A 72,089-nucleotide genomic window follows, 5' to 3' on the forward strand; every position below is an offset into this window, starting at 1 on the left:
ATAGATGTGAGCTTACACACATGAGCATATTTATGTGAGCATGGACTTGAGACATAAGCCTAGCAAAAAAAAGATTCAAAAAGTATGAAAAAACACAAACTTAAAGAAAATATAGCTCGAGAGTAGAAAAGATATGTCTGAAGTTAGCTCACACCTACATCAAGAAGCACTATAGACCGTTTCACTAGTGAAACACTAGTGAAACACTACTGAAACATTCACTAGTGAAACATTTAATGCAAACTTGATCCATACTAATTGGAAATGATAATACAGTCAATTGTAGTACATCAAACCACACTTCCTTAAATCCACCCGGCCTCCTTCGATGCATAGTGCTCCCTTGTTTAAGAATGCAAGACGCCTTCAAGTGAGGAGTTTTGTAAAGTAATAAGACATTTAAACACAAACTTGAGTGAAATTTCTCAAAATAGAGGTGCTATAGTCCTCCGAGCCCTAAATTCACCAACTGGCTCTGTAAAGAACCCCATCGACTTTGTGAAAAGGGCATTAAACTACCCTATATTTGAACGAAGCTCTAGCAAAGGAATGGGAGCAGGACCAAGAAACTTAAGGTTTGCTACCTCAGGAAAAGTGGTCAAACCAACCGCAAATGCCACAATGTTTTAAACATTTAGTATTGATCCTGAGCTAGGTTTATCACAAGCTAGCCCAAATCCATGTGTATCGCAACAATCACAATTTACGATAATCATGACATGTGTTTTAATGTACCATTAAGGATGAGACACCCAACAACAAGCACATATGATGCAAACAACAACCCCATTTTCTACAAGAGCCCATTACAGAAGCTTCTTCACCATAGAACCAAGTTCTTGTTTCTCTTTATTTGGACAAGGAACAAGGAACACAAGGAAGGGTAATGTGCCAATGTCTAGGACTACCTCAAACCCAAGGGATCCACAAGGGCATTCACATAACATGTCCTCAACCATAGAAAGCCTACAGCTTGAAAGCTAGGCTAGCGCGTAGGACAAGTGTCATTTTGTGACTTGGGAGTAAATGATATTGTGAGTGCTTGCCTACTTATCATGTCCTACATCATGACCATTGCTGAGTCTGATAGGCCTCTTCCCTTTAGATCAGATACCCTGAAGTTTTGCTCTTATGCGGTTGGCTTGTTGGTCATTACACACGTGCCTTGCCCGCTCCACTGTTTCCCTCTCCTCTACCATCTTTAGTGGCCAACAATAGTAGAGCTGAGCCCATCAATTAGCTTGTCCGCCGCAAGGTTGGTGCTGCCATCATTGATACACACACAATCTCCACCACCTTTCCGTGTGCACTAATAGTGACGGCTGCAACAACTTCGCTCCTCTTTACTACCCTCTTCGCCAACCTCTCTATTGCCCAACCACTTCAATTTCTTCAAGGCGAACCATGTCTTTCCACCTCTTCCTTGCATGCCATCCATGCGTGGGCACAACAACTTCAAATAAAGTCACAAGGTCACATCTAAGTTTATTATTCTTATTTAAGGTTAATAAAAAGCCTTTAAAGCCTTCAAGACAAGTACATTAAAGGGCACTACGAGATCAATCACGTACACACCAAAAATCCATGAGTCTTCTAACAAAAAATGGTGCAATTCCTCAAAAATGGATGAGTGGAGATTTGTTGTTCCGGAGCTCTTATTCTCATTGAGGGTAAAATAACTATCAATTTGCATTTCTATCAACTCGATTGGATTAATAAGCTTAATTTGAAGCTCCATTTATAGCCAATTTCTTTCCTTCTTTAATACTTTCATTTTCTTAATCATGGCATCACCAGTTATTACCTCATCTTCTAAGTTCTCAAATAAGTTTAATGGCCAAGGATTTTATACTCGGCAAATTAAAGTAAAAGGAGACTTAATGAGAAAAAACTTATGGGGTCTTGTGAAACCATTGAGTGAGGAGGACAAGGTTGCTACTAGAGCTACGACAACTGCATTATAAGCCAAAGATGAAAAAGCCTTGGGAGACATCATCACTTGAAGATAATTTCATACAGTACATAGATTGAAGCCGAATACGACTGCCAAAGCTTGGGAAACCCTAGAGAGGATATTTGGAGCTAAGGCCAAACATTCCAAAATTTGCCTTAAAGTGCAACTTTATGGGTTAAGTGTGAAAGCTAATGAGGGCATATCTAGTGTTGTAAATAGGCTCAAGAGCGTTATGACACAATTAGTGTAAGTCAAATTACCTATTTCAAAGGAAGATGCCATAGAAATCTTACTCAAAAGCATGCCTCCCAATTTTTCTCAAATTGTGATGGTTCTAAAGGAGAAGGAGCCCATCCCTTCTTTAGAAAGTATTATTAACTCTTTTCAAGAAGAAGAGAAGAAGGTTTCACACATCCTAGAAGGCACATATGTTGTATCCTACCCAACAAGAAGAAATGTGCTCATTGTGGAAAGACCAATCACTCATCCAAAGACTGCTTCATAACATCCATGCTCTCATTGTGGAAAAACCAACCACCCATCTAGTAGGTGTTATCTATGAAAATTAAAGAGAAGAAAAATGGGAAGGCTCACATTGTTGAGGTGGCCAGAGGAAAGCCACTTTGTGGCAACATGTGGCATTGAAGACTTTGATGATTCTTATGCATTTCAACTCTTTTGTACACTCCCTTTTTGGATTATAAGCCTTTGTTTTATCCATTCCCTTGATTATTCTAAGAGAAGAGTACACACACCCTATTGTTATAAAAAGGGGGGGCTCTACCTCATTGTTTCAAGGAGGATAGTTGTAGGCTAAATCCATATATTGAGTGCCTTTCTCAAGTTTAGCTTAAGGGCTCCTCGATGTGAAGCAACTAGGAGCTCACTCCACCTCTTCTTATGTCACCCAAGAAGAGATCCAATGGATAAGTAGAGAGCAAAAAGGAGGCAAAAAGGAGGAAGTTATGGAAAGCTTAACCTTCACTTCATGCAACTAGCATGTAAAAGGGACTTAGTAGATAGCAAAGAGAGGGTAGAGAAGAAGAGAAATGAGAGCATTACCATCCCTACATACAGACACCGATAATCAAACATGCAAGCAAGCAAGAACACAAGCCAACATGCATCCACAAGCTCAAATGAATGAGATGTGATGTGAGTAAATGTGATGTGGTCTGAATGGATGATATGTGAGTGAATGTGATGTGGTCTGAATGGATGAGATGTGAATGAATGTGATGTGATGAGATGTGGATATGGGTAGATGCGAGTGTATACGATCTGATGAGGATAAATTGAGGAAAGATGTGATGAGATGAAAATGATGTGATTGGATGAGATGAAAATGATGTGATTGGATGAGAATAGGAATACTTATGAAATGGTTGCAGAATTAAATAAAGTGGATTGATAATGCAATAATGTGTAAAGATGAGAGTTCATTATAGAAACTGTATATTTGACATGTTTTTAAATGACTGTTTTATGTCAAGAATGCTGGGGAAGCATTTTGACCGTCTTGTGAATGAGGTCGTGGAGACCTATTCTGATAAAGTTGCAATAGTTGTGATGGAGAGTCAATGGAGGACGTCTCGCGTAGCAAGGTCGTCGGCCGAGGTCTTGACCAGCCTCGGTTCGATTGAAATGGTGAGCTTTCGGTACAGTGGATGAGGGACCAAGAAAGTGGCCTATGAGTGAAGTGCTAGGTCACCTGCGAAGGATCGTAGAGGGTGTTGACCATACGGTGCTTGGGCTCTGGGCCGACGATACCCACGCATACGTCGAGGAAGATATTGGAACAAGGAGTAAGAGTTGTTTTCTGAATTTAGGCATGGATATAGTTGATTGACCTTGCCGGTCCTCAACGGATGAGTCCATGGCTCTTTTATATGGATCCATTGGTGGATCTTGCTGATCTTCAACAGAGATTCCATTTTGTTATATGAATATATTGCCGGTTACTATGAGCAAAAGGCCCTGGGCCGACGATACCCACGCATACGTCGGGGAAGATATTGGAACAAGGAGTAAGAGTTGTTTTCTGAATTTAGGCATGGATCTGGTTGATTGACCTTGCCGGTCCTCCACGGATGAGTCCATGGCTCTTTTATATGGATCCGTTGGTGGATCTTGCTGATCTTTAATGGAGATTCCATTTTGTTATGTGAATATATTGCTAGTTACTATGGAACTATCGAAAAGGCCCCCTGAGTGGACATGTGGTGAGCGTTCTGGTTGCCAATGATGCCATAGGTACACCGATGAGGAATGATTGGAATTAAGGATTCAACCAGAGATTTTGAGGATTATGATCAGTGATTCTATGATTTCATTAAATGATTGTTTAAAGACAGCTGATTCTGTGAAAAAGGCAATTTCATATTGGGTGTATAAGTGGTGTGGCTAATTTTAAGTTTGCATGAATACCCGGCCGGCTAGGGGTCTGGGAACTCTTTTCCCTGGTACCCAGGACAAAACCTAACCAAATTCTTAATTGGATCCCATCACTACAGTGGTTGGGCGGTTGGCTAACCCCCACGGGATTGGATGGGGTTAGGCTGGACTGATAAAACCCTAAAATGAGACTCAATTCTTTTATGGTACGATAGATGAAGTAAATCCCGGATAAAAATTGTTATATGGAAAAGAATCAACGGTTGTGCCTCTCAATGAAGAAAAAAGCGTTGGTCTCTATGATCCAAGTATAATCTTTTCCTTGATCTGACTATGGGACTTACGGGTTCGGTCAGATCGGTTCAGTTAGTTAAGGCTTTTGACTATGTTAGAGTAAATTTTCCTCGAGGAATCTCTCGTGCTTTCCGAGTGAGGGAAGTTTTTCCGAGTTCGGTTTTGAAAAAACCGAAAGATTAGTCTCTTGTCCAGATATGGGGACGAGGCCCCGAGTGTGAGGGACCCTGCCCCGTGTAAGGAGTGCTACTTCCGCTGCTAACACCCCTGAATTCGTTACGCGGTGGAGACACGGATCTCACAAATTTGGTGATTTAACCACATAAAATATCTAAAGATATTCTTTCTTCCAATCTTAATTTATCAACCCTTATTCTCTAGGAGAAATTATGGTGAAAATTCCTCTTTTGTCACCAAAATTTAATTAATTCTTTCTCTATTTAAATACCATAAAAATTCTTCTTTTAACTAAATACCAATATCCATTTTTTTGAATAAGCTTGAAATTCCTCTTTTCCTCATTTAATGATTGGATTGCAATTGTCATGGGAATTCCTCTTTTATCATAAAATGAATTTATCTAAAATTTCTCTTTAATTTAAATAAAAATATGCATTATTCTAATTTTCATGGGAATTTCACTTTTACCATTTAAATGATTGAATTCCAAATATGATGGGAATTCCTCTTTTATCATTTAAGTTTTTCGCATGCATAAAAATAAATTTAACTAAAATTTCTCTTAAAATTAAATAAAAATATCCATTAATTTAAATATGACAAGAATTCCACTTTTTCCATTTAAATGATTGAATTCCAAATATGATGGAAATTCCTATTTCATCATTTAAATTTATTCATACATAAAATAATTTATCTAAAATTTCTCTTTAATTTTAGCTAAAAATACCTATTATTTTAATATACCAAATTTTCTCTTTCTTCATTGAAATACAATGATCTCCATTATCATGGGAATTCCTCTTTTTACATAAAAATGAAATTACTAAAAATTCTTCTTTTTCTCTCATTAATTATTTATGCATAAACATTAAAAATTAATTTTCAATGGATGTGATGAAAATTATTCTTTTAGCATAGGATGACTAATCCTAGAATATGGTAGGAAGTCCTCTTTTCACAATATGCATAAAAATGATTCATGTATTAATTTTCCAAAAATTTTACCATAGCTCCGTTGCTATTACTAATAATTTTTAATATTTTCTAAAAGAATAAGACTTAGTAATATGATTATGATAGAGTAACTATCACTTGGACCTAAATCCAATTTATAGAATTAATCATAATTTTACCATAATTTTTTTAGTATAAAAGCATAAAAAAGCCATTTTCTAACCTCTAGCTTAACTAGCATAGAGTTTGATCTTTGAATTGAGATTTAATCAATGAGAAGCATCATTTGACTAAGAATTGGTCATGGGAATGACCATTCTTTTGGAGAGAGAGAGATATACATAAAAAACATCCTAAATTAAGCATAAAGATAAACTGTTTGTGATTAATCATTAGAATTCTTTAGAAATCTTCATTTGCATTGAAAAACAATCCATTTGAAACTTCTCAAGCTTGAGAAGTGAAAACATTGAGAATATTAGAGAGAAAAAACCATGAAATTACATCTTACCTCTTGATTTGCTTGCTTCTCTATCTTAGAAGAAGTCCCCAACCAATCAATTGGCTAGTATGTTGAGAGGAAAGCTCCAAGGATGGTTGAAGAGAGAGAGAGAGAGAGAAGCTCCAATCTCTTATGTAAGCATTTACTCATTTTTTGGTATTTTCTTTTATTCATTGGATTTATCTCTTCTCAAAACTTGGATTAATCTTATTGGCCCATAGGAACCTTAATTGGACCATAATCTAAAAATTTCAGAAAATCTTGACCCTTAGGCTAAGGTCTTTTAAATCATTTTTAATCGATTCCTAATGCACCTTGGAGAATTTATTTTGAACTTTTGTTTCAGGGAAACATATTTTTGATATTAGGAGAATTTGTTTATCCAAAAATATCTCAATATTGAATTACCTCTCTCTAGAATTTTTCATCTCTCTAGGCAAAAACAAGGAAAAATAATATTTTCTTGTATTCAAAAATCGGGAATGATTACAGGGAATTGAAGTAAAGCTTATTCATTATTCAGGCTAAGGAGGAATCTTACAAAGGGCTGCAACTTTCCTCTCTTGTGTAGGCACTGTGAATGCATAATCGATATGGCACTTAAGCAATCGATCAAAAATTCTCATGAATGCATGAAGTGTGCAAAAGTGAATATTCTTTAGTGGAAAATTAATGATGGGGCTCCAATTTGAATTCATGTTTGGTTCTCCTAGCATTTCAGGAGACATGACACCTTCCACCCATCTTGCATTTGATTATTCCTCATCTTCATCATCAATTGACTCGGTTGGATCTACTGCATCTTCCTGTTGCTTCTTCCCTTTCTTGGGACCTTTCGAGGCATCCTTCCCCAACAAAACCAACCTTCTGCATACCTTTTCCATTTGTCTTTTTCTTCCTAGGAATATCAATCTAAGCATTGCAGTATATGGACAAGGCCATCTTGATGCCGCACCTTGAGCACAACCCATCATGCATTTAGTTGTCTTCAAATCTCCCCCAAGATGCCAATCCACCTTGAACTTTCCTATGTTTTCTACATCTAAAAGTTGACCATCAATTTGCTTTTTGATTACATCTGTTATCCAGTGAGTCCTTTCAAACATCCATGTCAATACCTCATGTGTCTCCTTCGGTACCTCGAATGCACCAAGCCACCAGACCTCTTTCTCAGATTGCACACTAAAACTTGGTTTGGTAGTCTTTTCCCATGCACATATCATGGCCTCATTCATGAGCATCATGCTCATATGTTCTAACTTCCGACCTTTCACAATTTGGCACTCATCTAGCTTGAGCACAAATGAAAGTGTGCTCCCCAAAACTACAAATAAATGGTAATTTATAATATTCAAAACAAAATAATTATCTTTATTTTCGACTAAAAAACATGAATAGTAGCAATTGCAAGTTCTCACCTTCTGGTGACAGACCATAGAACTTCACCATAGCTTGTTGTAGTCTCTCAATATGAACAAAGATGTTATTGTAAACATCATAGTGAAATTTTGTACTTGTTGTCTTGATTTTCTTTCTGCTCAACCCTGTGTCTAATGTTAGTGTGCCCTCAACGTAATAAAACTGTCCTATAGCTCGTTGCACATCATCATTTATTGATATGCTTGACATTGTGAATCACCTTGAGTGTAGGAAATAAAGTGCCAATGATTCCTTATCTTAGAAATGCATCTTTTACAACTTGACGGATTGCTTGGTACCCTTTCATGCTGATTCCAGCCGCATCACAAGCATGTTGAATTAATGAAGAATCAATGGAGGTGGTAATCTCGCTCACCACATTTCTGACAACAGCTTGGCGTATTTTAGGACGATGAGGGTCAGTAATAATTGAGAGAATATCCTTGGTATTCAGAATGGCTTTGACCAAATCCTTCCATCCCTCTTCGTTATTAGAACCATACACCTCTTTTGCAGAAAATTCATGGGCAAAACACAAATCATGACTATTTTGTTTAAATCACTGAGTGCATAATGAAAGTTTATGTTACTTACTTTGTTATACGAATCCTTTTCTTCCACGTGCTCCACCTTTAAATGTAAGAGATTCTATACTAGCCAATGTCTTTTTGCGTTCACGAGCACCATTTGGCGTTGCTTTGAGTCGTTTGATAAGTTTCTCTAGCCTTTGAATCTTTGTATCCTTCTCCACATACTCTACAAGGATCTCTTTCATTTCATTTGATGATGTTTTAAGTCCTTCTCTTGACATTGTAAAAGGGTGAATTGTGATACTTGCAATTGAGATTGGAGAATATGGGTTTGCCAAGCTCCACTTGTAGTCAGTCTTCTACAGTATCCTAACAAGCCAAGCTCTCCTTCACCAACAAATTGCATAAAAGATGATAAATCGCAGAAAGGAGGGTTTGCTCTTAATGGAGGGTCAATTGGATAGAGATGCTCATCAACCCAAAGATCTACATTTTTCTCCTTAGCTATCCTATGAACTTGGACAAATTGTGCATCAGTAGGATGGGTTTTTTTAGAGCTGCCATACTCTTCAGGAATACGAATGTGTAAATTAACCTTCCATTTTCTAGCTTCACAAGGGGCTACACACACAGCTTGCAAAGGCTCCATAGCTAAGTAGAGAAAGAAGCTAAAGCAGAGAGATCCTCAGAGGGAGGAGAGAGAGAGAGAGAGAGAGAGAGAGAGAGAGAGAGAGAGAGACTGTTAAAACTTTGATGTTGGAGGTTTAACACAAATCCGTTTTTCTAAGTAGAAAATGATATTTTTGATATACAAATATACTAACATGGAGTTTTTCATCAATAAATTATATTTATGAGAAAAATTAAAAAATAATAATTTTTGGGGTCCCCACAATTTCACGATCTCATGGATGTAGTGGTTCCTGACAGTTAGTTATGTTTATGGGGTTGTGGGGACCCAACAGTTAGTTATGGATATACTGGCTCCTAATAGGGTTCTGACGTGACCCTTGAATTACAAGCTTTTTGGAGGGAAAAAAGTATTTTCATCATATATATTGGTTGGGTGTGGTGTTTTTTCCACCTCAAAATGTTAAAAATTTAAAAATAAAAAATTTTCACTTTTTGAGGCCCACCTAAATACAAGAATGTTTTGCTGATGTGGAAGGGAGATATGGTGGGAGTTAATGAGGAAAGAGATCTCAAACTGACAAGAAAGATTCAATTTGTAGTGAAGATAAAAGATTCAAAAAGTAAGAGAGAAAGTATGACAAAAGTCAAAAAGTAAGAGAGAGAATATGAGAATATTCCCTTTAAAAAGTGAAACTAGGGGGGGTATGGCTGATGTGGCAAGGCAAAAATAGGGGTCATCATAGCCTTTGTCTCACTTAAGCCTAGCTTTTTAAGCTCTAATCCCTTAAAATTAGGAATCCTTAGGAGGCCCTTTTTGGGTCGTCCAAAACTTTTCCTGTTGGTGGTGGTGGGTTAACATCAACACCAATGACGGTGTCCCAAAGCTTATAAGAGGAAAGAAAAGCCTTAAGCTTGAACTTCTAGAGAGGATAATTCGTGCCATTATGCTTTCCATCATTAGTATCAAATGGTGGTAGGGCAAAGTCTTACGAAAGATGATATTTATCTAAGGGGGTGCTAGACAGTAACTAGCAAAAAAAAGGGAATCGAAGCTCTCATACCATGTAAGAGAATACATGTAAGTATACAAGAGAACACTCATAAGAAGTAAGATCTTTCACATCACAAAACTTTGAAACGCAAATTGCATATTAAAAGAGATAGAAAAGAATACTATATTACTAAAGTGATACAATAGATGGCAAAGACCCCCACACCCATGTGCTCTTGTGAAGGGAGATTTGATGATGGCTGATCTAGAACTACTTAGATGGAGGTTGTATGCTATTAGAAGGCTACGGAGTAAACTCACAATGATGACTGATGAATTCTGTGGAGAAGGGGTGACCGTGTATCTTTATAGACACTATATATGTGGGGCAGCCACATGACATAACTGCATATAGGTCCACGGTCATAGTTGGTGCCATTATCGTTTGTAGTGTAGACTCATCCCATAAAGATGTACTAGAGATATGTAGCACTTTCCCCACCTCCCACGACCATCTAGACTCATCTTGGGCCCCTCATTTTTGGGCCCCAGAATGTCATAATAGGGTTTTAGGAGTAAAGTCTGCCTACTCTCTCCATGTGTGGGGACCATTATGAGATAATGGTCTAGTGTATAATGTAGCCTATTTGGCAGTGTGACAGATCTAATCCAAGCCATCTCTAAACATCTGGCATCTTAAGCCACCTTCTCATGTGAATATAGAGATGGCAGGTTCTCGGGCTGCTCATACTTCTCACATAATGGGGTGTTGTATAAACATGAGCTAGTCAGGGTGCCTAGCCAATACAATATGAGGGTGGAGGAGCATCGATATCCAATAAGGTAATTGACTACCTCAATGAAATTATTGGCAATAAAAGAAAAGTACACAAGAACATTGCATTGAATGATAGATTTTAGTTTATAATAGAAACATTTACCCGGGTTCAACTCACAACATCTTTATTACATGGAGTTACTTCTCCTATTCTTGTACTCTTGTTGACCTTATATGTAAATTATCTTATTCTTGTACTCTTGTTCCCTTATTTGTGTGCTTTGATGAAAATTTTAGTTTATAATAAAAATAGTTACTCGAGTTCAACTCCCAATTTCTTTATTGCATGGAGTTAGTTCTCCTATTCTTGTACTCTTGTTGCCCTAATATGTCAATTCTCAACTTTCGGGACTTGATATCTATGCTGATCATAGAAGAAAAGGCTTTAGGTGAGGATTCTTCTTCACAAAGCAAGAACACATCGGAATAGGCCTTCTACTCTAATTCAGGTAGAGGCAAAGGTAGGGGCTGTGGTGGTCGAGGCCAAGGTGATGGCCAACAAGGAAATCAGAATTCTGAACAACAATAGTCCAATGATTCACACAGCAGCAATCATACACAAGTGGAAGAGACCAGTCTAGAGGCAGGTGTTGAAATATACAAGTGAATAGGGTGTGTGTGGGAACAAGCTCTTGGATAGAGGCTGTAAAAGATGAGATGTAATTGTGAAAGAACCTGTGAAAAGGTTAGGAGAATCTACTGGGAGAGAATAATGGGTAGCATGAGGGAATTTAGGAGTGTGGAGATATTCTGGGAGATATTCAGGGAAAAGAGAAGAGGTGGAGAGAATCAGGCAAGAGGTGGAGATATTCAGGGAGTGAATCATGGAGAAATCAAGGGGATTTGATGCTTGATGTAAACACTATAAATTGAGGCATAGCCCTAATGAGAATTTGCTGGTTTTTGAGTATCCATGCCTACATTAATCTATCTGCTAATTATTCACTAATTACATCTTAATCATTTCTTAATCACTTTGTTAATCATGTTGATTCTAGTGTATGATCCACCATAGCTCATTATTTTGCTCAAATTTCAACATGGTATCAGAGCCATGCCTAGAATCAACCAGATTTATGAGCCCATTAGTGAATTAATCAGGATTAGTAAGATAATTAGCAAAAAAATCAGTTTTTAGTGAGTTTTCACTCTTCCCCTTCACCCCCAGCCAGTGGAGGGTCTCTAGCATCTAGCACACTCAAAATTAGGGCATAAGATTCTTACACAAGCTAGCTAAGGTCTTTGGCTTCAAGCCTATCAAAAAAACGCAGCAAACCGCCGGCGGGTTCAGGAGATCTACGCGTTTTTTCCAGCACTTATTTTCTGAGATGTTTGTGACATTGCAACTTCCACAGGTCAAAGATCTCTAATTCCTCTTAGCCCAAGGGGTAATCAAGCATGCTCTACAAGCTGGTGAAGTCAGAATTGAGTTTCATCAAGTCTACAGTGAGATCCAAGCTCTTCATCAAATCTGCAGGGGACTTTGGTAAAACAGAGATTAAGCTTTCATTATTTGGTCAAATCTTGTGTTTCTTGGCTTAATCCTCTACTAGACTCATTGCTATTGATGCCTTTCAAAGCATTTGAGCTCATTTGAAGTGGAAGGCACCAGATCTGAGCTCCCCGCATACTCTGTTTTCTGCACACAAACCAGAGCATTAATTTGCTAATCAGTGATTAATCAGTGCTAATCACTATACTTTGGTGCAATTGAGGGTTCAAATTAACCATTAGGTATCTGATACAGATCCCTATAACTTCAGATTTCAAATCGGAGTTGGTTTGATACTCCAACCATCCCGTACAAATTGGTTACCCTTAATTTAGTGTAATTTCTGGGAAAATTGTGCTGATAAAATTGTGAAAATCATCATTTTGCATTTAACCTTTGGTTAATGCCTATAAATCTCACTCAAATTCAAGATTATTCACAGCCAGAGTTGCATTTTGAATGTGCATGAGAATGAATGCTATACGCATTATGTATTGGGCACATTTTATCAGTGTAAAAATGGGAACAGACACTGCCCTTGTCCAGATTAAGGCAAGAGGTAAGACCTCCCGCATAAATTTGGGTTTGCATTGCATAATGATACAAAATAAACATAAAAAGCCCAAAGGAACTGTCAGCAAAACATTGAAACATGTTGCTCACATGGAGCAAAAAGACCTGACGGACGAGCTCATGGCCCTAGCCATGAAAGAAGAAGAATATCTCTTCCCAAGAAGAGGATCCACACCGAGAAGAAGACCTGAAGGAAGACATGGACACGAGAAGAGAAGCTGTCACAAGAAGAGAAGCTGCCCCGAGAAGACTGGAAGAAGAGATGGACGCGTGGAGAGAAGCTGCCACGACAAGAAGACTGAAGAGAAGAGAAGATGTGAGGCTCCAAAGAGTGAGGAGCCGTGTGAAAATCTCTGAGAGAGAGAGAGTGAGAGAGAGAGAGCCCACAACCCAATGTAACCTGCCCCAATAAAGTAAAACCACCTCTGAGCCACCGATGATGTAGGCCACGTGGTAGATGTATGTGTGAGCACTTTAGTCAAGGTCGCGGGCACTTATAGTAGCCTTGGACACATAGAGAGAGAGAGTGTCAAGGACTATGGAGTTTAGGGACTTGAGGCACTGGTCATGGACTGTCAAGTAAGAAAGAAACTTGATACAGGGTCCAGGTGTGCTGAGATAACTTGAGGGGAGGAGTAGACACTGGTCGCGGACTACCAAGTAAAGGGTGGCAAACTTGGTATAGGGTCTAGGTGTACTAGGAGTATTCACTTGAGGGGAGGTGTTGAAATATACAAGTGAATAGGGTGTGTGTGGGAACAAGCTCTTGGATAGAGGCTGTAAAAGATGAGATGTAATTGTGAAAGAACCTGTGAAAAGGTTAGGAGAATCTACTGGGAGAGAATAATGGGTAGCATGAGGGAATTTAGGAGTGTGGAGATATTCTGGGAGATATTCAGGGAAAAGAGAAGAGGTGGAGAGAATCAGGCAAGAGGTGGAGATATTCAGGGAGTGAATCATGGAGAAATCAAGGGGATTTGATGCTTGATGTAAACACTATAAATTGAGGCATAGCCCTAATGAGAATTTGCTGGTTTTTGAGTATCCATGCCTACATTAATCTATCTGCTAATTATTCACTAATTACGTCTTAATCATTTCTTAATCACTTTGTTAATCATGTTGATTCTAGTGTATGATCCACCATAGCTCATCATTTTGCTCAAATTTCAACAGCAGGGGGAGCCAAAGAGACCGAGGTTGTTGGCAAAGAAATTAAAATACAAATAGCATAGAGTGCTATTACTATGGCAAAGCAGGAAAGATGGCAAAGGACTACTACAAAAAGCAGAATGATATTAAAAGTGGGAAGTTGCAGCAAGGCAACTATACATCATCTAGCAAACATGGAGGTAATAACAGAAAGCAGCTGTTTGTGATGTAGCACATGCTTAGTTCCATAATAGGGGATGTGTCAGAATCTCAAGATGTATGGTATGTGGATTTTGGCGCCTCTAACCGTATGACTAGCCATGCTGAGTGGTTTAGAGATATGCAAAAAATGGAAAAACTAAGTTATGTAGAAATAGGTGATGATACTGCACATCCCATTGTTCATGTTGGTAAAGTGACATTGTCTATGCAGGATGGCAAAATGAAGTACTTGGTTGATGTACTTCATGTTCCAAATATTACAAAGAACCTGGTTTCTGTTGGACAAATGGTTGAGCAAGGTCTACAAGTGAGATTTAATCCTCAAAAGGATGTTTTGTTGAAGACTTCAAAAATAAATGTCGCTTGGTTACAAAGGGTAACAGAAATGGCAGGATGTTTATTTTGGATGTGAACTTGGATGTGAACATGCCTGAGATAAAGGCAGCCATGTTTGCGCATGGAATAGGTGTCATTGATATTGACATATGGTACAAGCACATTGGTCATGTGAATGTACAGCTATTGTCGCAGGTTTGCCACAAAGTTTAAGGTTGATAGTATGCATAAGGTATGTGAAGCATGCCAACTTGGTAAGTAGGACAAACATGCTTTCCCACATGAAAAGCATGTCAGTGCAAGGCCATTGAATGTCATACATTCAGATGTATGGGGACCGACCAAGACTGCAACAATTACAGGTTGCAGGTACTATGTTACATTCATTGATGACCACACTAGGAAAGTGTGGGTTTATTTCATGAAGGAGAAAAGTGAGGTGTTTGCTCACTTTTAGAGATTTAAAGCCTTGGTCAAGAAGGAAAAAGGTATGCAAATAAAATGCCTAAGATTAGATGGTGGGGAAGAATATTTCTCCAATGAGTTTAGTGATTTCCTGAGAAAATGAGGAATCAAGAGGCAGTTTACTTGCAAGTACACTCCGCAATAGAATGGTGTTGCAGAAAGGAAAAACAGGCACATTGCAGAAGTGGCATGTGCCTTGATGGCTGAAAAGAATATGCCACATTACTTTTGGACAGAAACAATAGCAACTGTTGTGTACATTATGAACAACGCTCACTACAGTTGTTCATGGTATGACTCTTGAATAGAAGTTTACAGACATAAGACCGGATGTGTCTCACTTGAAAGTATTTAGGTGTATTGCATATGTACATGTTTTTGATGAAGTGAGAACAAAGTTGGATCCCAAGGCAGAGAAATGCATCTTTATTGTTATCCTATGGAGCAAAAAGATTATAGATGCTATAACCCTACCATTCGTGAGATACGAGTAAGCAGAGATGTTGTCTTCGATGAGATGAGTAGCTGGTATGCACCAGTAGTGAAGGCAATAGAAGATGCAAATATAAGAAGTGCTAATGTTGCACCACATGTAGAGCTAGACCTGGGGAGTCCTCAAGTAGTGGATCCAATGTTAGCCCATGGTCAGCAGCGGCAGGCTGAGGAATGATGTAGGTACATATGTATCACGGAAAGGGAAGGGAACGGTAGATCAACCTGTTATGCCTGATCTGTTATAGCAGGTCACTCATATGTGGATGGTGACTCTATTGGCTTTGAGCAGAGCCTTGATGAGGAGCTTGGCATTCCGTCCATGGTTACTCCTAGTATAAGGAGAACCAGGGCTATTTTGAGGACACTTGGTAGTGATCCAGGTGTACGCAGGTCTACAAGGGTTAGATACCCTATTGACAGTTGAGATGTGATGGATATACAGCCCATCATTATGCTTACATGGTAAAATCAATACAGGAGGTTGAGCCCACTTGCTTTGAGCAGACAATTGGAAATAAGAAATGGGAAGATGCCATGGATGAGGAGATGGTAGCATTGGATGCAAATGCAACATGGGAGTTAGTGCCTTTGCCTAAGGAAAAGAAGGCAATTGGATGTAAGTGGGTGTATAAAGTCAAGCACAATGCTGATGGTTCAGTGAGTAGGTACAAGGCAAGATTGGTTGCCAAGGGCTATACGCAAACTTATGGCATAGACTATGAGGAGACATTCAACCCGGTTGCAAGAATGGCAACCATGAGAGCTATCATTGCTATGGCTACAGAGCAAAGGGTTGGTCTTTAAATCAAATGGATGTAAAGAATGCTTTCTTGCATGGTGATTTGCAAGAAGAAGTGTACATGATGGAGCCACCATGTTATGAGAGTGATGCACATCCAGATTTTATGTGTGCAAGTTACGCAAAGCCTTGTATGGCTTGAAGTAGGCACCCAGAGCATGGTCAAACAAGATTGGGGAGTATCTTGTTACCATTGGATTTCAGATATCCAATGCAGATTTTTCGCTATATGTGAAAAAGACAGATTGAGAGATCATGCTATTCGTCATCTATGTGGATGACTTGATTATTCACTGGTGATAGTGATGCAAACATACATGATGTCAGGATGCTTTTGAAGCAAAAGTTTGAGATAAAGGATTTGGATGAGCTGTGGTATTTCTTGGGCATAGAGGTGGTGAGATCACCTCATGGCATTTTGCTATTGATGCAATATGGCTTGGACATGTTATCCAAGTATGGTATGATAGGCTGTAAGTCTATTTCAGTGCCATTGAAGCAGAACACAAAGCTTTTCAAAGATATAAGTGAGATTTTTGGAGGACCCCACTACATACAGGCACATAGTGGGTACTTTGATCTACATGACCATTACAAGGCAAGACTTGAGCTATGCTGTTGGACTTGTGAGTCAGTTTATGCAAGCCCCTACGAAGCCACACTTGGATGCGGCTAGATGGATCCTCAGGTACATAAAGTCCGTAGTTGATTATGGACTTTTCTATGAGGCTGGTACAGAGATACAATTGCATGGGTACACAGATGCTGATTGGGCTGGTAGTATTATAGATAGGAGATCTACCAGTGGTTTTATGTTCTCATTTGGGAGTGTTGTTGTGAGTTGGAGCAGTAATAAGAAGTAGCCACCAATAGTTGCCTTGTCGAGTACAGAGGTAGAGTACAGGGGTGCTGCTACGATAGCTTGTGAGGTAGCTTGGTATCATAAGCTACTTTGTGACATGGGAGAGCCCGTGGATAGGAAAGTTGTCATATATTGTGACAACATGAACAGCATACAATTGGCCAGTAACCCAGTATATCATGCTAGGACAAAGCACATTGAGGTGCATTATCACTTTGTGAGGGAGAAGGTTCTAGCAGCAGGAGATGTAGATCTGGTATATGTCAGTAGAGGATCAGGTGGCTGACATCTTCACGAAGGCATTGGGCACAGAGAAGCTCCATAGGTTTAGGAGCTTCCTTGGAGTGCAGTGTGTGGAGTTGAGCTCAAGGGGGAGTGTTGAGATATCGAGCTCAGCTAGTGCTACGGCAGCGGACATTGAGACCCGCCTGGATGATAGCTTCCACATCTCCACCACTAGCATGGTTGGTGAGATTATGGGTGATATGCGGCCAATTGGATGACAGGCTATGTGACACCCATTTTGGATTACTAGAGACTGGCCCTAGTTATAGCACTAGCTCATTTATTCAGCTTCACATTATGGACCGACCCTTATATGTTGTAGTAGTTGAGTACTAACCCATATAGTGTGTACTCTTATCTTTATGTTATGTTGGTTGAGTAGAGAAGAAGAAGATAGAAGAAAATTTAGCTATCCATATCTCTCTTGTGTCTTGCTCTCTCTTGTGTGTGTGTGTGTTTGCTTGCTAGGGTTTGAAGCTCTCCCTCTCCCTCACATTCTCTTTAAGGCAAGGGGTAGTGATTGCGAACTATGGCGGCATTAATCTTTTTGAGGTTTAACATACACCTTAAGCTTTAGATTCTTTTTAGGAACACTCACTATCGACAATACACACTCGGTGTGCTCAATTTTGTATACAAATCCTATGTTGATGAGCTTACCTAACTCTCTTTAACTAGTTATTATTGTACTTGGAATTCATATGATGGGCTCTCTGTTTGGATGGTTTTGCACCTTCATGGAGAGGGATGGTGTGTTTCACCACTTTTGGAGGAACCCCCTTTATGTCAATGTATTTCCAAGCAAAAATATCTTGAAATTATTTGAGCAAAGCTATCATTTCTCCTTCTTGCTTAAAGGTGAGTAAGGCTATCAGTTCTCCTTCTTGGTCAAGGGTGAGGTCACAACATTGACTTAGGTTCTTCACCTAGGTTAGCAAGATTTACTTCTTTAACCTTAGCAAGGTTGTCATATGAAGCATGCGGCTCTTAGCCCGAGCTTCTTTGAGCCTTCTTGCTATGTACCACCTTGCGCCCAATGTTGTAGGACTTAAAGTGCTCGGACACTTATCTCAAATATTCCTCTTGAGGCTCGGCAAGCTCTTTGAATTTGGCTTCTTTCTTTGACTCAAAATTGACTTTATTAAGTTTGTATCATTTAGCAAAGCTTGGCTTGCTCAAAACTTGTGGGCTTCTCGTCAACTTTATTGGTTAATGTCTTGGCCTAGAGGGTGATCTTGTCTAGGTCAGCTTCCCACTCTCTAGAGTAGGTCTCATGTGAATCCACGATAGCAACCTCAACATAGTGAAGCCAATGAAGATCCATCTCTATAGGAGAAGAAGATACTTCTTAAGATTTCTACCATAGGTTCTCCTTCTTTGTCCATGTGAATATGGGCCATTTAGAGGTTGATCCTTTGCAGAGAAGTCCTCACATGATAAATCACTAGCTACTCTTGGTTCAAATTCATTGGCTCCCAAAAGGGATGCTACATACTAAGCATAAATAGGGAGGTTATTTATGTCATGTCCAATCTTGTAAACCTTGTTTTGAGCTTTTGTGGAAGAGTGTTCATGGTTTCCAAGACATGAACGCAATCCTTCAAAGTCTCCATGATCTCAAAGAGGCTCGTAGTTTTGGTTCTTCACTATCTTTTACACATTGATCAAAGAGGTTCTAAAAGTAATATCAAACTCATTGGTGAGAATGCGGACCCATGGGATGAGTTTTCCTTGGCTTCAAGTTTATTTTCAAGGCCTGATTGACTTTGCATATATAGATGTGATTGGTTTCCCAATCACACACTAGCCTTGCTCGTCTCATGTATCTTCCAAATGGTCATGGTATGTGACACTCTTCTTTAAAAATCATGAATTAGCTTTCTTTATCTCATGTAGAGCTCATGTACCTTTTGAATGATCATGGTGTATGGCCCTCTTCTATGAAAATCAATCAACACGAATGTGTGGTGAAAACTTAGTCCTAGTTTGGATGTCTTGATCTTTGCATCTTGTAGGATGCTCAAGGGTTTTTGTTGAATTACCGTTTGGCAAGCTTGACCACGCGGTTTGTGCCCTATGAGTAGTGGGCTTCTTGAGGCAATCCTTGCTGGTTATGCTGACACCATCCAAGATTATGTAGACCATCATTCCTTTGTACAAGCAAGAAGGTAACACGTCATTTTTATCACCTTTAAAATATCTTGTTCATGGGACTTTTGGTCATCCTTTGGTTTTGGTTTTATGAAAGGAGGGTGCTTGATGGGGAAGGCATGGCTCATCCTCCTCCTCTTTAGGTTCAAGTTCAATTACATGGGCTCTTAGGTTCCCATTCATCTAGTAACATATAAATCTCTCCAAAGTTTGTAATTTCCTTGCAGAAGAAAACTTGTTAGAACCAAACTTTTGAGGACAAGAAGGTTGTGAGGCATGCTATGTCCAACTACTCGCTTGGTTCATATTCACTCTAAGGTGGGCTAGGACTTGCCAATGTGTAAGATATGTGCATTGACTCGTCCCTAAAAGGGATGTTCATTGTGATCCTTCCCTAAATGGGATGTTCATAATCACTTTAAGGTGGGATAGGATATGCCAATGTGTAAGGAATGTGCATTAATCATTCCCTAAAAGTCCATCAAAGGAGACAAAATGAAGGCGTCACCAATCACCTTAGAGAAACTGTTGTGGTGACTATGATGACCCATGGAAAACCAACTTTTTGCTCCCACTAATTCCTTCTTCATCAGCACATCTTGCAATGTGTCATTTGGTTAGATTGGTTCCAAAGGTGAAAGCTCCAAAATTGGCTCTTTTTGCAATTTCTTAAGAATGGATATGGGTTTGGTTAAGGCCTTTGGCATGCTCTAAGGTCCCCTCATTAGCTCTGATTGGTTTTGGGATAGATTCAAGGAGATGCTTAAGTGGGGTTAGTGGTTCATACTTGACCACTTGCTCTAATATTGACTCTAGTTTAGCTAGCACCTTCCTCACACAAGTCTTGGGCTTGTCTCATTATCTCCTTTTCCAACATGGGGTTGGGCTCCTTGAGTTTCTTTGAAAGGTTTTTATAATCTATGGGATTATTTTCCTTGGGAAGAGTGTGTTGGTGTGGGAGATCTCTCGCTATCTCTAGAAGGGAGACAACTTCGGAGCTCTCATCGAACCACGTTCAATGGTCCACGACATCCTTGTCCTTGATAATTAATCATGCGTTATGTTTTCACATGCTCTTTGACGGTCTTCTTCTTTTGGACCTTTGCTTTTGGCTCATTGGCCTTTTTAGGGGCTACTATAGTCTTTGGAGCTTACACCTCAATCTCTTTTGTTACTTGCTTCAAAGTTGAAGCTTGAGCTTTTTGCTTACTGGTAGCTTTAGTTTAGTGTTCCCATGACTACTGCCCTCATCTTGGCTTGGAGCCTTATGATAGCATTCATTGGGGACTGCATCATGAATAAGTCCTCCTTGTATGCTCCATAAGTTAAGACTCCTTGAAATGGTCATAGATGGATGTCATTATGTTGGGACAATCCTTATAAGCGTGGTCAAATCGACACACTTTTAAACGTATGTGACTCCATAAGGAATTATGTTGGGGTTTGGATGTTGGGGTTTGGATCGGGATTCAAAATGCTTGGAGCACTTGGGGGGGTATGGTGTGCAGGGTCTTTGTGAGGACACTCCATAATACGGTGTGGGCCTTTGCATTAAAAGCATTACACTAGTGGCCTACATACCAGATTCTTGAGGTCTCTCGCTCTTTGTTACACCATGGCTTTGAACAAAAAGGCATAATCTAGGGGTGAAGCCTGGTTTGGGTACCCATGGAAATTATATTATTGTTCTCATATGGGTCTTGATGTTCATAAGACTCATAGCTCTCTTATTCATGGGTTTCTATCTTTGTAGGTAGAGTCACCGAGTACTATTGTATTGGTGCAATTCTTGGAGTTGAGGGGGGCAATAGTATCGGAGGTGGATAAGGCAACTCTGGTGGTCTATATAAACTTCTCGATATGGGGTTTTGATATGAAGGCATTGGAGCTTGTGCATGTTGAGGAGTGATTGGTGGGGTCGGCAAGGCTAATGGTTATCTTAGCACAAGGAGCATCTATCATGGTGTCAAAGTCCACTTTGCTAGGTTTCCTTAGTACCAAGAATGAGATGTGTAATGGTTCTCATGGTGCTAGCAATGATGAGCATAAAATGGAAGGCATTGGAGCTTGTGCATGTTGAGGAGTGATGGTGGGGTTGGCAAGGCTAATGGTTATCTTAGCACAAGGAGCATCTATCGTGGTGTCAAAGTCCACTTTGCTAGGTTTCCTTAGTACCAAGAATGAGATGTGTAATGGTTCTCATGGTGCTAGCAATGATGAGCATAAAATTGTTACTGTTTAGGCCTTCGCATTATTGGACACTCCATACTTGTATAATTTTGATGACACATTGGTGTGGCTATTTTGCTTGAGAAATTGGTCGGGGCTATGACCTTGAGGTTTCCCTTGGGGGTGGCCCCTGCCACCATTGGCCTAAATGGTTTAGCAAATTTTTTGCCAACTCGTCCATGCCAGATTTTCTACCAACCGGTTGAGGTGTGGTAGTACCGGAGGTGGATAAGGCAACTATGGCAGTCTATATAAACTTCTCGATAAAGGGGTTCTGATATGAAGGCACTAGATATTGTGCATGTTAAGGAGTGGCTGGTGGGACTGGCAAGGCTAATGGTTGTCTTAGCACGAGGAGCATCTATCATGGTGTAAGAGTCCACTTTGCTAGGTTTCCTTAGTACCAAGAGTGAGTTGTGTCATGGTTCTCATGGCGCTGGCAATAATGAGCTTTCTAGGCCTCAGTGTTGGACACTCCATACTTGTATGATTTTGATGACACATTGCATACCAAACCATATCTCTTTGTAGAATTAGGTGTGGTTATCACGCTTGAGGAGCTAGCTGAGGCTATGGCCTTGAGATTTCCCTTGGGGTGGCCCCTTCCACCACTGGCCTAAATGGTTTAGCAGATTTTCTCCTAACTCGTCCACGCTAATGCTGGTTTAGTAGATTTTATACTAACTCGTCCATGCTAATTCTCTTAACTAGGACTCTAGCCTAGTGTTGGTTAGACATTGAGGCTTTGGATGATGACATGTTCCCTATCTCTTGGTTCAGGTGGTTCTATATACTTATCTTGATAGTTGGCCCTTTTGAGTGGGTTTACATAAACCAGTGGCTTACTTTACCTTTAAGGCAAAGTTCAAATAAACATATCTTAGTAGAATCATCAATCCTTCTCATGGCCTTGTAAATTTGATTGAACTTCTCTAGGTATTTAATGGGATCTATATTTCCAATAAATTTGGTCATCATCTGTGGATTGCTTTGTTTTGCCCACTCCGAACCTCTAGGTGCTATGTTTGTGTTTTTTGTGTTTTATCACTATAATTCATTAAAGAACTTCAACTGTATTAAAAAGCCATTCAATTGAATGCTTCTCAGAGAGTGGTTACACAAAACCCTATGCTTGTTCAGGGTTTGGGATTTCTGGCCCAATGGGTTGAGCTATGTGGTATCTAATAGCACTTGTCCTATGTCAGTGTAGTAGCTTTGAAAGGCTATAGGCTCACTGCAGGCTAAGAACAAGTTATGTGAATGCCCTTGTGGATCCCTTAGGTTTGAGGTAGTCTTGAACATTGGTTGTTTAACCTTCCCCTATATACTCTTATATTGAAAGGTAAGGAATATGTAAAATACCTACTAAAAATAACACATTGTGGCCTTATCCAAAAGTGCTACTATTGGAAGGTAAGGAATATTTTAAAAACCTACTTAAAGTGACGCATTATGACCTTATCTAAAAGTGATACATTAGGATTAATTAATGATTTTGGGTCCATGTGTCAAAATATGGCTTTTTAACACGCAACACAATTGATGCAATGCATACAGAAAATGCATATAGAGAAGAACATTAGACAAAATATATTGCACATGAAGATCTATGATAAAGATTCATTCAAGGTACCGAAAGATTTATAAGAAGTTGTTATTTACAATGAGACCTTTTTAAGGGACATGATGGCAAGAAAGGAGAAAAGATCTTACTTCCAATACAACCATATACATTGAACAAGAAAGATAAGTTTCTTTGGATATGGTATTGTGCCTACAGGATGTGGATCATCACTACATGCACACTTATCTGAAGACCGCATTTTGTCCATAAAGTCTCATGATTATCATTTCTTTGTGCAATAATTCCTTCCTCAATTATTTGAAAGCTTATTTTCAAATGGTGATCAGTTATTAGGATATGTACAAAAACAATACACCTAAGAGTGGTGCTCAATAATTCTTTCCTTAATGACTTTCAAGCTTATTGTCAAATGGTGATCAATTATCATGAGGATATGTGCAAAAACAATAGACCTAAGAAATCATGGATCATTATATAGTGAGGTGATATTAATTTTATGTCGTTTTGAAAATTTCTATCATTTTATGACATTATAACTCATTTTTATCATTTATATTGAAGCAATTCTACCTATGTGGACCAATTCGAATATGATGAATTAACCAACACTTCATAGGCTAACATGGTTTCACTTGCCTCCTCCTGAGATACCGTTAGAGGCGCTTTGCCATCTTACCCAATCAAACGAGCACTTATCTTTTGTAAGACACCATTGGAACATGTAAAACGGCCTTACCTTGAACTTAATGTTAAATAGGAAAAGTCTAAAGAGTTTGTGTTTACTTGCTTAAGACTAGTAATAGACCCTACCATTTTAAGTTTGGTCGGCCTAATGTGAAAAATAGTCACTTGTATATAAGTCATTTTTCACTAAGAAATATACATTCGTTCCCTTGCAATAGATTACTTATCAGCTCTTCTTCTCTCCATTCTTACTTACATATATACTATTGAATCTTGCTTGCTGGATGCTTGCTAGATACGTGTGTGTAGGTGAACATGCTTTCAGCCCAAGAGAGAGTGAGAGAGTAGAAGGAGAGGAGAGAGAGAGAGAGAGAGAGAGAGAGAGAGAGAGTTTACGAAGCACACAAATGATTATGTTATGATAATACTTCCACCATGTATAATGCTTTTATGTGCAATCTCTCTCTCTCTCTTATGGAGTTCTTCGTGTGGCTTAATCCATCCTAATTATCTTGCTTAATCTATGTCTAAAGAGGAAAATGAATGGCAACAAGAGCAAGCAAGCTTAGAGCAGATTGAACAAAAAGAAGCAAAGAGAAGGAGATGTGCCATGTGCTGGGTGTTGTAGTAGCAGCCAAGGAGAAGGAGGTAGGTGAGGCAACAACACAGCACCATTGTTGGCTATACAAGGAGAAGGAAGCGATAGTAAACTAAGTCAGGATGGTAACGGTAGTAGGTGGTAGCCAAAGCTACAGCAGGTAGTCGCTAGCAGTGGTGGATCAAAAGCAAGCCAGCTTTAGGCAGCACATCTTCAGCACACGAAAGGCAGATGTTACAGTCTCTTCACAAGAGAGAGAAATAGTAGTAGCGAGAAGGTTCCAATAGATTACAATAGAGGCAACCTCCCGCCATCTTCATCACCTTCCTCATGCCTAGAGCTACGCGAGACAAGCAATGGACAACAGAGCTGCATCTCCCAACAAATCAACACCCAACAAAAGAAGAAGAAGATGATAGGAGGAGCTACCTGAGCTAGCGCAAGCGGCAATCTGGGAGGTCGACAAAGAAAGGATAAGGTTTTTTTTAAAATATATTTTTTAGTGTAAAGAATCCCTCCTCCTTAAGAGGTAGTTCATAGGGCAAACATCTCCCTCTACACCATGGAAGACAAAGTCATGAAGATGTCAAGGATGTATGGTGCCCATGATTTGGCATGGAATTGCCATGTAAGCTACACATTGTATTTTGTTTGTATCTCTCTCCAATGCCCTAAAATAGCGGGCAATTCGACTTATGTGGAAAAGTCATGGACCACTTGTATTTTGTGTGGGTACCCTACCCTTGCACACGGCATAAAAAGGATTGTGTTTGTTTCACCCATGCATATGAGGGCAACCGTGCCCGAGCCTGTCTGCTCAAAACAAGATGTGTATTCACCCATGGTATGAGGGTAACCATGCCACAGCTCACCGAGAAGCTCAAAATGGTTACTGTGATGATGTGTGCATGAGAGCGATGCACATGTGAGGTGCATGCGCATGGGTTCCCACCTGAACTTATGTGTTCAAGTTAGACTCAGTGGTTCCGCTATGAGCGAGTTGGTTCAAAATAGACTAGGTGTCTCAGATGGTAGACATGTGCACACATGTTTGTTTGATGGACACTCCAATGTATCATTGAGGGGAAGTGTTTAGAGGTAGCAATTGCAGTTGTGCAATGCTACATTGCTATGGGTGATGGGTGAGTTGTGGAACACCTCGATTAAGAGGGGGTGTTGAGAGATGTAATCATGGTGTTGTGTGTATGTGGGAAAGCACCCTAGAGGTGCAAGATATTGTGGGAAAGCACCCTAGAGGTGCAAGATATTGTGGTAAGATAAGAATGCCACATGTATGGTGTGTGAGTGTTGACCAAAAGAGTGGAAAAGGGAGTGCCACATGGATGATGACATGTAAAGTGGGATAAGGCTAGAAAGCCTATATCATTGTATGGTTCATTTGTGATAAGCAATAGAATTGAGTGTTGAGTGTGCAATCTCTCTCTCTCTCTCTCTCTCTCTCTCTCTCTCTCTCTCTCTTATGGAGTTCTTAGTGTGGTTTAACCCACCCTAATTATGTTGCTTAATCTATGTCTATCACCATGATCAATCCCATTTTAGGATTGTTAACACTTCTACTGCTGCTGATGATAATGATGGTGGGCTAGACGCATGGGCATCGAGCTGTGTATGGGTGGTTAGCAAAAAACACAAGGCTTCATCATCATCGTGTAGAGAAGAGAGGGCTATGTAGCAACTCGGGGGGGTCACTCGTATAAATATGTAAGTATCACGTGGGTTCAACAGAAGGACATTTTAAATATTTAAAACTTACAGAAATATTTCCTTTACTGGTGGTTAGCACATGAAGTGGAGTAAATTACTACGTGTGTTATCTTAGGAAAAGATGTATGAGTGGCATAAGCTACATACATCAAGGCGGCCAGCAAAGAAAATGCAGCATGATGACAGTTTGTTATGATTAAGTATTTTAGTCTATGTATTTTCATTATGAGCTATAAATATATTGATAAGTGTAATTATTTATAATGATAGTTATAAACTAAAGCATTTCAAGAATATAAAGTAGGTACGTAACCATGCTCTCATTGCTTTTTAGGGAAAGTGTCTTTTCAAATAAAATGTGTAGAAACATAGGGATATTTCTTCTGGTGGCTAGCCTATATCATTGTATGGTGTGATAAGCGAGTGTTAAGTGTGCAATCTCTCTCTCTCTCTCTCTCTCTCTCTCTCTCTCTCTCTCTCTCTCTCTCTCTCTCTCTTATGGAGTTCTTAGTGTGGTTTAATCCACCCTAATTATGTTGCTTAATCTATGTCTATCACCATGATCAATCCCATTTTAGGATTGCTAACACTTCTACTGCTGCTGCTGATGATGATGATGGGCTAGACACATGGGCATCGAGCTGTGTATGGGTGGTTGGCAAAAAACACAAGCCTTCATCATCATCGTGTAGAGAAGAGAGGGCTATGTAGCAATAGATGGCGACATGGAGCCTATGTTAAAAGATGGTTTGCTGATTCCTTTTACTGATGTTTAGCACATGAAGTGGAGTAAATTACTACATGTGTTATCTTAGGAGGAGATGTATGAGTGGCATAAGCTACATACATCAAAGCGGCCAGCAAAGAAAATGCAGCATGATGACAGTTTGTTATGATTAAGTATTTTAGTCTATGTATTTTCATTATGAGCTATAAATATATTGATAAGTGCAATTATTTATAATGATAGTTATAAAACTAAAGCATTTCAAGAATATAAAGTAGGTACGTAACCATGCTCTCATTGCTTTTTAGGAAAAGTATCTTTTCAAATAAAATGTGTACAAACATAGGGATATTTCTTCTGGCCGGGTTACAGAACCATCCCTTGTAAGCATTTTTCCCTCAATTTAAGGAAATATGGCACCAAAATGTTTTCTACATTTCCATTAAATATATTCTCTGATATTTTCAAGAATAGGAGTGTTTTTCTAAGGTTTAATTTTAGTATGTAATGATTAATGCTTGAAAAAGTCAATGAAATCTATATCCTCTCTATTTAAGGCAATGAAATGATGACCCCCCATATGCTTTCTATTTGCATGCATTCACCCCTCCATATCTTCTCTATTTAAGGCAATGAAATGATGACCCCCCATATGCTTTTTATTTGCACTCATTCACCCATATCCTTTCTATTTAAGGTCTCACAATTCTCTATAAAAGGCTTCAAAGGGCATTCAACGAGTTGAGGAAGGGGGAGAGAGAAGGAGGGGTCATTTGTGGATTTTATTAATATATAAACAGGCTTGACTTTGGAGTGCCACATGGCAAAGTTTTTAGCCCTGTCAAACTTTTCTAGGTGTTCTAGGCCCTGTCAGACGACATAGGCAATAAATGGTTGGAGGAGAATGAGCCATAGCCAAGTTTAAATCCATCTTCTTCTTCCTACACACCTCCCCACCAGCACATGGCTCTAATCCTTTGCGGGCCTATCGAGCTACCCAATGACCTGGACTCCTTGGCAACGCCAACGCCCAAGGGTCTCCTCTCCCCTCCAATTTGCAGCTAGCATTCTGCTCACAGGAACTATTGCGGTCTTCCTCTACCGCTCCTTGACCGCCCTACCCAATGACATGGACTCCTTGGCAATGCCAACGCTAGGGGTCTTCTCTCCACTCCAATCTGTGGCCTGGGTGTTGATGCTTTTGAATGCATCTCACATAGATTAGCACGCCGCCATAAGGAAGTGTGTGTTTCTCACATTTATGGCTATCAAACTACCTAGATTGAACGAAGAATAGAGAAAGCCCATGTCAGTGACACAACTAACCAATCCTCCTTGGTCAAATGGATAACCACAATGTGGATCATCCAACCATGAAACAAATGTGTAACCTCTTGGATTGAAAGGAAGACATAACGACGCATCCAAAAATCCAGAACATAAACCCAACACCACCTTGGTAGTATGAGGAACTCCATCATCAAAGATCATAGCACCGAATCCTCCTATCTCATAGAAATCCTGAGTGACTAATGGCCACACTGGTGTACCATGGCGTGCCACATAGTCATATATCATGTATGGACAATCTTCACAAGATAATTCTCCCTTGTATGCATCATGATCCACATCTTCATAGTCAAACAAGAGACAATCACATGCCTTCCAATCTGAACTTGAAAATGGATCATATAATTCATTCTCATGAATCTTCCACGAACCACTCAATGTGTCACCTAATGCATGATCATCCAAAGCATGGTCATCACATGTATCACCAACAAATGACTCATCATCAAAAAATGAGTACTCATCCAAAATGTCATCAATGACCATGTCCTCACAATCTCGTGGTATCATATCATAAGCGAAAAATTCCTCAATCAAAGCACTTATGAGAGTTGTCCAATTACACCCATTTTTAGCTTGTGTATCCTCTTCATCCACACAGATACATTGGTGACTTGTTGAGAAAGATTTGGCAACAAAGTATCTTCATCTTCTTGCTGTCCATAAATTACAACAAGTGTCTCATCCACTCCAACACCCACAATGTGTGCGTAAAGATCCACATAGTCATACTCTATGCAATGCCCAATGTGATAGTGAATTGAAGTCCTCTTTTGCATTTCTCAAGCCAAAATCTTGCAACATTGAGTGCATAGTGGATCTTCTATCCCCAATTAAAGCAAGAGGAATGCCAAGTGTAGGTACCAACAATTCACATATATTACCCTTGTTTACCTTGGCTTCACTTGTAGAGGCTTTAACATCAATCATTGCACATTTTCTTCTTCCAATCACTATCTTTGAAGAAAAAAATGTTTGACTATGTGCCTCATCATGTACATCAACTTGGTACATGGGCATATCAAACTCATTTGTCCCACCTCATTGCATATGAATCCTCAATGTATTTGTCCCCTCTTGGTGCATCAATGGTGGAAGCGAGTTCTTCTTCCTAATAATAGAACCACAATTCCAATCACATTGTTGCAAATTAGCTTGAAGGATATGTGTTTCATTTTCATATGAAGTGTCACAAGATATCCATAAGCTTGTGGCTTAACTATCATATCTTGAGACCTTTGTCTCCTTTTATCAAAGAAATCTTGCCTAGAGGACATCCAAGCGCCCATTTCTCCTCCACCATTAGGCATTGACAATGCATAGCTCCTTACTTACATTGCATTCAACATCCTCTTTATCAATATCCTCATAAATTGAGAATTGCATGTAAGAATTAACAAATTGAGCAAAGTGCACAGTCTTTGTACTCCTTCTTATTAATAAAAGAAGGCAATTCCATCCAACTATCATAAACTTCCCTTTGCCTTTCAATGAATAACATATGCTCCCAATCATGATCAATCCCATCCTTATCCCCAAGGATCTCCTCGTCTACCATGATGGACTGATTTGCTTTTGAATAATATGATATCCTCTTGGCATCTCCATAGCATGAATCCATAGGCTTGAATGAAACTTGTGGTGTTTTGCTATTCACTTGAGAAGTACCATGCTGAAATGAAGAAGTCCCCAAATCCTTGATGAAAGGTTTCCTAGCATCCATCATAAATCCAAATGAAGGAGCCTTCATAGAAGCCTCTTGCATAGCTTGTTTACCTCCCTTGTGACCACCATAATGAACTTCATAGAAGCCTCTTGCATAGCTTGTTTACCTCCCTTGTGACCACCATAATGAACTTCATGCATAGGTTGCTTGCCCTCATGAATCCCACCAATTCTATCCACATTAGCTTCTTCATGGTGTTGATTCATAGATTGCCCCAATTGATCTTCAATGGCTCCCATTTTTGGTAGTCATAGACTCAAACTTTGAATTCAAGGTTTGGTTGATGATATCCAATCTATCCATGCATGGCTTAAAATCAAGTCTATTCACAAGCAATTCCAAGAGTGTATCATTTGAAATGACTTGCGAACTTTGAGAGGTGTGCTTATGGGCACTTCCCACATCAGTATCCACTTCAACTTCTTATGAAGTTTGACCCATGGATTGAGAGACATTTCTATGAGTGCTTCCCCCAACCATTTGATCTTTAAGCTCTTCCATTGTATCCATAGTGCCCTATTCCAGCACTCCTCCCCTTCCATATCCTCCATTGCCAATGAAAGCTTTCTAGGTCTACCTCTCGGCTTACCAGCCATAGTAGGACTTTTTGGGCAGTTCACCTAACAAAGAGCCTCTGCCCATCCTCAAGCGCAGCAGAGTTTGAGAGAGCTGATGTTGCGTCTCCTCCGTCAGTCATCCAAACCCTCCAAGAGGGGACAGTCTTGTTGGCACCATTGCATTCGTCCTCTATAATTTTGCTACTTATGCGGAAATAGGCTTTGCCTCGAAGCCTGTGTCTCATCTATTTACACGGTATGGACATCAATACTCAACATGCTTTCTGTTTATTATACTTCTAAATGCAATAACTTCCTACTCAAGAGCTCTCCAATAATAGCACACAAAATAAAATATTATATAGAGTTAGAGAGATCTATTTTTCACGGAGATGCTTAAGTTGTGGTTCTATTATCAGACGCCTTTGCCAAAGGACATCACTAGAAGATTCGAGGATGTCCAGAATCTGGTCTTGAGAATGTCATCTGGCATGATGGTCGGCGGACTTCAAATCATAGTAGTCAAACGTTTCAAAAAACGCATTTAAAAAATGGTTCATACCTTTTGAAAATGTTTCATAAACGTCTCATAGAAGGGAGGGGGTACTGGCCCCAAAAAACATATATATACAGCCTTACTTATGTTTCCCTAGCTCATAGAAGCTATAAAACATGTTGCATTTACACATAAAAACAATGTTAAGATTCAAGAATCAAGTTTGAAGTTACACATTACCAATGACCATCTACTTCTCAGTCTGGGCAGGTTACATACTACGCATTTCATAACTGCTCGAAAACTTTCTCGAAGTCCGAGGTTAGGCGAGGAGGCTCCTATTGAGGCGACGATGCTATCGTGAGACGGGGAGGGGTGTACGCTATTGTGAGGTGGCAGTTGACGGTGTGGGAGATCAACGCAATAGGTGAGAAGTGATGATCGTGAGGTGGACTGTCGGAGGTCTACTGCCCACGGAGGCGAGGAGGTTGAGATAAGGCTCCACGTGTGTCAGATGCTCACAACGTGAAGCATACCATCACCTTCAGAATCTACGAAGTGGTGCACTGCCTCCTTCATGAGCGTAGTGTTGGTTGGGGCCATTGCATAGGTACAAACCTTGAAGGAACTTGGGCAATGACCTAATTTGGGCCACCTCCTCAACGACGCAATCACACTATTGCGAACACCTTGGGGAAGAGCACGTGCCCAAAGCGGTGAAGCGACAACTGTATTTGGCTTTGCTGTGCCAAATGCTCACAGCGTGAAGCATGCTATCGCCATCAAAGAAGTGGTGCTCTGCCTCGACCCCTCCTTCATGAGTGTAGCGTTGGTTAGGGCCATTGCGAAGGTACAAACCCTGAAGGAACTTGGGAAATGACCCCTCGGCCACCTACTCAGAGGTGACGAGGATGAAGTTGTGCAGGCGAAACGAGTCTTCTGGTGTCCAATAGCTGCAGAGCTTGAAGCGTGATTCAAAAAGGTCAATCAAGGACTCCATGGCATTGCACGTCCCATAAGCCACATTGAGAGGCAACCACGACGTCTCTACTGTGGAGGCGACCGTGATTTTGAGTGCGTTTTGGTGATTCGTGTGCTAACTATAAGCCCTAAATTCATTCTAATGCACGCTGTATCAAAGAGTAGAGGGGTGTTTTGAAGAGAGGAGATCAGTAGGAGCAGTCTTAATTTAGTAGAAGTTGAGGGTGGAAGTTACTTAAGGCTAGGCCGCAAAAAGCTTTAAGGAATCAAATCTGAGGTGGATGGGAGCTCTTCTTGACGAGGCCCTCATCATCAGCAACGTCCATGAAGTTCGCTCTCAACTTTATCGAGGGTGGTGGTAACTTAATGTACACATGACTTAATGTACAAGCGTGTGGTCGGCATCAGGGGAGTTAGTGTCTCTTAAGTTAGAGTAATATGGAGGGCTAAAATTGAGCTGTTTACGAGAACTAAGCTAACATGACTCAGCACCCCGACTAGCACAAAAAGAGAGAGAGAGAGAAAGGGAGAGAGAGGGTAACCTTTGTTATTGGAGGGGGAGAGACAAAGAGGAGAGAGTTAACTAGAGAGCTGAGGGGGGAGAGAGGGAGAGAGGGAGAGAGAGAGAGAGAGAGAGAGAGAGCTGAGGGAGCTAGAGTGAAGGTAAGAGGCAATTAGAAAGAAGGTGAGATGAAATTAGAGGAGAGAGAGCACCTAACTCATTTCTAGGTTGAGAGAGAGAGAGAGAGAGAGGGGGTAATGTCTGTTATACTGAAGATGTGTTGAGACTCAGCACTGACCAGTACACACACACACACACACACACACACACACAAGGCATAGGATTCCAGGGGATAGAGAGTGCGCCTAGGTTTCTTGGGGGGGGACAGAAAAAAACCATTAAGAAATGCTTATTTGTAGGACCTTAATAGAATACACACTCCATGTCATTATGTAGTTTTTTAGAAACTTTTTATGAAGTCCTAAATATATGATCGGCAACTCTAAAAACTTTCTTTGCAATATTTTGAAAACAAGTTGTTTAGTTCCATTTAAGTCTAATTAACCTTTAACATGTCTTTCTTGTTTCTTTTAGATATTTAGATGTGTTTTAGAAAAATAAATAGGTTGTTTATATAAGACTATTTATTGTGCTGTGCATGTGTACATACGTATGCACATTTGTAAACACACACACACATTGTATACATGAAGTCAAATGCAAGGGCCTTTTGCCAAATATGAGGAACTTAATTTTGGTATTCAATAAGTTGTTTAGTTTTGTTTAAGTCTAATTAACATGCTTTCTTCTTTCTTTTAGATATTTAGATGTGTTTAAGAAAAATAAATAGGTTGTTTATATATGACTATTTATTGTGTTACGCATGTATACATACATATGTACATTTGTAAACACACATATTGTATACATTAACTCAAATGCAAGGGCCTTTGCCAAATATGAGGAACTTAACTTTGGTCTTCAAAGCCTATAGTTACATAGGAGTGGGGCACGAGGAAAAGAAAGTTTATGAAGGGACTTTTTGCTACAAGTAAAGTTGTGCATAGCAATGCTTTGGTAAATAAGAGCAACTAACAAGGGGGAACAAATCCATGATGGCATTTCTATACAAGGCAATTCATATTGTGCTTGGATTTGTATAACAAATGGAGTCCTTTTCCTAATTCGCAAACAAGTGCTCAAGGAGCTGCCATCTATTAATCATACCATCTTTTTATAGCAAGATATGAATCATATCATGGGGGGAGGAAGAGAGAGAGAGAGAGAGAGAGAGAGAGAGGTCTTGCAGGATGCCCTACTTGACCTTGACCAAGCCTGTTGGACAGAGAGAGAGGCCTTGCAGGATGCCCTACCTGACCTTAGCCAAGCCTGCTGGAGAGAGAGAGAGAGAGAGAGAGAGAGAGAGAGAGAGAGAGAGCTCATCTAGCTCTAAACAAAGCTTTTATGGTCATTTTTATAGCATTCAGATTTTGTTTTTTAAATATCGTAAATAACTGATTGAAGCTAGAGAAGGTTATATGTAAAGCTGAGATTTCTATTGAAGAGATGGAAGTCGATGACCCATGCAAGCCTACTTTGAGGATATAAAGATGGCACCCTTAGATTTTAACAACAAATCAGGCCACACATCGTTGCACAAAATACAAAGAAAGTGAGCAAATTGCCATCTCTAAAGACAATGTGGAACAATCAAATTGTTCCCCTCTTGGCATGTTACATATACATGTACATATACACACACACACACACACACACACATACATACATACATATATATATATATATGTACGTACACATACATACACACATACATACATACATACATACATACATACATATATACATACATACATACATACATACATACATACATACATACATACATACATACATACATACATACATATATATATATATATATATATATATATATATATATATATATATGTACGTACACATACATACACACATACATACATACATACATATATATATATATATATATATATATGTACGTACATATGTATACATATACTATTTATTTATATCGATTAGTATTTATATAAAAGGTTTACACACATGTATACTATTTTTATGTACATATATGAGAAGACCTCGATCAACTACACTCCATGAGAGAGAGAGAGAGAGAGAGAGAGAGAGAGAGAGAATCTCTATATGTGTGTGTGTTTGTGGGGGGGAGAGAGAGAGAGAGAGAGAGCTTCGCGAGAGAATTTGACAATGCTGAAGGGGAGCGTGAAAGAGAGAAGGAGGATTACAATGCAGAGAGAGAGAGAGAGAGAGAGAGAGAGAGAGAGAGAGAGAATGGTGTGGCACCGCCTCTCTTCCCCATCTGTGTGAAAAAAAGAGAGAGAATGGTGAACCGTGTACCCAGCTCAACCACTAGACATGTCAAGGGCAATGACTTGGTAAACATGCATATCAAATGAATGATGCTTGCAACAAAAGCATCACAAGTGCTCGATGAGTTACAAATTAAGGCATTCTTGGAGACTAGTCTTATTTAAAAAAAACGACTGCACAAACGTTTCCAATGTGGCTTACAATTTTTTAGCGTTTCCAGTGTGGCTACATTTTTTTTTTTTTAGAGTGCACACAGACGGTAAAACCTATTCTTGTGTGTGTGTGTGTGAGAGAGAGAGAGAGAGCGCCCTAGATTCCAGGTATGAAGGCGGCCCACCGTGATTGTCTGCACGGGTGGATGGTTCCGTCGGCGGCACCTTCTGTACAGTCAAGTTTTGACCACCCTTGAGAAAGGTAAACTGTTCCTAATTCTTACGTGGTTTGCCATGCCGGCTCGTGGGAAGATTGAGATGACTTTTTAAAATTTAGGAACTAGCTTTGCAGCTCAATTACCAAAAAGTATTTCAATAATTAAAAAATAGTGCTAAAATGGTTATATTTCTCAAATATGACTTGAGAAGTATATTACTTTTACATATATTACATAAGTAGATTACTAATATATTATGCTACTAATATATCACTTGGTTTATTGCCCTTAGCGTATGCATGCACATTTTTTAATTAAATTTCACAAGCTCTATCTATTAATTTATTATGCACACTATTTGTGAGCTACCACGTTGTGGTTCCCACTTGCCCCACGTTGTAGTATCTATATTCTATATCTATATATATCTTATTTGGGAGTTAGACTATGAGATAGTTAGAGATGGTGAGAGAAAAATATTTAGAGAGAGAGAGAGTTGGAGAAAGAGAGAGATTTAGAGTTACAAAGTTAGAGAGAGAGAGAGAGAGAGAGAGAGAGAGAGAGAGAGAGAGAGAGAGAGAGTATTAGAGTGAGTTTGCATTAGAGAGAGTTAGAGACATAGAGTGAGTTAATAGTGTGAGAGTTGGATAGAGAGGGTGAGAGAAAGAAAACAATATATGAAGTGTCTAATGCACCTATGACCAAAGTGATACGAAAATGTCCATGGTATAACTCATCATGGAATGGAAAATCAAATAAAATAGATCAAAACTATCTCACTAGAGTTATACAAAACTGTCTATTGAAATCTTATCATGGAATACCATGAGCATGAAACATGAAACATAAGAGGAGCATCAGCCCCCAATAGATGGTATACCACTCTCCAAAATATCAAGCATGGGGCTAATGAGTATGGCCAAGAGGTCTCCCTCAGCTACGTCACATGGAAAGGTAGCTCGATCACGATGCAGCATGTCCTGGATCTGGAGCTGATGAGGGGATCGTGGCCAATGTCCAAGGGCGTTCAACACAATGTAATGCGGAGGCCCAATCCAATGCAAATCCTCTCGAGCATAATAGGTCTGCAACAACCCGAGGTGGGTCCACGGGATCCACTGTATGGGGTTCCCCTTGGGCCCGCCGCCGGTCCAAGGTAACCCCTCTTGGGCATAGTGGGTCCGCAATAACCCGAGGTGTGCACGAGATCCATTGTATAGGTGTTCTTCTCCTCCTCTTAGTCCCGGAAGAAGTTGGTGATGGTTGGCTAGCAAGGGAGGGGCCGGGGTGGCCAGGGCCAACAAAGCTCTATCAAGAAAGTGTCCCTGTGTATGCAAAGCTCGAGTAGGAAGAACCCTAGGCAACGCTGGTCCCAAAAGCACATACTACCCAAGGTAAGGTGCATTGGCAAGCATGGATCTTTACTGGTGAAGTCGCCAAAGCCAGGTGTTGGGAGGGGGGAGTTGGTGTGCAACTAGTGGGGTTGCTGCCTCTAAGGTTGACTCTTGTAGCAATGGGTAGTCTCATGGTTTCCCATTCCAATGTGGTATCCACACCAAATTTCTCCTTGTCTTGGCCTCAAGTGGGGGCATTCCATGCTTGTGTGGTTGTTGACAATGGTATATTGAACACCATACCAACTCACATCTAGGGTATAGATATACAGTTAACCTATGTCATGGTTCAATTACAAAATTAAAGTTTAGGCTTTGAGTCACACAAAAATGTTTATATAGAGCAAGCTAATGTTGTATGAATTCTAAGACCCACATAGTTTCTTTTTCTTAAGAGCACTCCATAGAACACAAACAATGCATCAAATTTGAAAGGTTTTTTAGTAAGGTTTTATCATTTGTACTCTTATTTCTTAACAAATTTGATACTTAATAGGAATATAGAAATCGATGATAATGATTTAAATGGGGAATCACTAATGCAAAACTTGAAACCTAACATATGGGAAATCACCATGAAAACTTGCATGTAGTTAAGATGATAATCACATACAAGACCATGATGCCTAACTGATATAGCCTCTCACCATGAGGATGGAAATAGCCTTCCATAAGCCAAATGTGTGTATAAGCCAAAGGCTCCAAGATTGTCCAAAAGATAAAATTTTCAAAGATAGCAAATAATGGCCCACCATGAGCCCAAACCATCCCAAAGATTTTATCCTCAAAATCTATCATATGTATAATTATACATCAATGATAAGTAAAGGTTTATCATATCCATAAGACCATAAGAATAAATGGAAAGCTCTCCAAAAGTAGCGCCGATAGCATAGTTAATGTAGAACTAGATCTACAAGTATGAGAAAATAAATGTCCTTGATCTTCCGTATGGTCCCATGAATATGATTGAGTGAGCCTTGAATCAATCCTAGAAAATTTGAACCTAGATAAACCATCAATCCACATGTAGGAAATTGTGATGACATCCATGTCATAATTGAAAGCCCTTGCAATTCCTTCATGAAAAAACCTTAAAATGGGTTATAAATGAGTTATAAACAAATGTCAAAACCTTAAAATGGGTTATAAACGAGTTATAAATGAGTTATAAACAATGTCAAAACATCCCCAAATCATAAGTCTTCATCATAATAGCCATTGGAATAATATAAAGAAAAGACCCCCAAAGATGCCTCTGTAGAATATATCTAGCAAATTACATGATGTATATCTTCCAATATAAGAGGCAAAAAGTTCATGGAAATCATGCCACATGGTTAAGAAAAACCCTCCATAGATCGATCTTATTGTTGCACAAAGGAAAGTGGTTGTCATGTAGCTTTATCCAAGGGTAAATGCTTTCATTTGATGAGGAACTCCTCTATGCTTCTATTCCTCAACTCTCTTATCCTTCTTCCCACAATCCTCTCTGGCTCATAAATGATTTCTCCCTCTTCATCCACACCATAGGTCGAAGCTCTTCCACTTCTTGAGGTATAGACCCCACATACTTCTCGAGATTCTTAATCTTGGGAAGCCCCATAATGAAGTCTATAGAAATGTGGGTCCACTTCCCATCCGAAATGGGTAAAGGATATAGTAGACCACTGGGTAGTTGATGACTATCCTTGTTCCTTTGACATAAAGAACATTCCATCACAAACTTCTTGACATCTCTCCACATGCCTTTCCAACATAAGTTCTTGCTCACTTTGTCATAGGCCTTTAGGAAAAGTAGACCACCGGGAAATTGACGACTATCCTTGTTCCTTTGACATAAAGAACATTCCATCACAAACTTCTTGACATCTCTCCACCACATGCCTTTTCAAAAGAAACTCTTACTCGCACACCAAGATGATCCTTATAAGTGGAGAAGAATGCATCTCATGAAGCACCTTAGGTATGTAGGATGAAGTGGAAATAAGATACACTCTATCCTTGTACCATAAAAGGTTATTGTGAAGCTAATGAGGGACATCTTCATGATCATCTTGTAATTTTCTATAAATATGGATAGAACCCTCCTTTAAGAGATATTCCTCTTGAATCCCTTTGATCCAATCACTATAAACCTCCATGATTGATGTCATAGTGCAAGCCCACATCCTTGACAATGCATTTGCTACCACATTATCCACACTTAGTGTGTATGCTATCTCAAAATCATAACTTTAAAGAGCGTGTATGCTATCTCAAAATCATAACTTTAAAGAGTGTTCAATCACCTCTTTTTTCAGGTTTGGTTGGGATAGGAAAAATTTCAGCACTCTATGGTCACTTCTCACCTTAAAATGGGTGCCATAGAGGTAATAATGTCACTTCTTGATGGCATGAAGGATACCAAGCATCTCTTGGTCATAAACATGCAATCCCATCTCCTTGTTGTTGGTAAGCTTTCTACTCTCAAATGCAATGATAATGAAGTAGGCTAATTTGTAAGCCTGTCAACCACCACTATAAATCTTTTGATCCCATCTATGCTTAGTCCTAGGAAGCCCTGTAATGAAGTCCATAGAGATGTGGGTCCATAGAGATGTGGGTCCACTTACCATCCAGAATGGGTAAAGGATAAAGTAGACCACCAGGTAGTTAATGACTATCCTTGTTTCTTTAACATGAAGACCATTCCATCAAAAACTTATTGACATCTCTCCACATGCCTTTCCAAAAAAGAGGGAAGAAGAAGCATGATTTTCAAGTTCATACCTCCATACTTTATCCACCCTAATCAAATTTTTGGCTCAGTTGTCTAAAATGATCTAAAGTTGGTACAATTTTCTTCCAAGTGTGCTTAAATCTTGCCCAAATGCCATGATCATCATGTCCACCAATCTAAGCATAATTAGCTTGAAGTATTTCATGCATGAATCAATATTTCCAAGAAAATAATTATACTCAAATTTGCGGGGATCAAAGCCAAGAGCTTTGATACCACATTAAAAGGGAGAATCACTAATGCAAAATTTAAAAAGCTAAGATACGAGAAATCACCATGAAATCTTGCAGTAGTTAAGATGATAATCACATACAAGACCATGATGCCTAAGTTTAGTATCTCATGAGGATAGAAATAGCCTTCAATAAGCCAAATGTGTATAAGCCGATACAAAAGATCTTGCTTCTTTGGTGGCAAATGACCGTGTAAGCTCCCTGAACCCTGCCTGCGCCCCTTCGCCTCTGTGCCAGTGTTGCCCCATCCTTCTTCCGCCTCCCATCTGTCCTCCTCCACTGTTCGCCCCCTGCCTCTCTGCCCATCACCATCATTTCTCCGCCTCATCTCTCTGCGCAGTGCTCATTTCCTCCACCTCTCATCCTTCCTCGCTAGTCGCCCCTGCCTCTTCCTCCCTTCATTCCTCCACCTCATCCCTCTGCGCAAGTCTTCCCTTCACCTCTGTGTCTAGATCCCCTGCCCTTGCTTCCCGTTTCCACCCTCCCTTCCTTTCCTATGCCTCCTTGCCTGCCTCTTCCCCTTGGTTCTTCAGATTGCTCCTCATCCGGGTTCAAGTCGGCCTTCTTCTTCGATTAGCATCATGGCTAATCATTCTCCCTCAGCCGGGTGAACCATTATTTTTTTCGAAGCCGAGCTCACGGTCCTCTTCGCCAAAATTGAGAAAGACTCCAAAATGGCCCTCATTACCAGAATCTTTGGATCTCACCCTTTCCGTCTCGCTCGAGATGATTGGGTCCTAGTGGCTCTGCCTTCCAACCTCGCTCCACACTTTTGAGATGTCAGGTTGCTTGGAAGAGGTTTCTTCCAAGTGGATTTTGATTCCAAGGACGTAGCCTCAGAGGTTTTGAAGGACAGCCCTTTGCCGTTGGGCTCAAGGAAGGTTTTTTTTCTTCCCTACTCCAGCTATTTTGAGAAAGACTAGAACCGTTTCCCGATTACTCTCAGATTCATAGGTCTTCCTCGCGCATATTAGCCTATGCTAGAGGCCATCGGGTCCTGGTTCTTCAAGTGCCCCCCTCCACGCTTTGCCGACATCTTCTGCCCAGGTGGTCATTGCATCGGCGGATGCTGTCCCCAGGGTCATGGTTCTTGCCCGTGAGACTGTGAGCTCTTTGAGGACTATGTTTTGCTTCTGGGCCCTAGTGGTCTTTTGAAGCAATGTATGGAGATTACAGGTAAAACCGATCAGTGCCGGGTTTGTCACCAACAACAAGGTCACTTTGCTCAAGATTTCCCTCGGGCTCGGGGTCGCAGAAGGCCTCGCAAAGCGTGCTTCTCAAGCGCCACCTCCCTTGGATCCTTCCCATCCTATAGTCCACCAGGTGTGGTGAGCTATCTCTCACGCCCGCCCCCCTGTGTGATTGATGGGAAGACCTCCTCGGATCTTGTACCTCAAATAGATGATGTTTCTGGGCGGCAGAGGGATGTATCAACTCATGCTTCTTTGCAGAGGGAGATGATATATCAGATCAGGATGATTTCATTGAGTCCTCTTTACTTGGAGGGGGTGATATTGTAGGACTTTCAGCATGATGCCATTGCCCTTGATGCCCCGTAGGGCGCCCAGGTTTCTCGTACATATGCAAGTATTGTGTAGGGCCTCGGACAAGGGCAAGTCAGTGGACTTTACCCCGTGGATTATCCCGTCCTCCAACATTATGAGAGGTGTCCTCAGGCTACCCATCTTCTTCTTAGATTGGGGGTCAACCCTCTTCTCTTCCATGAGAATTGTCTCATGGAATGTTCAAGGCCTTGGAGGGCTTCCCACCCGTGGTGGTAGGAAGCGCCTTCTGAAGGACCAACTTCACCCTGCTGTTACAGGAGGGTCTATGGATATACTTTTGTTGCAAGAACACAAATTGGATACATCTCAGTGTGGCAAAACTGGTAAGATACATGCTCTTTCCAGTGGTTCATGCCCAGGGGATGATGGTCTTTCTCCCACCTTCTTTATTCTTTTTTGGAATCATATTAGAGATATCACTGTTGCCATTCAAGAAATGTGGCTGTCGGGTATGATGCCGCCATACCTCACGAAGGGGCTGATTCACCTTGTCCCCAAGAGTGGGGACAAGACTGACATCAAACAATGGAGGCCCATCACTCTCCTTAGATCTGCATATAAGATCTTAGCTAAAGCCTTGAGTATAAGTCTACAGCCTATTCTCCAAAGGACTATCCATGATACACAGAATGGGTTCCTCTAAGGAAGGAGTATATTTGATAACATCTTTTCTTTCTAGGAAGCTGTCGAGTGGGCAAAGTCTAGTCTCAACGGCCTCTTGCCATTCTTTTTCTTCATTTTGAAAAAGCTTATGACAGAGTGGATTGGGATTTTTTGGAGGGCACTATGGCACATATGGGGTTTTCCCAAAACTAGATCAGAGGGGTGTCTTGCACTATGGCACATATGGGGTTTTCCCAAAACTAGATCAGAGGGGTGTCTTGCTTATACAAGGAGGCTCATAGCACTGTTTTAGCTTGTGGGGGGCGCGGCGAGCGTTTTTAGATTTCTGGTTCAGTGAGGCAAGGCTATCCCCTTGCTCCCTTACTGTACCTCATTGTTGTAGCTGAGGCTATGAGTAGGTTTCTTTGGGCTACCCCTAGTGTTGTGGGTCTCAGGCTGCCTTTATGCAGCTGCCTATATGCACGGAAGAAGAGTTTTTGGACTCTGAGTTAGCAGATGATACGGCATTGTTCCTTGAGGCTTCACATGCTTGTTTATGTGCTTTTTGGACAGCCTTGGAGGCCTTTTGTTTGGCAGTAAGAGATACTATCAATTGGCATAAATCAATTGGTTTTTGGATCAATGATTCTCCTCTTGTAGATTGGGGTACAAATGTTGGTTTTACATGGATTGAGCGAGGATGCTATGCTAGATACCTTGGTTGTCAGCAGGTGGTGGGCGTTGACATCTCCCCTGCACAACAGTTTGCTTCAGTGCTCTTAAGCATTAAAAGCAAACTTCATCACTGGAGTAGGAGGAAGCTTGACTTTGCCTCTAGAGCTTTGGTGGTTAACCAAGTTTTGCTAGTCACGACTTGGTTTATTGCCTCATGCTGGATTTTTCATAAGGGATGCATTGACCAGCTTCGTCGCCTTATTCGAAACTTTCTTTGGTCAGAGCTTGATGGAAATGCACACACCAGGCGGCCAGAGTTTCTTGGGAAACCATTATGAGGCCTAAGCAGGAAGGCGGATTGAATATCATTGACCCCGAGGTGCAATGTAAGGCTTTGCTCTCTGTAAGCTTGTTGTCAGGGGCTTCCAGGCACTGAGCCATGGAAGGACTTTCTCATGCTGCAGATCACGAAGTGTGTCCCTGTTTGCGGAGGTGACTAGACTCTCAGCTCATGCTTTATTTTTTCAGATGCAATTCACCGCTCCCCTTCGTTCCCCTTGGTTAGGTCCCTCCTATAGGCCTGGGACTGCCTGAGGAGTTTTTTGGTACACATCCCCCCGCGTTCAGCGGAGGAAGCTAACAAGCAGCCCATTATGTGGAATGATTTGATCTTAGATGTGCATGGTAGGCCTCTTGGGGTAGCAGCCCATTATGTGGAATGATTTGATCTTAGATGTGCATGGTAGGCCTCTTGGGGTAGCTATGCATATTCTCTTAGATGTGCATGGTAGGCCTCTTGGGGTAGCTATGCATATTCTCTGGGCTGGCTTGGAGACCCTATGCCCCATAGTGCTGGCTTGGAAGAGGTTTCAGAGCCTTACCGAGGTGCAAAGATTAGATCTCACGTAGCATTTGAGAGGCTCTAGCCGGAGGATTGCACAGATTGATGCAGCCATTCCCAACCACTGGATTACTGGATCTTTTTTGGAAGGTCATTATCATTCTTGGTTTGGGATTTTCTTTGATAGTAGGTGTTCCTCTTCAAGTTATGGGTATCTCCTTGCCTAAGGAGGATGATGTACCGGTCTTTTTTTCTTTACAAGATGGATAGCAACTAGAGAGATGTGATGTGCAGGACCTTATTGAGGGCCTCCAAATTCATCCAGCCAGATTTCTTGGCAGGTTAGGGAAGCACGTCTTTGTTGACCCCCCAAATGATCACAGAGAGTGTTAGCCTTTGGTTGTTTAGTGGCTGCCCTATCCGACATTTACATTGGGACCCCGGTGAGTGGGAGTGGAAGGATGCTTGTAACCCTTTAAAAAGCATGCCTTTTTTCAATTATACGGTGTGGAATGCCAGACATCTTATCTTGGGACACATTCAGAGTGTTCCTACTCTTAGACCCCATTGGGAGTCTTATGGCATTTTGATTGACATTCAGAGGGTATTTTGGCGGAGATTGTGGCATTCTTATAGGAAGCCACAGATTTCCTCCTTTATCTAGGTTTCCCTTCATGGTGGTCTGGCCACTAATCAGTGGAGGTCTGTTACTAGTGCTTGCCCCCAGCATGCCCTGATGTGCAGGAGTTTCGGAGTCATTTTACCATTGTTTATGGGAATGCAGGGAAGCACAGAGGGTTTGGTCTACGATTGCACACCTCTTTGGTAGGATTAAGAGGGATGCTATCATTTCTTTTGGTTTTATCATTTGGTTGACACAGTCTGGGCCTCAACTGAGGTTTTAGGGGACTGACAAGAGCTTGGTCATTATGGTTAGGCAAGGAGTTGCTCAGCAGTGTTGTCTTCAGGATTTGCCACTTTCACACTTTGTCCCTCCGACACAAAGGTTAGACAGTTCTTGGGAGATTATTGCTAACATCTTAGCTTGGAATATCTGGAAGGCTAGATGCACTGAGGCCATTGAGGGTACTCCCGTTCTTGTTTCTCAATGTCTTTGCAGGATTTAGAGTGATATTATTCACACCATTATGGCTACCTGCTGTGTGATGTCTCCTCCAAAATGTCCTTTGGTACTAGCACTCATTGTAATGTTTAACATATTTCATCGCATCGTCAAAGAGTGCTAACTACCATAGTCCTTTTAATATAGGACTTTTCTCGCTGTGATGTCTCCTCCAAAGTGTCCTTTGGCAACTCCAGTGTGAACTTGTTCTAGAATATTAACGTACTCTTCCTCGCATATGCAAAGTCTTAAGACATCATCTTTCCCTGTCCTATAGAGTTATCCTAAAATGACGGTGTACAGGGATACTGCTTTCACTAACTAGCATTTTCTTCTTAGGAACATGTTCTCATCTAAGGGAAGTCCATTTCCCAAGTATTCGTCAATTTCATAGCTCCACCTTGGCACTAAACTTATTTGAAATAGAGATGCATCTGCAAGATGGTCCTCAACCAAGCCTCAACCCTTGTTGTTCCCTCCCCTTTTAAAATTCTAGATAGGTGATTATCAGTTGTGTGACATGCAATGTTCTTTTTGCAAGAACTAACACTGTGAAATCAAATTCCAGAAGAATTAATAATAACCACCATGTAATTTTCCATGTGGCACATGGCTTATTCACAAGGTAAAGCAAAGCCTAATGGTCTACAAAAAATATAAATTTATTCACCAAAAGATAATGGCAAAGCTTCTTTACTGCATAAACCATTACTAAGCCCCCCTTCTCTGTGGTTATATAATTCTTCTTTGGATAATTGAGTTGTCTATTAGCGACGTAACCAGGTTGAGCTAATATGTATCCTATAGCGTGCTGCTGCATCTATATGTGTGTGGAAGATGACATCCCACCTTGGTGCTTTGAGAATTGGAGTTGTTTTATCAAGGACTCCTTAAGCTTATGGAATGACTCTTCACACTCCTTAGTCCACACACGTACACAACTTTCAAATTTCCACTTTCTAGTTTTTGAATCGAGAGGAGACTTGTTTAGAGTCTTCCTGATCATTGGTGGTTGAGCTTGAAGGCTCGACCTCTTTTGTGACTCTCCTCTTCTTTATGGCTTTGTTTTGTCTTCTGCGTCTAAACTTGGAAGTCTTTTTGGAGTCCATTAAAACAATATCATAGGAGTAGTCATGGGCTAGCACTTCAGCTATCTTAGGATCTATTTTCATGGCATTTACACTAGGTCTTCTCATTAGATCTTTCCAGCCAGAGCATAACTTCTTGGTTTCCTTTCAAGGCTTTCACGTATTATAAGTATTGTTCTTCCCCCTTAACGCTTTGCGGGTCTCTGGCCTGATTTTGTTAATTTCTTAGCTCTTTTGAGTAGAGATTCTCTCTTTTTCAAGGAATTCTCTGAGAAGGGACTGGCACTTCTCCTTCTTTGTCTTCACCTATTAAAGGAGAAGCTTGGTGTAAAACTTACACTCAAGCTCCTGATTGGTATAGTTATTGGCTCTTTTGAGGAATTTTCCCTTATTTTTTATTCCTCCTTAGTGGAATCGATGTCTTATTTTTTGGAAGCACTAGGGTCAGTCTTGGATTATGTATTCACTGTTCTCCTCAATAACAGTCTTATTTTTTTATTCCTCCTTAGTGGAATCGATGTCTTATTTTTTGGAAGCACTAGGGTCACAGTCTTGACTAGGATTATGTATTTACTGTTCTCCTCAAAAAATTGTGTTCCCATGGGCATAGGACATACATCCATTATAGCTAGTAACTACATCCAGTTTTCCTCCTCTTCAAGGTCTGTTAATGAAGCTATGGAAGCTTCATCTTCCAAATCATATCTTTTACCACCTTGTCCACCACTGAAGTGGTGCATGTGTATTAAGGCCAAGCATATCATATTTGACCCCACATCATCGATAGGCATTCTGGTGACTTCTTTATACTTATGGGTCTTTTAGGTTTTCCTTAATTGTATTCCCTCTTGATACAGGTAAATAACATCATAATCCCAATCATGAATCATCGACAATTGGTGCATGAACGGTCCTCCAAGAATCATTTCATTGCTGGTGAGCTTTCCAAAGTTAACACAATAACAAATGTATGTTTGTAGGTTAGGCTACACAATGTTATCTCAACGTCCTTCAAGATTCCCATAGGGGTTCCTAAATTTCCATCCACTAGCTTGAGGACTAATTTTTGCTCTTTTAAAGGGCTTGGTTCCCCATCTCTGCCACGTCTTTGGTCACAATTCTTACTCTTGCTCCCCCATCAAGGATCGCAGCAGTGGTGGTGGTCACTCCTCCTAGTTTGATTGGAATGGTGGCATTCATATCATCTCCTTCGTAGTACTTCCCAACCGCATTAATTGGAATATCCTTGAATGTCTATCATGGCTTATCCTTTTCAGCTTTGTCGGCCTCTTAAATTTCTTTGATAGGTTTAAGCTTTTCTTTCACCCATTGATAAACTTTATCCCAAAGTTTCCTACTTGCATGCCAAGTATTCAGCCATGGTTATCGTGATGATGACTAGGGCTGAGAGGATTGGTCTCGAGGCTCTCGTTTCTCTTTTTAGTGTAGGCCTTAGAGATGGTTCATTTGCGGTTGCCCACTATGGTTATCATGACTAGGGCTAAGAGGACCTCTCGAGGCTCGCATTTCTCTTTTTTGTCTAGGCCTTAGAGACGGCACATTTGCAATTGTCATCAACTCCGCATTTGTACCCATGTAGGATGGTGTAGTTAGTAATGAGCCAGGCTTAGATTTTCATGGCACCCATGCCCATTAAGGTAGTCTCTCAGTATATCCTCCCATTAGGGTAGTCTCTCAGCTAGGGGTTCTCTGAGGGCATATTTCCTCTCGATCGAGTCTTTCTTTTATGATATGCTCATGGAGCAACCTCATATTCTCTATTTTCACAAGCTCTTGGAGGGAGCTCTTCCAATTTTTTTCTTTGGTTTTTAAGCTCTTCATGAGGCTCAAGCATTTCGATAGAGGTGATTCAAGTTCCTTACTTGAGATACTCCCCTCGTGGAATTCCTCTTTGATAGGCTCTAACAGCATTGGAATGGGGGTCTCTGTGTGGGAACATGGAGATTGGTCCTATTGGCCCCCCTCTAGTTAGGTATGTTGTACCAATTCTTATGTGTTGTTCGACCTTGAGATTTCCTCTCTCAGGCTAAGGTAAGCTTGTAACTTCTTGGGAAGGGGTTCTTCTAATCCTCTAAATTTATACTTCCCTTCCACAGCTTTGTTAGCCATTCTAATAAGTTCATTCTTTCGGTGTATTATGATTGATTCGTTCGTCTTCACTTTCCTTACCTCGTTCGACCTTGAGATTTCCTCTCTCAGGCTAAGGTAAGCTTGTAACTTCTTGGGAAGGGGTTCTTCTAATCCTCTAAATTTATACTTCCCTTCCATAGCTTTGTTAGCCATTCTAATAAGTTCATTCTTTCAGTCTATTATGATTGATTCGTCTTCACTTTCCTTACCCTGTTCTTCATCGAGAGTGATTTGAACTAGTAGTTCAGGGATGATTTCTATTTCTACATAGGTCGAATCATTAATTAGTTTTAATCGTGGGGTCATCCGTTCCTCTCCACTAAGAGATTAAGAAGCTCTTTTAGCTTTCACCAGAGTTCTGGGGCTCTCTCTATTAGCACAAGTCCATCAAGACTGTTTAATCCCTTCTCCTCATCCAAGGTTATTTTGGCTTATTGAATTTGGAACGTTCTCAATCTCACTATAATCTTGATGTTCTTTTAGGTCCTTCTCTCTTGTTTTATTTCATTGGTGCCTAGTTGATTAGGTACTTTTGCTAGCATGATCCAGCTTTTATTAGGCATGTACCCTAGTCACAATCCTCGTTGGTACTTTCTGTTCTTCTTCTGAAGAAGGCTGGCATCATATGACATTGACTATCCCAAACTTACTAGAGGTGATTGTGGTGTGATGGTAGATGGATTTGGAGTGGTGTCCTTATATGGGTAGTAATCACACTAATCAAATGATCTATGCCACACAAGATACACCATCTATCTAACGGTAGTCATCACACTAATCAAATGATCTATGCCACACAAGATACACCATCTATCTAACGATAGCAGATTAGTTGTTATCGCTTCTAGATTAGCCTAGTTTAGCCATGATATGGGGTTTGTAGTCTCTCGATGCTATTTGCATTAAGATAGTTAATTGTTATGTATCTCACATCATTAGTCTTAGTTGTCACGAATGATATGTATCCCACATCATTGGTCTTGGTTGTCCCGAATGATATTCAATTCTAGGTGGGCTTCCCGACATTGAGTTTGGGTAGTCAATATAGAATTTCAATGTGCTAGGGAGCTCCTTTAAAATGTGTTTCATATCTGGTAGCCTCGTTAAGGTGGTTCTTAGCTGGCTGGCTATGGTGTGGTAACACCGGAGGTAGAACATTCGATGTTCTAGATGGGTTTCTTGCCAATGTAGGGCTACTCAAGTAGCATCGTCTGGTCTAGCTATAGGTGAGGCTGGTAAAGCCAATGATTAAGGAGCTACTGGTAATGCAAACACTTCTATCATTCTAGTTATTCGTTGTTCATGGTAGTAGTTAGGTGATTCATGATTTTCATACCTCCTGCAATACCCACACCACTAGTTTCCCCTTACTCTCAAGTCTGGGCACTTATGCACCATGTGATTGCTTTTGCAAATTGCACACCAAGTCATTTTCCATCTTGGAGCTAAATGTAGATGGTGTGTCTCCCTAGGAGAGGCTTTTCACACTTCTTCTAGCCCATTGCCTTAGCAATGTCTTCTCTGCTCCTAGCTCTTCCATTTCCTAGTGTCCTAGGTTTTAACTAATGACTCTGCTCTTCTACTTTCCAAAGAATGCTTGTAGTAAAGTTATCATCAAAATCTATCCCTTCTAGGCAACACTCCACTAGCATTATATGCCTTCTGGCATATAATGCATCACATGCAACTATTTGCTTCTCAAATCCTCTAAGAATAATGAGATCAACCTAGTTTGGCGTGGTCTCTCAGCGGGGCATTTGATGTTCAGGTTTTTACAGCGGTTGATACAATCCCTCAGTAACTTGTGTTCAAAAGTTGCTCTTGAATTGATACAACTATGTAACTACTCTATGCTTGACACCATCGTCTTCGAAAAGCCTATGGTAAATGCTATAGCTATTTGAATTGATACAATTGTGTAACTAAGCTATGCTTGACACCCGTCTTCGAGAAGCCTATGGTAAATGATAGCTCGAGATCCTCCATGGTCCCTTTTTGTGAGTCTTCTAGCATCTGAAACCACAATAGAGCATTGCTTTCTAAAGTTAGTCCAAAGGCATCAATCTTAGTTCTAGGATTGGTTACTCTCTCAGCCATGTAGATTTATCTAAGTGCAGCTAGGTGGTTATAGGGATCCCGTGATCTATCAAGATTTGACACTAGCTTGGATATGTGTGAGGCTCTAATCCTCAAATGGCCATGGTCATATTTGCCTTTTATTCCTCTAGGTGGTCTAACCACCCTAGGAATGACATCTTACACTCTTCTTTTTTATTCAGGAACATGAGCTCATGCTCTTGGTTCTGTAGGCTTAATTATTGATTATGGAGCCATCAAGGCTACGTATCTAGGTTCAAGTCTAGGATGTACTAGTGCATATGACAGTATTGCATACCCATAGGCTAATACTCCAATGGCTATTTCAGGTGACGGTTTAAGAAGTACGTTTGTCGTATGCATCATTGGGTATCCCACTGGCTATTGGTTGGCTTGTAAGCTCTCTATTTGTGACTATACAATCTTTTAGTTTCCCATGCTCCTTAAGCTGGTACCCTTGGCTATAAGGGAGTGGCTACCCTTACTCTTTTGAGAGGTATTACCTCTCTTTGGATGTCACTATTTCACCTTATCCTTGCTTCTCCTTGATTGGATCCAACCATAATGAGAAAGGAACCCAAATGTTGGTGTCCTTTCTGCTACTCTAGAATGAGAATTCTTTCTCTTCCACTGACTTCCTCTTCTTGACATGATTTCCTCCTAATAGGTCCTCCCTTCTCTTCCTCCTACTATCCTTTTACTTAAGCATGTTATGGGAGGTGCGACGCCCCATGCCTAGACCTCTTTGGATTCCTTGCCTCTTTGGCAAGTCTTGGGATGTATATGTCACCATCTTCATCAACATACATCATTTAATCTATGGCGAGGTGCTTCATGGAATCAAAAAGATCCCTACAAGTCCCTAGGAGTAGTAGTGATTATGTAGAGGTTACTTGAAGCATCATCATTCCTTCATTGTTGACTCCTCTAAGTCTCCTTAAAAAGAATTTGTCAATTACATTAGGGAGTTGAGTTCTTACCAACTCTATTTAATCTCTGGTAGCTTCTTGCAATCTTTTGGGCCTTTCTAACTCCATGACTAATGGTCTAACCTTCTCAATGTCCCTTATTGGGATATACATCATCCCGTTGGAGTCTAGATAGAACTCCTGGTTCCTAATAGCTGACAATACCACCCGTCGGAGTCTAGATAAAACACATGGTTCCCACTAGCCAAAAATACTCGTCGACGGTCTGGCTCAATTATGTGCACTAATGACATTAGCCATCTATAAGAATATCTCGTTAGTGTTTATGAAGAATAGGACTTGGTTAGTTGTGTAGAAGTCGTAGGTCTAGCTCAATTAGCCATCTCTAAGAATATCGCGTTAGTGTTTATGAAGACTAGGACTTGGTTAGTTGTGTGGAAGTCGTAGCATCGATGTCCCTTGTTGGGGTATACATCATCCCATCAGAGTCTAGATAGGACTCTAGTTTCCACTAGTTGACAATACCACTCACACGGGTCTAACTCAATTCTACGCACTGATGGCATTAACCATCTCTAAGAGTATCCCACGCATCTATGAAGATTAGGACTTGGTTAGTTGTGTAGAATCCTTTAGCGTCTATGAAGACTGGGACATCATTGGTTGTGTGGAAGCCATTAGTGTCTATCAAGACTGGGACTTGGTTAGTTGTGTGGATGCTGTAGCATTGTAAAACATATGCTACATTGGTTTCGGTGTTGTTCGCCTCTAACTTGTTTGCTCATGGCATCCTTTCTCTCCCCCATTGGTCTTCCAGCTTGGGACCTTTTGACTCCTTCTATAATGAATTTCCACTGTATGGTCTTGTTTGGCCACTTTCACATTTAGATTCTTAATTGGGCTAATGGCCCATAATCTTGATATGGTATCCTCTATTGTGAACGATTCCTAGTTTTCCTCTGAATCTAGAGCTACTAAGGTGGTTAGATTAACGCTTGGTCCTATTCCACTCTCTAGTGTTGGCACATACCATAATGTTTTGTGTTCAAATGTTAGATTCGAGCATGAAGTCTCGATGTTTTGGTTCGAACATAAATGCATAAGCACTTGGTCCAATGCTGAGGTTCTTTTTATGATTTTCCTAGGTTTTTTTGCTATCTTTTGTAATTTTTCTTGATTTTTTTAATATTTTTAGTGTTTTAGAAGTTTTATATCTTTTTATGGTTTTTGTTTAGGATTTAGTAGGTCTAGGTTTGAGGTGATGGTTGAAATCCCTTGCACTTGCTATTGTTCTGATTTCTAATGCCTCTGAAATTTTGTCTTGGTAGGAGTAGGATCAATGATCCTACTTAGGCGATCCATGTCTAATGATTCTTCTTGCAAACGATTCTTATGGGAAATGATCCTATCAAAAACAATTCTAGACAAAATGATTTCTATCGAAAATGATCCTTGATGGAATGATTCCAGCCAAATGATTCAACTAGAACAATTCAAGAACTGGTCGATCCTTCTTCTGGGATCGAAATGATCAAACCTTGATGATTCTAGATTTTTAACGATTCAACCCTTGGATCGTAAACGATTCTAGTTGACCCACCATCTGAGACTTGGATTGAGCGATTGCACTTATGGGATCGAAACAATTCATTTGTTTGCACTTATGGGATCAAAACGATTCATTTGTTTGCCAACTGTCAGTGTCAACCCGACAACGCCTCAATTGCTCTGCAATTATTATGCTATTAGCAAATATTCCTTGTAGATTTGGCAGGTACATCGGCACTGATTCTCACGTTCATGATGACCATTACAGATAATTGAATGGTCATTGATGCGCTTACAGATAATCCTAGATGCTAGGTTAATGATCGTGGCCAGCTTGGTCAGAACGATCCGACTCTAGGGCTTGGATCACATGATTCTACCCCCAAAAGATCCTACTAGTAGTGAGATCAAGACGATGAGATTGGGAAAAGATTCCACTTTGTTTTTCTATCTTTTTCTTGGTTTTTTAAGGTTTTTTGCTTGGTACCTAGCTTAGCAATGGTTCTAAGATGAATATTCTACCATCTAATTAAATAATTATTTACGAATTAATTGAAAGTATGGGCCAACTTTTGCCCTTTGAACATAATGGAAAAAGTCATATTTTAGCTTAATTAGCCTATTTTAATGCATATGATGTTAATGGAAAAGCCTCACAAACGAGATTGCTAACCTCAATCTTGTAAGTAGAGGCTCAACTCAACCATCCATCTCCACTAATGAAGCAAAAACAATAAAAAACACAAAAGAAGGGTTATGGGTTAGGAAAAGCTCAATCTAATCACACATTTTTCACCCCTAAAGAAAATAATAATAATGGATCAATAGACTGCTCAATTCTATTCTCGAGCAGCCTGCCTCTTGCTAAGGGACGTTGTAGCTTCATAACAAGCATTGTCTACACACCAAGGAGTACAACCCGTCGTCTAGAGCGTGAAAGCGTATTGAACGCGAGAATGGAAGCCTCAAGGGGTACCAAACCCTCAAGCTCTATCAATCCAATGGTTGGACCTCCGTAATCTAATCACTCACATGAGGGAGAAGCTAGCAAGCCTTCTCTCTTCTCACTCCATCTCTCTCTCTCTCTCTCTCTCTCTCTCTCTCTCTCTCTCTCTCTCTCTCTCTCTCTCTCTCTCTTTCTCTCTCTCTCTCTCTCTCTCAATCACAAATCGCATATAAGAATCAAGCAAGCTTACCTCAAGCTCACACCCACACACCCACACACTCAAGCACTCTCACACCCACACACTCAAGCACTCTCACATGCAAGCAACCCAACGAGATTCCTTAGAGAATGATAGACATAAACATGGAAGCATGCAAGAATTAGGAATGGAACAAGACATGCAAGAAGGAAGGAGCTCCCAAGCTTGAGCTCAATAGTTGATTATATTATGACAGTGTCCTTACACAACCTCATAAGTCACTTGTATACAAGTGGGTTTTGCTTGGCTGCTGACATTTACGAGATGCCCAAAACATGTTCTCATTACATATTTAAGCCTGTGATTAGGGTTCATTATGTGCATTTAAGGCTCTGAAGACCCTCTAAAAGAAGAGTGTAGACCTCCAAACTTGCTGACCTCCTCTGAACGTGCAATAAGAGGTAGTTATGCTTCACTCACCTCCACATGTCTAGCTAGCCTTGCTCTGCCAGCTGGCCTATGGGGTCACCCTCTAAAAGGCCGCCCTCATTACCATCCACATTTGGAGGTGAAAGGAGGGCAACCAGTTATAAAGCTGACATATTTCAGCTTTTAACTGGTTGAAAAACTCTCTAGAGAATTTAAGAGGGTTTGCAAACCACCCTCTACCCTCTTAGTTCCTAACCTACCCACTACACCTCCAAATGAGGAGGGTTATAGGGGCGGCCTATAAAAAAGAAATGTTAAATAAATGCAAGCATGTAATGATGAATGTTTTCCATGTGATATTTGGTATAAATATTAATCATAATGCAGTATAAGTCGTTCTGGTGTATTTGATTTGATGCACATATTCATGATAGGTTCAATCCCTCATTTACCACCATAAGATTTTATTATATATTTTCCCAAGAAGTATTTTGTACTTTAATTGAGAGGTTCAATCCCTCATTTACCAAAAAGATTTTATTATATATTTTCCCAAGAAGTATTTTATACTTTAATTGAGAGGTATTTTGTAATACTTATTCGGAGTGAATACTATTTGCAAAGATATTCAAGTTGGTGATAGTACGTTGATATCTTCTTTATGTTTAAGCTTGGATAACTCATTGTTAAGGCCTGGATAACTCATTGTTTAGGCTTACAATGACAATTGTTTAGGCTTACAATGACAATTGTTGAAGCAACTGTGTCATGGTCTATGGGCATGCTATTTTGCATTTTGGTACAGACTTAACTGAAGTGGAGACTCCATATATAATAGGATGTAGATGGTAATAAAATGTTCTGCTTAGATTCATCACTTAGTTGCCACCCACTGCAGAATTGTTCATAGCCAAGCTTCTTGCTACATCAGTGATAGTGATGAGAGTCTGGAGTTTGACAGACCAAGTTTTGTTGATCCAGTGTTATCAACAATAGATGTTGAAGACACTCCACCCAAAATAAGCGAGGATTGTGAACTCGATGAGGATTATACATAAGACATAATTGAAGTAGATTTGGAGGGAGAGAAGAAAATCAAGCAGATTATTCCTTGGATAATGGGGAATGATAAGGCACAATGCTTGAAGAAGCTATTGCATAACTCAAATGGACCTACGGCTATAACTGAGCTTCCTTATGAATACAATGGAAATATTGCATTCGTATTGCCTCCACATTCAGGAAAGGGTTCAACTATGATGGAATGCAACAAAGGTTAGATGGTCATTTATGGACAAGGCCCAAGGTCACCAGCATGGAAATAGACTGCATAGTTCGTAAAAGCCAATGCCTTGGTTCTTTGAAGTGTCAGAAACTTAATTGTTTATACTATTTGAACAATAAAAGGTATAATGATACATACTTTCATGCTTATTTTGATAATCCTATTTCAAAGGGCCTTCTTGCAATGGAGGATAGGACAAGTATTACTCTCCATTACTATAAGAAAGTGGTTTCCTATGTTGAGACTTGTTCTTGAATGGTCTATTATGTCTTGTTGAGAGTACATGACAAGACAAGATTAATGCTACATGTTGAGGAGCATTTGCACAATGTGCAACATGGAACATCACTAGTGGCCATTGAGAAGGTTAGGAAGCTGGTCAGAACTGTACTTAAAATAAACAAAGCAATGGTCCAAGACGTATCCAAATGATAGTAACAAGACAATTAATTATTGACTCTCTAACTCTTGAGAACACAAAAAAATAGGTGACAGTAAGGTGATGAACTATTTGGAGGAGTTCATGCCCATTGTGCAGAACCAAAGGCGAAACTTTAAACTTCTTCTCCTTATTGTATAAGTTTGTGCAATGCTAACATATTCTATTTGTTTGTATGATTAGATTCAAAAGTATTGTTGCAACAGAGAGAAAATGAGAAATAACATTGGTGGATGATGGGTATGATAACATTTTGCAACTTTAAAAAAAGTGTATCTTTCCATTTTTCCATGGAAGCCGATTTCCAAGCCAAGGAGGACTAAACGAGAAATATTTTGTCTTCAAAATGTTGACTATAGGCCCTAGTGTGCAGGAGTTGACATTGTGAACTACATGTGGCATACGGGAGAAGGTGACCTGCATAATTCATGGGTGCATTTTGAGCACACTCATAGAGTGGATGGATGGGCAACAATGTCACGCTCAGTATACAACCCTGGGTACATATCCAGAATTCGGCAACAAGGTTTTTTCATTTGTACATCAGAGAGTAACATGTCACTTTTTTTCTAGATTGCAAGGATTAATGGTGATAGCAATATGTGAAACCAAAGAAGAAGATGTAGAAACTCATATCATATTTTGGGAATCACTTAATAATGTGCTGACTCAGAATGGCTTTCCGCCGACAGATTTTGCTAGATTCATGGTGGCAGGTGAAGCAGGAGCCAATTGGATTACAATAAGAACGGTGTACAATGGAGTCCCAAACAATGTTTTGGAAGGGAGGGAACGCTCATGTCTGTTTCATTGGGAGCAGATCTTGCATAAGCACACAACAAAACTAGTACCAGCAGTGAATAGACAAAAACATCTAGAGATGTGTGAGGAATGGCGCTTGAGTCGAACTTTGACATATGCGGGGCAGAGAAAGCTCATGTATAAAAATATGGTGGAGTGGACTTGTACCAAAGGAGAATATAAAGGCATTGCAAAGGCAGTTCAAATGGTGGGAAGACAAGATCTTTCATTTGGAAAATCAGCTACATATGTAAGAATTATTGAATGTTCTCTCATTGGGGAAATTAAGTGGGTTGTTCTTTTGGGCAGTTATACTTGGAAATATATTAACGTGCATTGCTTTTTTTTCAAGATTCTTTGAGTCCTTGGAAAAGATCCCTGATACCAAGCATAAACATGTCTAAAGTATTCATGCAAGTTGGCTAGCTAGAGAGGGAGGCAAAAGAAAGATCTCTTTATATGATGCATGCGCCACTGATGTAATAAATGCATATATCCAATGCACAAAATAGCCAGGGTTCATGACAGGACATTGCAGAGGCACAGGCCCTAACATGGAGACATTGCAACACAGAGTTGCGAGTGGTAGCACACCAAGACCCACTTTTATTACTCGGGTGATGCAGGATGCAGTGTCTGGTACTTCCTTGTATGAGGAGCCAGTTATGTATGGTGATAGGGAGACTGTTCAAAGGAAAAAGAAGTCTGTTATAGAAAAACAAGATCCCATAAACTAGGATATTTAATGGAGTCAATATAACGTAAACATCGAGGTTGTCTACGAAAAATTGGATTTGAAACTACACTTCCCAATTGCAGCTGCTCATGATGAATTAGACAAGTCGCCAAACTGAGCATTGCCAGAGGAAACAAACCATTCGCTTCAAGAAAATGAAGCCATTGACATAAGCAGCTCAGTGCTAATCTCTGAAGAAAGCATCCACATATCTTTATGGGCAATTAGAAGAATGCTTGTTCACACAAAGCAAAAATGCTTTGGTATGGTTGATAGGAAGAATTCCACAAATATGGTGGTGAGATGATCTATAGGCACAGTGGCACCATGCTTTTGGTCAGAGAGAATGCACCAAGGTAAAGAAATACCACAATGGATGTGGTTTTGTTCTCATGACATTGAGCACACATGGGATGTGGACAAATTAGTAAAATGTGTGCCGTAGTTACCGCTTATAATGCTAGTTGATATAGGAACTAACATCACATTAGAGGAATATGCAAGCCTTAAAGCAGCTGGTTTTGTGTTGAAGGAGATTGGGTCACCAATCACACCTCGTAAATAGGCAGCAAGGAGAGGGTAATCCTGGGATAGAAGAATCGTGGCCCCCATCAAGTAAACGAAGCAAGAAATGGAGACATGGAATATCAAAAGATGCTGAGAAGAAAATATCACTTGCTGAAGCAATGGATGCTGTACTTTTGGAAAAAAAGAGGGTTTTACCCTGGTGCACACATTGTTTTTAGCATTTTAACAGAGAAATGTTATGAGGTACATATAAAGGCAGAACCAGTGTGCTTATGTCCAGACTTTGAGCAAAGGGAACAAACTCACAACCCTTACTTGGGTTGTAAGCACCTTTACTTTGTGTATCTTAGGGTGCTAGGATTAAACAAACTACACCACATGATGATTCATCAACCAACATTGTCGGGCAAGAGATGTTTCATTCATTCTTAGTCAGCCAAGGCTGATTTAGCGAGCCCCTCAGATATGAGCTAGTAAAGAATATTTTGTAAGTTTTGTAATTTTTGAGACATGGATATATGTAATTTTTTGGACATGGAAATATGTAAGTTCCATGTTGTAATGAAACATTCCATAGATTTGTTATCCCTTTTCTACCAAGGATTGAATTTGGAGACACCTCAGTTATTAGCCAACAGTTTTGTAAAGAGACCAGCATTCAATTTGGAGACAACCCGATTATTAGCCCCAATAGTTTTTGCAAGCCTTATTAATCTCTCTCTCTCTCTCTCTCTCTCTCTCTCTCTCTCTCTCTCTCTCTCTCTCTCTCTCTCTCTCTCTCTCTCTCTCTCGCTCGCTCGCTCGCTCGCTCTTTGTGCATGACAAGTGAAGTATTTATGGAGTGCATCACAAGCTCATTGCACTTAAGTATTTATGGATTGCATTGTTTTTGGATTGGGATGTATTTTTGGATTGCATCAATTTTAGTGAGTTATCATCAAATAATAAGTTGTTTACACAAAATCCAAAAAAGCTCTAATTTTTTTTCATTTACTCTAAAAAGCTTGAAAATAAAGACTCGCTAAATAATGACTGGGACTTGGTTGGTTGTGCAGAAGCCATTAGTGTCTATCAAGACTGGGACTTGGTTAGTTGTGTGGATGCCGTAGCATTGTAAAACATATGCTACATTGGTTTCGGTGTTGTTTACCTCTAACTTGTTTGCTCATGGTAGCCTTTCTCTCCCCCATTGGTCTTCCAACTTGGGACCTTTTGACTCCTAATGAATTTCCATTGTATGGTCTTGTTTGGCCACTTTCACATTTAGATTCTTAATTGGGCTAATGGCCCACAATCTTGATATGGTATCCTCTATTGTGAATGATTCCTAGTTTTCCTCTGAATTTGGAGCTACTAAGGTGGTTAGATTAACTCTTGGTCCTATTCCACTCTCTAGTGTTGGCACATACCATAATGTTTTGTGTTCAAATGTTAGATTCGAGCATGAAGTCACAATGATTCAGTTCGAACATAAATGCATAAGCACTTGGTCCAATAATGCTGAGGTTCTTTTTATGATTTTCCTTGGTTTTTTTGCTATCTTTTGTAAATATTCTTGATTTTTAAATATTTTTAGTGTTTTAGAAGTTTTATATCTTTTTATGGTTTTTGTTCAGGATTTAGTAGTTCTAGGTTTGAGGTGATGGTTGAAATCCCTTGCACTTGCACTTGCTATTGTTCTGATTTCGAATGCCTCTGAAATTTTGTCTCGGTAGGAGTAGGATCAATGATCCTACTTGGGCGATCCACGTCTAATGATTCTTCTTGAAAAGAATTCCTATGAAAAATGATCCTATCAGAAACAATTCTAAACAAAATGATTTCTATCGAAAACGATCCTTGATGGAATGATTCCAGCCAAATGATTCAACTAGAATTTAAGAACTAGTCGATCCTTCTTCTGGGAGGATCGAAATGATCAAACCTTGGTTCTAGATTTTTAACGATTCAACCCTTGGATCGTAACCGATCCTAGTTGACCCACGATCCGAGACTTGGATTGAGCGATTGCACTTATGGGATTGAAATGATTCATTTGTTTGCCAACTGTCAGTGTCAAGCTGACAACGCCTCAATTGCTGTGCAATTATTACGCTGCTAGCAAATATTCATGTAGATTTGGCAGGTACATCATCTCACTGATTCTCACGTTCATAACCATTATGGCTAATTGAATGGTCATTGATGCGCTTACAGATAATCCTAGATGCTAGGTCAATGATCGTGGCCAGCTTGGTTAGAACGATCCTACTCTAGGGCTTGGATCACATGATTCTACCCCCAAAAGATCCTACTAGTAGTGAGATCAAGACGATGAGATTGGGAAAAGATTCCACTTTATAACAATGAGTTGTTTTTCTATCTTTTTCTTGGTTTTTTTAAGGTTCTTTGCTTGGTACCTAGCTTAGCAATGGTTCTAAGATGACTATTCTACCATCCAATTAAATAATTATTTATGAATTAATTGAAAGTATGGGCCAACTTTTGCCCTTTGAACATAATGGAAAAAGTCATATTTTAGCTTAATTAGCCTATTTTAATGCATATGATGTTAATGGAAAAGCCTCACAAGCGAGATTGCTAGCCTCAATCTTGTAAAAGTAGAGTCTCAACTCGACCATCCATCTCCACTAATGAAACAAAAACAATAAAAAAACTCAAAAGAAGGTTTATGGGTTAGGAAAAGCTCAATCTAATCACACATTTTTCACTCCTAAAGAAAAAACAAATAATGGATCAATAGACTGCTCAATTCTATTCCCCAGTAGCGTGCCTCTTGCTAAGGGATGTTGTAGCTTCATAACAAGCATTGTCTACACCAAGGAGTACAACCGACGCGTCTAGAGCGTGAAAGCACATTGAGCGTGAAAGCACATTGAACGTGGGAATGGAAGCCTCAAGGGGTGCCAAACCCTCAAGCTCTATCAATCCAATGGTTGGACCTCCGTAATCTAATCACTCACATGAGGGAGAAGCTAGCAAGCTTTCTCTCTTCTCACTCACTCTCTCTCTCTCTCTCTCTCTCTCCCTCTCTCTCTCTCAATCACAAATCACATGTAAGAATCAAGCAAGCTTACCTCAAGCTTAGACCCACACACTCAAGCACTTTCACATGCAAGCAAGTAACCCAATAAGACTCTATAGCCAACGGTAGACATAAACATGGAAGTATGCAAGAATTAGGAATGGAACAAGACATGCAAGAAGGAAGGAGCTCCCAAGCTTGAGCTCAATAGTTGATTATATTATGAGACAAAGTGTCCTTACACACCCTCATAAGTCAATTATATACAAGTGGGCTTTGCTTGGCTGCCCACACTTATGAGATGCCCAAAACATGTTCTCATTATATATTTAAACCTTATATGGCCAACTTTTGTTTCAATGAAAGGCCTTTGGCCATATACAATGTGAAACATCTATGCTAGGGTGGGGATTACAAAGAGTGTACGGAAAAGGAGTAACATTGACCCCACTTGGTCATCTGTGGGGGTGTATCATGAATGTGGTCTGAGACCTTGAGCCCTCTTAGTTAGACTGGGTGTGCTCCTGGCATGACTCGTGTGAGGACAAGAAGTGTATATATATATATATATATATATATATATATATATATATATATATATATATGTGGGTATGTGGGTGTGTGTGTGTACACACACACACACGTGTACATATGCATGTGTGTGTGTGTGCGCATACACACACACATATGTGTGTGTGCGTGTATAATTATATGTGTGCGTATGTGTATACATACACGTGTTACGCACGTGTTACAAAGAAAAGTGTGTGTACACACACACACATTTTTACGTATATATGTATATACATGTGGGAATATATATATATATATATATATATATATATATAGAGCTTTTAAAATTGGGTTACAACATCATCAACAAATCTTGTAACCAGCCCACCATGCCAAGAGTTGCAAGCTAGCACTAAACCACATTAGCCCATTTACTCTTTTGTATTTTCTTGTTGATTAATTATCTTATAATGGCTATGATTGGTGTTTTTTTAGTGGATAAAATAGAAAGATAGTGTAAAATTAGTGCATATGTTATCACAATCCCACCTACAAAATGATATTTTGTATGATACGAAGGCAATGTTTGATAGATGGTTGATGTATGTAAAAGGACGTTTTGAGGACTCTACCGTTAATCAATCATGCATATAATAGAAGCAGCAAGAAGTGGCCGGCCATGTGGGAGGCCACGACGGTGTGAAAATAAATTCTTTGATGTGCCAGCTACATTTAGCGGGACCTTAAAATTTAAAGATTAGATTCTAGATATGTGGCCGACAAATTTGGCGCCACCTCTGAATGTGGTAGACTTCCAGCCAGGATAGTAGATCCGGGTGAGAGCCATGTAGCAATGATTCTATGTGGCCGGTGCCTGCTATCTTTGGAGGCTCGACTTTCTCTGTACAGAGTAGCTAGGGTTTTTACGAAGGTGAAAAGAAACCGTTACTGCAGGTAGCCGGCTATGGCGATGGCTATATTCATTAGTTTTTTCGAAATATAACAAAAGGCTACCCTCGTTGGTAGAGTTATGGACGAACGGCGGAAGCCACAAGGATCTAGACTTCATCTTCTTTTGGTTTTCGTCTGTTCTGCCTGTTTATGTCCTGCACTGATTAATAATCGGCTCCATGGAAGCTGTCTGTAAGCTGTGCGATCGTCCCTGCTGCTGGCGATGACATAATAAATACTAGAGAAACAGGTATTTCTGTTCCGCTCACGATCTGCTCTCTCAAGGCCCATTCTTGCTGCAGATGTTGAGATGATGAAGCGGAGAGATGTTATGAGCCATAGTCACACACGGCGGAGCTTGTATTTCTATTATTTGGATTACCTAGAGTGGTATTTCTGTGTTTTGGACCATGTGGTAGACATGCTGGAGCTTGAATTTTAATGCTTTTGATCATGACCTAGATCGATCCTTTGCTGTTGTCCTTTGCCTTCTGTGAAGACCGATTCCTTGCAGAGACATTCTTTGTCTTCTGTTAAGACCAATTCCTTGCAGAGACATTTGTTTGCCTTGGAATTTGTCAAACCACAGATTCTGTGCGGATACCCGCAATGCTTTCTCTATGCTGGTCAGTCCCAGAGGAAGGTCTCTGCTCTTGGCCATTCGTGCTCCTTTCTTTGGATTGTCGAATTAGTGAGAGTCTCTGTTTGAAGTTTACTCATGCCAGTGTGTGTTCAAACTGAGCAGCAGTTTTATATAGTTTCTGTTTTTTCATGGTTTCGGCAGATGTGTGCTAAATTTTGTTGGATGTCTATCAACTTGTGCAGACTTAGTCACACTTGCGGCTCCTTCAGAGCGACTGCAAAACTTAAGTGTTACATCCTTGTTAGGTAAATACACACAAGCTCTGAAAGGTTACAGTTGCTTAGTTGTGCTGTTGAAATGGCGGGAAACAGGAGGAGCAGTAGTGCAGATATGCAGCATTCGAACAGAAGCAATAGTCAAGTTCCCAGTGTAAAGATTGGAAGCCATGGCCGAGTAGTATCTAAGGTCATAGCAGCAGATGAAAGAGGTAGCTCAAGCCTAAGGTCCAGAGGTGCAAACAACCTACATAGATCTATTAGAACTGGGTCCTCGTTCAGCTATGGGAAGCATGCTGCAGGCACAACTCCAGGCTCAACTAAGTTGAACTGTTCGAGTGCCTTGCCTTTGTCTAGCTCTTCTAATACTTCCTTGGCTCTGAAAGGTCCTCGAGCTAGGCCTGCACCAGTGAAGAATGAAGTGAATTGTTTATCTGGCAGTTCTGATGAGTCTGGATCAGATCTAGACATCGAAGTTGCAGAACATATAGTTTCTAATGTTATGGAAGTGACACACACAGCTGGGTGGAACAGCGAAGCATCTTTATCAGGTGGTGATTTTTCTTCCTTTCCAAAGACCACCATGGAGCAGGGAGTGGGGTCTTCAAGGCAAGTAAGGAGGAATGGTGCAGGTGCTTTGAATTGGGGGGCATGTGATGTGCCACATCCTGGGAGGGCACATGCTGCCACAAGAAGTAGATTCGCTTTTAACCAAGATGGTTTACCTGGGATTTCAACTCTTCAGGTTTCTCACAATCATTTGGTGAATGGCGTATTGATTGATTCTGTGCTTGCCGAAGGTGTAATGGCACCGCTTAATCTTGACAGCAAGGGAAGGCTCCTTACTGAGCACATTGAGTTGAGCTCCATCAGGGGTGGCCATACCTTGGCAGGAGGCAGCAGTGTGGTTAACCAATCGAGGCAGTGTGCAGGGAGCTTGGAAAACAAGAGGAAAACTGGTACACAAGCCTTTCAAAATGTCAGGTCAGGGATTTTGAACACTCAAGGTGCAGGATACAGAGAGAGCAACAACATGGTTATTTCTAGCTTGGTTCATGGAGCTGGATCTAGCCGACGAAGTGTAAGCAACCTTGGCTGCTCTTCTGTTGCTGATGTTCTGCCCCCAGTTTCAAGTAATCCGACAGCTGGTGCTGCTGATCGCTTGCGCTTAAAGAACTCAATGGGTTCCTGTGGATGGGGGGAGGTTTTCAGGGACACACGATCAGGGAAGAGTCGAGTTGGAGGTGACAGTAGGACGGGCTTAATGAGCATTTCTGATAGCGTTGGTGGATTTAGTCTCGATGCTGCACGGTCTCAAGATCTGAACATGCACAGGTTGGATTCTGAATCCACCAGACCTCCCTACCAGATTGACACAAGGTGCCCACGGAGACGAGCTTGTTTAGAGTCAGATAGAACGGCGCAGTGTGCTGCTCTTGGTTTTCCAGGGAGCCAGTTCTCATCATCCAGTCATAGGCATGGGGGAAACAGTCCAATTGGTTTTAGGGGCAGAAATAGCCTCGGATCTTTGTCTAGACCCGGTGATCTTTTTCTTGATCCAATTGCAGGGGAGTTCTCAAATGGATCTTCAGGTAGTAACACCAGGATGTGGAGTTCGAATGGACGTCAGTTTTCTGGATCCACAGGGGCGGACAGTGGGATTTCAAGTAGAAACAGGGCTAAACCCCCTCTATCCAATTCTAGCTCAAATGTTGAGGAAGGGCCAGCTATTCGGTTTGGTTTTTCTGGCCCACCTCCTACAAGGCCACCTCCATTGCCTCCGTTTGGGTCTGCCTCAAACATCACTGAGAATGCCTTGTCTGTCCCATCTTTGATGACTAACCCTTGTCTTTCTCTTGGTTCACGTACCACAGGATTTGCTTCTTTGCTTGATCGTGACCATGATAGGCCAAATTTGTTGAGTGGGGGTTCAGCTTCTTACAATCCTCCTCAAAGCTCACAGCTTTACTCTTTAGGGGGAAACCGACCTCATCTAACAGTGGAAGGCCTTTCTGAGGTACGCCAATGATTTGTCATTTCCTTCTCTTTTTTTTTGAACTCCGAGGACAGTATGGTTTAGGGTCAGGGTGCCAAGAAGCTCGATCATTTGCCATTTCTTGAGGTCTATGATCACCAAATCATTTTTTAATGTTGTTGGCTTAGTTTTAACATAAACTGTGTTTGTGGACATTCTTTCTAATGACTAGTCATATGGGTTAGGTATGCTTATTTGTGCTTCTTCACTGGGGATTATGCAGATGTCCTTTGTTTTGATTGAGTGGGGATCAATCATGGGTCTAAGCTAACAATCTAGGAGAGCTGCATAGCTTTACAGTTTATGGTCCTCAAAATGGCTTGCTTCCTGTTTTTTTTTGGATGAGTATATCCAATGACCTCGATTGGGTTTGGAGACTGCTGGGCTTTGGCCCTAGCTTCGATGCAAAAGATTCTTTTTGGACAAGGTGGCGAATTGGGCTTCCTTGTTTGAGATTTGTCGAAGTGCAATGTGAATTGGTTTGCAACTGGAGCATGAATAGTCCAATATCTACTCGCACAGTAAAACCACTTTATTCTTCATCTGTTTGAATTTAGACGTTTAGACTGTAGTATCCTTGAGGGAAGACCTTCAAAGTTTCTATTAGCAAATGTTTTGTCTGGTACGAGTAGCTACTCTACTTCGTATGCCATCCAGCAATTTTGGCTTGATTTTTGATGGTTGCATAATGCTGGGCAATTTTTGAGACAGGTTTTATCAGCTTTGGAACGCATAGAGAGGGATGAAGGTTTGACTTATGAGGTAATGTAATCAGATCATTCAGTGTATAATTATGGAAATGAAGTGTTAGATCCTGGTATAATCCTCTTATGTTGATGATCCCTTATCTTCTCTTTGCAGCAAATTTTAATGCTGGAAGCAACCATACTCCTTGGGGGAATAGATCTGCACGATCAGCATAGGGACATGCGCCTTGATGTGGATAACATGTCATATGAGGTAACTTCCGTACGGAGCGATGTGTTCTTATACTTTTGAGTGGTTAAGCTATCAGCTGTACTAAGAATGAGCTGCTATCAGGAACTTTTGGCCCTAGAAGAACGGATAGGAGATGTGAATATGAGGTTGAGTGAAGAAACAATCACAAAGTGTGTAAAGAGACAGAAATATGCCTCCCCTGCTACAACTATCAACTACACACCAGATGATATTGAGGTCAAATGCAGCATATGCCAGGTATTTCTGAACGCCTATTATGTACAGACATTCTACAGTATTGTTGGATTTATGAAACAGTGTTTGCTTGCCTAACTGGCGCGAGCTTGTGCAGGAAGAGTTTGAGGAAGCCATTGAGCTGGGTGTGCTGGAATGTGGACACAGTCATCACGTCGCTTGCATCAAACAGTGGCTTTTACAAAAGAATCAATGCCCTATTTGCAAAGCGTCAGCTTTCTCGTAGGGTTTTTGAGGTTTGTGCATGCTCAAGTTAGCACAGTTTTGTTTACAATAGTAAAGTTTGTTGGCATGTGGACAGAAGCTTGCCTTCATTTGCCAATGTCTTATTTTCCTCAAAAATTAGTTGTTATCAGTCCTTTTGCATCTACAGCTATATTTGTTTGTTACTTCGTCTGTTCTTCCTGGACTTCTCTTAGGTTATTTTAGCGCTTAAGCTGTGTCATGTAAGGGGAAGCTATATGTCTTAAGTTCCTATTACTAGAACCCCAATCCACACCAATATGTGAAAAGTCTCACTATGCAATTCTTAGGTCATGGAAGCACCATATGAAAAATCTATAGTGATGAATGTGATTCCCAACTAGTTTGAGTTGCACTGAGTAAATTGATCTGCAGCTGGTAACTGCCCCTTTGTTATTTAAAGCATGAGTTGAGAAATTTCTTTTGATTACTCTTCTTACCCATTGCTTGAGATGTGTTGTCTTGCTTGCTTTGCTTGGTGTTTTGTGACAAACTTTGGGCATTAAAAATATGTGGGGAAACTTCAAATCATGTGTGTTCGGAAACTACAAATCATGTTCGTAATGCTCCAAAGAGTTCCTACACGTAGCCTACTCCCCATATAAATTGTGAGGCAATATATATATATTCACAAACTCTGTTAATGGTGCATTAGTATAAACCTTACGCTTCTATAGGGCACACTTATTTTTTTTTTCAACTGGCCTTTGGCCCAAGATCCTCCCATATAGTTACCAAATTTCACTGTCTGTAGCAAGGTTGTTAGAGGCGTCAGAGGCGTTTTGTACGAGGCGGGTATGGTACGCGTCTCAAAAGACTCGTATTTTTTAGAGATGTTGGAGGCGTGTTAGAGGCGTCTGTTTCATATATATATATATAGTGATAGATAGATATAATATATATAGTGAAAGTTGAGAGAGAGAGAGAGAGAGAGTATAGAGTGTGTATGTATGAGCCTTGAGGGAGGGAGGGAGGGTGTGTATGAGAGGGAGAGAGAGTGTGTGAAAGAAAGAAAGTTGTATTAAACGTCTGCAAAAGGCCAAAACGACCTATGAGACGAAAATAGTCCATCATCATCATTTGGATACATCATTAAGATTGGAGGGTACAAAGTAAAATGAAATGAATTGAAATGAACCGGTAGAGTATAGAGAGAGCTCCAAAAGTGGGTATAAAAAACATCATCATCCTAGTGTGTTTGAAGTTTGAACTTTGAATTTTGGGTCTTGAGAAAGGCTTAAGGGAGGGAGGGAGAGAATGACGGAGAGAGTGTGTGTGTGAGAGGGGGGCTGCCTTGGGCTCTTAAAGCAAAAAAAAAATAAAAATAAGAAAAATAGATATATATATATATATATTTTGTGGACGCCTCGATCAGGCAGTCGTACGCCTTTTACGCCAAAGTCTCTAACCGTTAGAGGCATGCCTAGTAATAACTATGGCATGTAGATAGCCGCTCGTAGGTGCTTATTTATCCATGCGTAGGTGATGTCGTCGAGGAAGTACCAAGGGGGGTTTTGAACCCAAGATCTCTTGGTCCTAGGCAAACACCTTCACCACTTGAGCTATCACCTCAATGGCTATAGGGCACACTCTTTAATGTACATTTAAATGAAAACACTTCCGCTACGTGGTCTTCCGCCATGAATGTCCCTCAGCCTGTGCCACATGTATTAGTAACCCTCCTTGTGCAATGCCCTTGATCTCTCTACACAGAGCAGTGCCCCTGCTTGGTACACACCTACCCTTCCTACACAAGATGAGAGAGAGAGAGAGAGAGAGAGAGAGAGAGAGAGAGAGATCGATCTTGCCTTGTGTTAAGGGAGGGGTAACACAGACCCAATTTTTACGCTTGTTAGATCCCTTGCTGTTGGCTTTGAGAGAGAGAGAGAGAGAGAGAGAGAGAGAGAGAGAGGGGGGGGGGGAAATCTTGCCTTGAGTTAAGGGAGGGGTAACCCAGACCGAGTTTTTACGCTTGTTAGATCCCTGTTGTTGGCTCTGATGGGAATCCAGGCTAGAACTGCATGCAAGAAAATGTGATATAGCAGGCGATTACTGAAAAGGTCAAACAAGAAGAGAGGTGGAGAGAGAAAATAGCATGAATAGCAAGGTGGCTCTTGAATGTAAGACTACATGAAGCCTGCAGCCTAATTAAGAATTAAGGCTATGGAAAAAATGCTTGACGATATTCCATCCTATTTATTTGGAGCTAACAATAAAGTTCATGGGAGGATCATGTTTTTACTATTTGTATGTAAAAAAGTGGTGCACACAAAATAGTTCCATTGAGTATAAAAACCTTAACTAACATCACCTTTCACTGTTTAATCAAAGTATTGTGAACTCTTTTAAAAATAGCTTGAGGGCTCCTTGACTCCATATTTTGTCAAGTTTTTGCATCATCTTAATGTTTTTGGATGGCCTTATTTGAAAACACCAAACCACAAACAGCTATCAAACTAAGTATCACATCTTGCACAATTGGAGTCATTCCGTCTATGCTAGAGTAGGGTTTGTGAAGCTTTTTTCTTGTTAAAGTTTTTGCCACTATTTATGTAGGAATTCACCATGCTGAAATGTTCTTGAATTATGCTTGAATTTTCTTGGCGTGAGTGTAGTATCATGTGCTGTTGTAGTCATAGGCTTTATTACAACAGAAAAAAGTTGTGTGGATAAATGATCAAGACAAAAGTCATTGGGTGATTTCTCTTGGATAAGCATATGTTGTCTTCTCAAGTATAGAGCAGGTCAATGTAGATGGAAATTTCTGCATACAATTTGTGGAATCTTGCACCTTTGTTGGTTTTATTTGTTGGATAGGCATATGGTGTCTTCAAGTGTAGAGCAAATCAATCTTGCATAAACGTAGTGCAATCATGTACCTTTGATGGAAAATTGGTACAAGCAAGCAATGTTGAATATCAACACTACAAAGTGATACACTTAATAGCTCTCTCAAAACAGTGTAACTAAATCAAAACACAAAGGAGACAAGTTCAATCTAGTGCAAACATACTCTAGTTAGTGACTTGTGAGATGTTAAGATTCATGGTACCTTTTACAAGAAGCTAATTAGACTAACAACATATTAAGCACATACTAATGATATATGATTAACTTAATCTTATAGTGGGTGATGCTTAAGTAGGCTCATGATGAGAGTATGTGAAACAAAGTGATAATCATAAGCTAATTGTATTACAAGATAGATTAACTTGTACTCATATAGAGAAGCTTGAGATGTGCTTGTCTTCATTGCTTGAAAATGATTCCTTTTATTTATATAAGGAGGGTACACCTCTTACAAATATGCTCATGTGGGATAATGTCCAAGTGTGATGTGGCTACATGTTCTTGATCTTGGTCCTCTACTCATACCTTGCTTTCAATGGCACGATAAATTTAAACACCCCCCCTTTGTGCCATGATGTATAGGCTACTGTAAGGTGATTGGATGTGAATTATAAAAGTTCCATCACTTCTCCTTAGTGCAATATGCTACTCAAGTTGGTCAAGTGTGGTAATGCAAGATGTCATCACCCCCTCGGGTGCATAAATTGCTACTCTCAGGTAGTCAGGTGTGATAAGAAAACACAATACAAAGAACTAGGTCTACTCATCAGTGATCTTTTTTAATCATGGACTAAGGTGGTGAGGCTTGTCGATGTAGCTTTGGTTTAGAAGAGATGCTCGTCGGAGATCTTCTCTTTGCTTGATGAAGTCTCCACGTAGTTTGCCTCCTGGTTCTTCAGTCTACATTCTTCTTCCTTGTGCTTGAGCTTGTTGTTGCAATGTCCACATTTAGGCTTGTATTTGAGTCTGCATATGCCCTTGTTGGTGTAAAAAGCTTGTTCCCGGTGAAGCCTCCACGTAGTTTGTCTCTTGGTTCTTTAGTCTGCATTTTTCTTCCTTGTGCTCGAGCTTGTTGCAGTGTCCACATTTAGACTTGTGTTTGAGCTTGCATTCATTTTTGAAGTGCTCTTTCGTTCCGTAGTGGTAGCATTCTTTTATGCCCTTGGTGTAAAAAGCTTGTTCCCTTGATGTACTTTGTACTCCATTCTTTAACTTCTTTTCTTCTTCAAGTAGTGATGAAATACAACCCTCAAATGTTGGTTTAGGTTAATTCTTTAGAGTGGTCACTAGTGCACCATATTATGGCATGCTTTTTATGAGTTTGGCAAGTGCATCCTTTTCACCTATCTTTGCATCAATGCCATCCAACTAGGTCATGATACTTTTAATTTTGCTTATGAATTGTGTTGACTCGTGAAATTTCATCTTTAAGTCATAAAATTCTATTTTCAAATGGATTTTTTGATTTTGGCCTTGGAACCAAATACTAAATTCAAGTCATCCCATGTTTGTTTTTGTCGTGGTTTTGGAATCAATGTGATGAATAAGATTAATGTCCAATTGCAATCCAAATAATGATAGTGCTTATTTATCTTGTTCAGTTTAATTCTTAGTTGGATTAGTGGGTGCATTTTCCTTAATTAATTTCCATAGCTTCTTTTGCATGATAAAATATTTCATTTGTGTGGCCCAGGTATGAAATCCTTTCCCAAAGAGCTTCTCAACATTTTTGATATTTGTTGCCATTTTTGCAAAGGTCTTATCAGAGTACTACTTTCGACAGTGTCTATTTGCACACAAATTGCAAAGGTCTTATCGGAGTACTACTTTCGACAGTGTCTATTTGCACACAAATTGGTGGTAAAACAAAATATGCTAAAAAAATGCTTCTGGTTAATGACCCAAATGCCAAATGAGATGCTTTGAAACTCAAACAAAGTTAACGAAACTTGAGAAATTCAATTTTCACATTCAATTAGACCAAATTTGCTAGTTATCTCCTTAATTATAATGATTAGTGTTGAAAAATAGTGATTAATAACAATAGACTTTGGAGGGCAAAATTGAGCAAATGCAAAAACTTTTTGAAGGGACTTTCTTGATATCCTTAGGGCCCTTGATGAGTAGTAAGGCTCCAAGCAAGAATCTTCAACTCAACTTTTTGAAAAATGGTGAAAATCATAGGTAATCATGCGACTGGTTTTTGAGCTATTGCATCATGCACAGTGGATGAAATGACACTAGTTGTAGCGTCCTTGGATGATAGTTAACAATGTCCTAAAGGGGATTGAGCTAATGTGAAGCAAGGAGCTTCAATGGTCTAAAAAACCAGTCCAGCAATAAGCATCGTCGACTTTCGCCCACAGAGATTGATTTTCGCGAAACCGTCTGCGCGAAACCGTCTGGTGTGCGTGGACGCCCTGATGTGAATAGAGAGTGTGGCTAAGAGGGCTTGACCAATGGTTAAGTGAATGAGGAGAATCAAGTCTTACAAATCTGAGCCACAAAGAGAGAGATGAAGATAAGGTTAGGGTTAGTAGGATTAATGATTAGTGACCAAAAAATGACTAATGAGCTGAGAGAGTGAAA

At 40.3% G+C, this 72,089-nt stretch overlaps 1 protein-coding gene and 1 pseudogene across 2 annotated transcripts; both read left to right on the top strand.

The window, feature by feature from the left end:
- The first annotated feature begins 40,522 nt into the window (after positions 1–40,522).
- Positions 40,523–57,304, top strand: LOC147631449 (uncharacterized; annotated as a pseudogene).
- Positions 57,305–62,005: 4,701 nt separating this feature from the next.
- On the top strand, positions 62,006–66,762 carry LOC147631450 (uncharacterized). Of its 2 annotated transcripts, none has more exons than XM_086809849.1 (6): positions 62,006–62,570; positions 63,146–65,195; positions 65,925–65,975; positions 66,075–66,173; positions 66,255–66,410; positions 66,505–66,762. In XM_086809849.1, the coding sequence occupies exons 2-6, from the start codon at positions 63,261–63,263 to the stop codon at positions 66,631–66,633; spliced, it is 2,370 nt and encodes a 789-aa protein (XP_086665975.1). In that variant the 5' UTR covers positions 62,006–62,570; positions 63,146–63,260; the 3' UTR covers positions 66,634–66,762. The 2 variants fall into 2 exon arrangements, with proteins under 2 accessions (XP_086665975.1, XP_086665976.1); XM_086809850.1 differs by having other exon boundaries at positions 62,317–62,570; positions 63,105–65,195.
- Positions 66,763–72,089: the final 5,327 nt, after the last annotated feature.

The sequence above is a fragment of the Cibotium barometz genome, chromosome 15 (assembly GCF_041138505.1).
Source record: "Cibotium barometz isolate CiBa-2024 chromosome 15, ASM4113850v1, whole genome shotgun sequence".
Lineage (NCBI taxonomy): Eukaryota > Viridiplantae > Streptophyta > Polypodiopsida > Cyatheales > Cibotiaceae > Cibotium > Cibotium barometz.

Bases quoted from the DNA above. Each gene is read 5' to 3' on its own strand.
- LOC147631450 (XM_086809849.1), top strand. From the start codon at position 63,261: ATGGCGGGAAACAGGAGGAGCAGTAGTGCAGATATGCAGCATTCGAAC. The intron at 65,196-65,924 runs GTACGCCAATGA...TTTTTGAGACAG, and splicing joins CAGTGGAAGGCCTTTCTGAG to GTTTTATCAGCTTTGGAACG. The intron at 66,174-66,254 runs GTAACTTCCGTA...AGCTGCTATCAG, and splicing joins TGGATAACATGTCATATGAG to GAACTTTTGGCCCTAGAAGA.